Source organism: Caloenas nicobarica, chromosome 2 (assembly GCF_036013445.1).
Source record: "Caloenas nicobarica isolate bCalNic1 chromosome 2, bCalNic1.hap1, whole genome shotgun sequence".
Taxonomy (NCBI): Eukaryota; Metazoa; Chordata; class Aves; order Columbiformes; family Columbidae; genus Caloenas; species Caloenas nicobarica.
Window position 1 is genome coordinate 57,320,236 of NC_088246.1, and position 71,340 is coordinate 57,391,575.

The window sequence follows — 71,340 nt, forward strand, 5'->3', positions numbered from 1 at the left end:
GCAGTGGTGCAGACATATTTAAAAGTTGGTAACTTAACGTGTGCCAGTTCCTAAATCCAGTGTGGCCCAAAGGCACTAAAAACATTTAGGAGCCTGATTCTCCTCCATTTCACAGGGAGATATGACAACCTATGTATCTTAATGGGTCCTGGCATCTGGTACTGTCTGCATGGTCAGGTAAATAGACGAGCAGGGATTTAGCCTTTGACTGAAATATCAGCCAGATGAGGTAGCGTTTAATGGGAAGACTCAGTAACTCACCAGACAAGACTCACTGATATGTGAAATAAAACAAGCCATGTATTTTGGTTATTAAGGTTTGCTCCACGTAATAACATGTCTTATTGCAGTCTCATTTACTGCTCTCTTGGCCAAAACAGCCTGGCCTTTAGTCTTTACAAGTAGTTTATCAGAATTCAAGACCTAAGTGCCCAGAGCAGGACCATTACACATTAATTGTTTTCACTGAGGCCAAGACATGAGCATGTTCAGGCGGCACACAAAAAGCTGTTGCTAAAACATTTCCCACTTGAAATGTAATTGTTCTCCAGTTAGGAAGTAATCACTGAAAAGCAGAATCCTACAGATGACACACTGAGTTTTATGTTCACAGAAGGTTAATATATTTTCCATTCACAGCGAAGCTGTTTGTAATTTATAGGCAAAAATTCATCCCTGGTGTAAGCAAGTGCAATTCTTATTGATCTCAATAGGAGATGCACTCATTTATAGCGGAGCTGGTTTTGGCATCATATCTGTTTAGTACTAGAATGAATACTATTACAAGACAGGGCATAGGTTCAGTACATGTTGAAAGCTTTTGCATGTGAATATTAAAATAGCCTGTCTCCACAATAGCAACTATTTTGGGCGGGAGAACACAACATGTGCCAATCTGAGTTGCATAATGCTTTGCATATCCTGGGGTTCGCCACTCTGAATAGTTCCATACTGAATGGCTGCTTAATCTCTCCAGTACAGTTACCGTATAGATCCTCTATCTAACAGCACGATGCAGCGCTTTGCTCAATAGATGAGCCCTGTATTCACTCTTAAAAGCACAAGCCAGCCTGTAGGAGAGATTGAGGCAGAGCTTCGCTTGAAGAGCCCTGTGGCTTACGCTATTTTGGTATGTGTTTAAAGAAAAACACTCACTTTTTTTACACATTTGGTTTTCATTTGTTTGAAACAGTTTTGTAGCCTAATAAAAAGACCTACAGTTTCATAAAAGGAAGTTAACTGGTTGTCTTTGGGCAATAGGAGATTTTTTTCATTTATTACTGGGTTATTTTAAGGGCATTAACTGCAGTCAGCCCATGAGCTCTGTTATAGAACTGATATTATTTAGGATCATTTTTAATTGCACCGTGTTTTATTAAAAAAAAAAAAATCAGTGTGAAAATACTGGATCTGTAGCCTTTTTTATTACACTGCTGTGGCCTGGCAGGCAGAGCACTGCTTGTGAACTGGCTTGCAAGTCATCACATTGTCCACTGTCTGCCTGCCTCTCGGCTGGCAGCAAGAGTACCCAAGAGGAACAGAGGTTCAGGGTGCTGGTGTTCCCAGTCGAGCTCACTTTCCAGCAGCAGGAAGGTATCTAATTTACCAATAGGCTCCCACCTTCCAACTGAAAGAATTCTGACAGCCTTCTCTCACCTCCCCGCACTCAGACCCGTGGGGAAGGCAATTTGCCAGTCTAACCTTGTGTTTTGGCAGGGGGACAAGAAGGGGAGTAACTTGTCCACTGCTGCCTTCCCACTGATAACATGCAGGCCTCAGGATGGCCATAACTCACCCAATTAGCCACAGTGCCTGCCATGCTCAAAATATACTCCCAAGACTTTTCTGAAATGGATGATCACAGCACACAGCTCAGGAGTAACACACATGAATTTTTCTGAAGCTCAAGGAAACACACATATACAGCGCTCTAAATATGTTTACATTACTGTCTTCTTCAACACAACATGAACAAGCCACTGTGAGTTAAGCATAAAACACTGGCAGCTCCCATTCACCTCACTGGTGTAATACAGGATAACAAATATATTGGAAGCTTATTTTCCAAGAATCTAGCATATTCCTTCATTTTTGATTAGACTTTTCCATTTAATGTATACTGTCTCAATAAATTCACTTCACAGTGATGACTAGAGTGGCTATTCAAGCTTGAGCTGTATTAATTCAAATGTACATCAAGGGTCAAATTAAGAGGAGGACATAGTCCAGATAACTCTTTAACAGAGAGTTTAGCCACTGAATCCAGAGTCATGGAATTTTTTTTGCTCCTGCCTAATACAAGGCACCTTTTGGTGCAGATTTCTCAAATCTTGTCCTATCAGGCAATGTCACTGTCACATCTTCTTTCAGTAGCATTCAAGGAAGCCAAAGGGATTTAGTTCCTAAGCAAAACTCATGACTTCGAGTCACACTAGAGTTGAGTCTGGAGGAGCACTGTAGTAAGGTGGGAGAATTACTACAGAGAATGGGAGAATGTGGGAGAAATGTAAATGTTTACAAAATAAAGGGATTTTGAAGTCTAGGTTTTACCCTGGACTATGGGAGGCAGTGGAGAGGGTCGGAAAGGACAGAAGAGAGATGTCTGATATGAGAAATTGAAGACCTGTTTGCCTTAGTTTTGACTATTTTTTTAAATGAGAAGTAACTTTCACTAAGTAGAGGGGCAGATGGCATATGAAACTCATACTCAAAATCTGAGACCCCTGTTGAGGGAACAAGCAACAATAAAGCAGATTATCCTTGATATTTCTACGGGGGGAAAAAGAAAAAAATAAAAGCATATGACAGAGGACTCTTAGTTGGTTAGCAGAGGGATGGACTCCAAACCTACTCTAACTTGTACAGTACACCCAGGTCGATAGGACAAGCAGTAAACTCAAGAGATCTGCAAATGAATATCAGCCGAGCACCAAAACCTCCGCAGCTGGAAATTGACACAACTAGGGCAATCAGCACTTCTGGACATTTGAGGCTGTCATGGGTAGGTTAAAAAGTGAGCAGAGCAGACATTACAAATAACATGCACAGTATCCGAAAAGGTCATTTGGCTTCAATATATTACAGGTTGGTCTTGCTCAGAGCTAATTACTCATGGTGTGGATGTGAGAGAGACTCCTGTATAAACACAGTCTGCTATACTAAAGGGCCTGCTCCTTGTCCCATCAAAGACAACAGCAAACCTCACTGACTTCAGCCAAGAAAAGAAAAAAGTTGATAGCTGCAGGCGACCCTAAAGCATAGGAAGGCTTTGCTGTGAGTGAAAATCAGGACTTGCTGTACGATCTACTAAGCATGGGACAAAAGGATGTTTTGCTTTGCAGGATAATGGAAGCCCCCCTTTTATAGGGACCAAGTTCCACATCTGATATGTCCAGCCAGAGTTTTAAAAAAATCTCACAAATGCATGTCAGCTATTGAATGATATTGTTTAAAGCTAGAAACTGTGAGCTGTTAGTCTTTAAAGAACAGGCAGACAGGCAAGAAATTCCACCGGTGATTTATAAGCAGGTGGAAGAGAAAGTGGAAACTTCTGTGAATCTTGGTTGGGGTCCAGTTCAGAGCCTTACTTTGATGGAGGGCTCCCTCTTCTGGATTTTGATTGAAGCATATTTCCCTAAATCCAAACTGGTTTATTATTTCCAGTGTGAATGAAAGGTGTTTTCAACTAGAAAACCGATCAGGGAGAGAGCCTCTACATACTCTTGTAGTTCGACAGTCCCTCTGCTACACACCCTGCAAGGATCTGGGCTTTGAGTAGCACATCCAACTGCACCTGCCCCCCAGACCTGCTAGAGGTAACAGGAGCTGGCACTGAGTTTTTAGGTTTTTATTTGCATATTTAAGTTAATAGAAGTCCCAGGCAAAAGGGTGAAGGTTTACTCCAGCTTATGATTGTTTATTTTTCTTGCTTTCTACATGCAAGTTTTGGAGGATTATATCATTAAGAAATAGCCTTAGTTGTGACAGTTCCTAAGAACTCTACTTCTGGACAAGAACGCCTTCAAGTTAAGCAGCTCAAAAAGGAAAAAATATCTGTTTGGCTGGAAGTTGTCCAATGACAGGAAAAATAGCCTTTTAGTCCCTTATACAAATCAAAATAGTCTTGCATGAAAAATCCTCCCTAATCTGTGGGGAATTTGACCCCCTCTACTCCCCTCCTAGGAATTCCCTCTGAAAACAGACACTTCCTAAATGGCAGGTGGGACTGCAAGAAACTGAAACTGCATCTTTGAGTAATTTATATTTCTTAAGGAGAACAATGTTTTTGGGTGGAAACCTGCTTCAATAAACATTTTCCTTTAATACAGCCAGAGTTTACTAGCCCAGTGCAAATATATCTACAAGACTATAGCTATGGATTGTTATTGTGGCCAGAGGGGAATTCATTATTTCAGAATAGGACAGGAATGCAAGCAAAACTCTGAGTTTTCCTGAAAATGAAATAAAAGCAATAATAATCTATATTGCTCTGTGGCCTGAAAATGAGTCACATCTCTCTGATTTTAGAGAATGAATGCAACTGTATTTTATTTAAATGGAATAACAATCCAATTTGAAGTAAATAGTTTAAATATAGCAGCCATGGACACTATAATGAAGGATGTGACAAAAGCCATACATCAATTTAAAAGAGAATCATACAGACTTTTTCCAGATACAATACGGCAAGCCTTTGCCTTCTAACATTATTACTGCCCATAAGACGGCATTCACCTAGACCAACTATTCCCTGGTGCTTTTTTTCCCTTGCAGATGAGCAAATAGCCCTGACAACATTTGGGTCAAGAAGATCTGCAGGCCATTTACAGTGCGCTCCCAGACCCAGCTGCAGGCCCTCAGGCCTCAGTTTGGGAACCACCGACCCAAAAAGCCCCGGCTTGCACCAGGTGCCTCCCTGCCCCAGGTGCTCTGCAGCCACATAGAAAGAAGGAATTCCAGTCCCAACAGGTTTGTCATTTAAAGAGATGGGATGTATAAAGAATATGAGGAAAAAAAAAAAAAAGAAGGAAAGTGAGCTGCTTAATGCCAGGTAGGAGACTGGATGGAAAGCCAGGAACAGAGCACAGGCTTCTTAGGAAGAAGCTCAGTGCCCTCTGCACAGAGCCACAACCACAGAAGGGGTCATAAAAAGACATCCACTTGAACACAGCTACTTCAAGCTTAAGCAGAAATTGATATTTGGGGTAAGAGGTCTCCACGATTTCCAGCAATCTGAAAAAATACAGCCGAGCTTGCTCATTTTTCCTCTTCTGCTGAACTGAACAGCTACAAGCCTGGAAAGAATTGACCTGTAGGTTTGGGGGCATGGACAAAGGGAGATGGATGTTCGTTGGTTTTGTTTTGGTTTTTTGATACTGTTATAATAATGTGGAAGGAAAAAAAATTGTGCTGCATACTAAATTCCTATTACTTAGCTTTCCCAGGAGAAAGAACACAGCAAATTTGACCAGCATTATAAGCACATGGCTCTTGATTCTGAGAATAATTAAACAAACAAATAAAAAGCCCTACTATTTTCTTACTACAGTGCTGAAAACTTTTTAACTTATTAAGGAAATAAGTTTGGGTTTAGATTCATATACCTTGGTGGCATTACAACAGATTATTTTTGAGAAACAAACAAAAAAAGCTTTTAGTCCCTCCCAGCGCACCCTAATTTATCTTCATTAAGGCTTTGTGCTCATCTTTCCTTGGAGCAGAGTCACACAATGCTATCAACCTTCACTAGGGCTTTGGGCTACAGTCTTCCTGTGCCTAAGAGTATCTGCCTGGGATATGCGGACCCTGCAGTTGGCTCCCTCCAGAGCAATGATAACTTTAACCATTTGACAAGCTCTGTGACACACAGTATTAAAAACAAACAAACAAAACCCAAAACCATCAAACTATTAAAAAATATAGAACAAACTAAATGAGCATTAGTCACCTACAACAACCCTTACCAATGGTTCTTAATTTTTCATGCCTCTCTCCTCCGCTTCCACCACTCTCTGTGGCTATGTCCTCTCTGTTGCTTAGGGACGACCTTTCTGCTCTTTCCTCATTTACTTCAGCAGAGTAGAGCAGGGCACTGGGACAACAGAAATCCGGAGATCTGAGAAGACTTTGCCATCTTTTATGCCCTATATGCCTGGCATCATCAAAAGACAGAGGCCAAGCCACCATGTAGTGTCTACCACCATCTGCGCCCACAGCACAGGGGCAGTCGTGGCCCCAGGGCATCATAGCAATGTCCTTCCTTCAACTTTGTAACACAGTCAGTGACTTGGAAATTGTTTTCTAATCTATTTTATAAAATATGACAAAATAGCGGCCAATTTGTAGGTTTTTTCCTTATTCAAAATGGATGCCAATGCCACGGGAGCTGAAGAGTTGCTTTGAATTATTCACAGGAGGAAATAAAATTGATTCTCACTCACTCAATCCTATAGCCAGCAATGTGGCTGCTATTTTATAGCCAGGAGCAAACCTAGGACATAGGTGTGATACAGAAACCAACCCTGACCCCGCAAAATAGTAGAGTGCAGGGATATCAGGACACTGGGGAACAGGAGGTCAATTTAATGGGGATGTGGGAATCAAATGGGGTGGGAGGTGGAAACAGTAAGCAGCCACTCTGCTGCTTTCTGCCACCCTGCTGAAAAAGCCCTTTGGGGCACCCAGGCCAGGCCATCTCCTCTGAGCTGTGTTTCAATATTGCTGGTCACCTCACAGAGTCAAGCTTTGAGGTGGGAGTATGACTTAGAGCTTACAACAGAGATATTCTTTCTTTACCATCTGTTTTATTTCTCTTGTAGGCAGTTATCTACTCATTTAAATAGAAAGATTTTGTCCTAATGGGTGAAATAAGGAAGTCACTTCAACAGTACATGGTCTAGTAAATAATGAACAAGAAAACCTCTCCGACTTCATTTTTTTTCATTATCTCGTTTTTTTGTCCTTTTCAGCTTTAAAACCAGCTTGTGGGAATTCTTATGGACATCTGTCATGCATCTGGACATCCACCATTATGTCATACACATACATATCATACACATAAAATTATGTTCGAATATTACTGTGGACATTACAAAGCCAACTACTCTATCTTTAGGAAGTGGCAAATCAATGATTTTCCTGTGCGATGTTTATACAGGTCCTCTGAGCCACATGACTATATAACATAAGTCTCAGGCTTCATCCAGAGCCCATGATGGACTGCTGGACTGCTATTTGGTTTTACCACTATTATTCAGTCTGTAGCATTAAAAGTAAACCTTTTCCTCATTGATCTAAGCACAGAATTATGAACCCTAACAGACTTTTCTACACTACTCATCACTCCTTTATGAGAGTCCTCCAGTATATCATGAACTTACCTAAAATACTTGCAACATGTGCATTCATCTCTCAGTTCCACAGCTGAGAAATAGGGAGGTGTTGAAAATGTACAAGAAATCACAGAGGTCCAGAGTTGTGAGTACTGGATACAAAGCACAGACCCCTTTCAATTCAAGTGTTTCTTTAAATGTGCTTTCTGTGCATTTGAGGGCTTTCTGTAGATTAGCCCTCAAAAGTACCTTTGGCAGAGGCAAGGAGAGAACCTCAGGTTTTGAGACAGATTCAGCTGTGTAGTCATGACACCAAATCTTTGTTTTCCTCATGTTTCTGCCAATTGCTGCAACAAATCAAACAAATTTCATACAGTTTGCAAACAACAAAATTATTATTCACTCCCCCTCACATCATGCAACAAACGAGGTTGATATCTCACAGTAAAAATAACATGTATCACGTATTTAAATGATAGCAGTACAATCAGGACTCCAAGTAAAGTTGCAAGGATAAATTCTGACATCTCAAAGCTTTTAACTTTGCAAACACATTAATGTTCTATGAACACAGTTTTCTGTTAATAAGTTTCCTACAAAATGAGCAAGCCAAAAATGCTAAGCTTTCTTATGCAACATCATGCCAGCACCTATAAGAGCACAAAATTCAGATGCCCCACAAGCCACTCTCATTTGAGCTGCCCAAGAGAGAGAGCAGCAGTAAGGAATCACCTCTCGCTAGTGCTACAGGAGGATGAGAATGTTTCTCAGCCATTTCCAAAAGCCAAAGGTAGGAGCTCTATGTTCTGCCCTGGGTGCTAATCCAAGAGTTCACAGACCTCCTGCCTGGGATCTCCCACCGCCCAGTTCAGCTCTTCCACAGGGTTATCCCCAACCTGTCCCCACCTCAGTCCTTTCTGAGATGGGAACACAAGATATTGTTTTGAGGGTGGAGGTCTTTTCTTTGCCAATCCATACCCTTTTCTTTGACATTTTTCCCAATTCTGATTCAAATTTCTCCCCAAACCCTCAGCCAATTGCTCTCAGTTCACTTCCCTGGACCACCAGTAGGTGAAATCAAAATTGATGCAAAAGACATAGCAGTGAATCTCTATTTGAGAACCAAGTAAAGTTCAACTGATTCACACTGCTTAGTTCTGCTCACATAACCGTGAGATAGTCTTTGAAAAACAGAGAGAGAGAGAAACAAAACAAGAAAAACAAAACCAAAAACAAAAAACAAACACCAAAAAAAACAACCAACCAAAAAAAACCAAACCCAAAACAAACAAAAAACCCCACAAAACCCAAAACAAACCAACCAACCAACCAACCCGAAACACCCACAACACACCACAGTCAAAAGGTTTTCTAATAAACCTGGAAGAGGAAGGACAGAAAGCCTCCACTGCTTTGGATAAATCAGATGTTTACAAATCGGATAAGATTTACAAGCACCCCAGGATATCATTCAAAAATTTGTCTTTTTTTAGGTATTAATTACAGAATTTGTCTCCAGAAAGCCCTTAAAACTGCCACATACAGGGCCTCTGATCCACATGCGTCTAGAGCAGCTGTTTGTGAAGGGCAACTCTATACAAGCAGCATGTCTATGGTGCTGAATGCAAATCGAGAGCAAGAAAACAGTTTTATCCTGAAACCTACGCCTTGTGCATACCTGCTTGATGGAGTGTGCAGTTTGACAGTGAAGCTACAGCAAGTTCGCAGCTGGCTGCTGCCCCTTTGGGCAGATACACTCTCTATGTCCTGCCTGTGTGCTCCCACCATCTCCTTGGCACTGGTGGTCTTCTGTCTGCTGGTTCCCTGAACAGTTTCAATAGAGGATCAGACAGCCTTGCACCAAAGTGAGGGTAGAAATATGCCTGAGATGGTGGGAAACAGGGGAAGCAAGACTGTCCCTTTTGGGAGCACCTTCTTGTTGCATCTGCTCACAAACATGCTATCGGACCAAACCCTGAGTTCCACTACAGTGCCTGAGCACTTGGGACGTGTTTTGTGAAACCGATAATGTAGCATTATTTCAAACTATATTTTATGGAGATTTAAAATGGGGCTTTTAAAGCTCTACTAGAATGCAAACTATTACTATAACCCCCCAAGAAGTCCTACAACCACGCCTTCAGTTCCACTTCTGAGATGGTTACCAAGCTTAGCCTCTCTAGAGGTAAGCATGATGTCAGAAAAAAAAAAAAAAATCCTCATGTAAGTGTTCTGCACATATGGTAGACTTCCCTCAGAAATGCTGGAACAACCCTATTGTTTGTAAATTTTCACAGAAAAAAAAAAAACACACAGTTTTTTTTATGTCATATGAAAAAGATCAAAGCGATGGTGTCATAATTCCCACTATATGATATTGTAGAGGAAGTGACATTTGTAAATGTCTATTTGTTCATAGAAACAAATTAATAATACCTATACTGTCCTGTTTGCCTGACTTAAGCGTCCTTTTCAGTTAAAATGCTGGTGCCATTAACACATAATCAGGACCTGTCGAAGAGTCAGATCCTGAAGCCCTTATTCCCCCTTGTTTTGTTCGCATTCAGGAATATGTCCCAATAAATTTTTCAAGCTTCAAGACTTTTCTTTGAGCATTATTTTCACGGATTTTGTGACAAATTCCCCTCTAGCTGTAGGATTCAGTAAAACTAGAATAGTATCCATGTTTTGGCCCAAAAAGAACGGGTCTGAGCATTGACAGGAATGTCTTCCTGTAGAGCTGCAAGGAAAAAGGAAAAAAAAAAAAAAAAAAAAAAAAAAAAAAAAAAAAAAAAAAAAAAAAATCAAGAGTTTAGCCAATTGAATGTTTGCGTGACAAACCTGACTTCATGGGGGACTCCACGTCTGCCACTGATGTCCGTGAAGCAGGCAAAGCTGCTAGGCTGTGACCCTCCAGAAGCCAACGCTGCACACCCTTTTTGCTTCAGTATTCATTTGTTCTACAAATTAGTTGAAAATGTCTAGTGTTTTACATTTCCCCTGGTACTTCCGAGGAAGGAAAAAGGGATTCATAATTTTCCAGCACAGACAGGACTCACAGAACTTTAAGCATGTCAAATAATCGATGCTGTCCAAAAAATGGTAGAAGTCAGGGAAATATATAAACTACACTCCACCTTCGAGTGCAAGCTGCAGCTCCCTATGGTACTTAGGTCCTAATCAAGAGATTGCTAGCAAACCATAATACTTACAGCCAGGACTGCTAAGTTTGAACCTAAGTGTCAGGGCTCACCCACAAGCCATTGACTCATCGCCTTACCCAAAGTATCATCCTCATAAACAGCTTTAGACTGTCTTTTATGTGCGTGTGACCAAGTGCATCAGAGTGTCAGCAGAGTAAATGCAAACAGCACGATCTTCCATTAAAGCAATCACATACCCAGATGCAAAATCCAGGACTCCGAGACCTCATGCGAATCTGAGAGTCCCTGGGGAATTTGGGTTTGATGAGAAATACATATAAATACTATAATCTGTGGCAGATATAATCTTACTCAAATATTTTCCACTTTATTTAAAAGGAAAGGTGCTTATTTTGTTCAGTCCCACAGTCTGGAAGTTACAAAGATAAAAGGGCCTCTCAGCATGAGCAAACTGCAAAACGTATTTGAAAATAAATTCATAATGACAATTGGCATTAAAGAATTTATTTTCAAATACATTTTGCAGCCTGTTCATGCTGAGGGGTGCTTTTATCTTTTGGACTGGATGCTGCTAGGCTGAGCAGAGATGAAGAGTTTCCTCTTAAATCTTTCAGTACCTCATAAACAGCAGAATCCATCAGTATTTGCTTATAAAGTACTTACACTTAGACAAACATCACATTACAGGGGCTCAGTTTCTAGTCCCAAGAAAAGCAACAGATAACCACAGCTCTCCCAGCTGATCATCTGACACCTACTTTTAAGTCAAAGAATATTTATTCCTTAATATAGTCCCTTAATTCTCAACAGAAATCCCAATCGCTGTGCTAACAGTGTCTTCCTGGCCAGCCACAAATCACAACAGCTTTACACACTAAGTGGCAAGCACAGTGTGTATGGCCAGAATTTCGTCTCCCCGGTGGGAGTGAGCATCTCGCGTTACAAACAACTCCTCTGTTGAAAAGGAAAAGGCAAGCTCTGCCTCCATCTCTGGCATCCCTTCTGCTTCACATGCCTTGATCTTCATTGCAACTCGGCTGCTTTTAAGCTCACCAGATAAACCCAGATGGCTGCTGAGCAGTGCAGTCCATCCTCCGGACCTCTGCTTTCTCACAGTCATTACTGTCCTTTCCCTTTGGGCATTCACACAGCTGCACGATGAGCTAAGACGGGAAACAAATCCAGCAGAAGTCTACCTTTCTGGTTTGAGCCCTTTTTCAGCAAGATAGTTCCCTGGCTTGTCCAACTGCATAGCCAGACAAATGTCACAGAGGCAAAACTCAGGGGGTGGGAACAAGAAATCAGGCATGGGGATGTGCTGGAGAGCTGTTTGCAGTATTGTGAGTTTATGTTGGATTTTAAAAGTAATTGCATAACCACAGGTGAAAACACAGGTGTAATAGAAGCTTCAATATCAAATTCTAAGAGTGTGGAGAAAGTTGGGATGTGGAAGAATATGCATTACCTTGGAGCATTAACTACTTAGAGGTTGTACTGCAGTGCAAATCTGCCCACCATTTCCATTCGTGGTCTTGTACCAGGCAAACTGGACGTAACCAAACGAAGGAGAACAAGGGCCTAGAGAGAGACAGACCCTTCTCAGGGTCATGGGAGTTTAGATCAGGCTGTAAAATGTAATCCTGCCCATGTGAAAACTCCATTTCTCCTTTCTCTGTGGGCAGAATGAGGAGAAAGGCAAATCATCCGCAGACAGGATTGAAGTAGTAAAAATTACAAGAGGAAGAAATTATGAAATATTCATTTTTGCCCAGCTTGCTCTGTCTCAGGAAGGGAGTGGGTGGGAGGGAAGTCAGAAGAGGTGTTCTGGATCACGGCATCCAGCCCTCATTTAACCCCATCAGATCACATCTTCCCTTTCATACACCCATTATGTCTCATCTTAAAAAACATTTCTTCTTTCGGTTCACTATTCGTCTCCGAAGGCTCCCAGAAAATCACTCTCTTTATCCCTTTTCCAGTCTAAATGTACAGAAATCTCTTTGTCCCTGTGCCAACACTAAAACAGCTCTTCTTCAACTGCAGCATTTACCCCCCTGAAATGTTCTTGAGTGGTAAAACAGGTCACCTCCTGCCCTGTGTTTTTTTCGGCTGAACAAACTAACCTCTCCTAGTCCCTTCTCCCAAGATGGACTCTTCAGCATCATGATTTAACAGGACAAGTGGGAACTGAGGGAGCTGGTCTGGGGAGGTGGTAAGTCAGCAGCAGGTTATCCAGGTGTTTAGGCAGAAAGGCTCTTCCAGGGAGCACAGAGGGCGCAGGCTGGCGGGAAACCACGCTGGCTGCCCAGCCGCTCTCCCTGGTTTCTATCAAACGTTTTGACACAGCAACACAGCAATGTTGAACGTTTCAGTGCTGGCAAATTAATATTTTCCAGCAGGAAAGTACTCCACCCAAAAAAACCTCAACTGGCTCCACAAAAATGTAAAAATGTCTTAATCCCAAAGGGAAGTCAGATAAGAGAGAGTGAAATTTACGAGCTCAGCAATCCACCTCTCTGCTGATGGTAGGCAAATAGTAAAAGAAGCATTTAAAGAATCAAGACTGACACAACCAATACCTACGTTTAAGGCAGGAACAAGCACCTACAGTCCCACTGAAAACCTTGCGACTATCCAGACCAAAGCCAGAGTGAAACAGATCCCAACACTGTACGGAACCCATTATTGCCTTAGCGTGGCCTTTTTGGTGAACAGCCCAAAAGAGATGATAACTGACCTCTTTACTGAAACGTCTCTCGTCTCCCTACATAAAAACATATTTCTTGAAATAAAGTACAAATCAGGGCAGTGATTTGAAGATGGATGACCTGCATCTTACAAGAACACCCTGACAAGGAGGTCTCTCACTCATGTGCTGATAGTTGCAAAGGTTTAAAGTAACCGTATTCTTCCAATGGGCTCACTATGGATGAACAAGGTTTCATAAAACACATGTCAAATATGTACAAGCTATCCCCTTGACTGGTTAAGCGTCCTTCGTACCCATCCAGTCCTGCATTCACAAAGGTAAACAGCACATGCCCTGACTGCAAACTAAGCAGGATCCATGGACATCCAAGCCCACAACAAAGAGAATAATCAAGATGCTGAAGCAAGCTCTTGCTTGATCCAACAGCTGCTGTGCTCAAGGGCTGTTGATATGGAAAATTTATCAAGAGTGATACCAGTGATGAAGTTATTAAGTTGAAGAAAAGGCAGGTACCAAAAAGGTATTCACGGAGAACAAAAAATGCTGGATGAACCCGATCTACTGGTGTGGTATTTACCTCAAGAGAAGCATTCCACAAGGGGAGGAAAATTACTTCTTTGCTCACGTAAGATTAAAAAAAGGCAGAAAATATGAGCTCTGTCACTCTTCACAGGTGCTTTTATTGAAGTTGATAACACAGATTCCAGTAACTTTAGTAATGCTGATTCCTAAAAAAGGGAAAACAATTCATAATAGAGGATGTTTTCCTGGTACATGAAATCTATGACTTTATTATGCTGCTCACAAACCCTTTTTAAAGCATACAGCATATTTCTTTGCAACATTCCTGTTTGTTCCTTTCGGGAGCAGAAGTTATATTCTTCCAGGCAATGTTGCTGTGCTCTATTAATATTGCCAGCATGTGAAATCTTAAAATGATTAAGAGAGCAACAAGAACTTGAAACAGTGACAGAAGAAAATTATAAAATCAGTTTGCACTGCATCTTCCACATTTGACTGAGACACGTTCTCCATGGCTTCTGCAGGACAGCTGAGGTGCCTCTGCTAAGCACTCTCCCATTTTCTCAGAAACGTCTGGAATTCAGATACCACAGTGAACACCCATTAAAGAGCAGGTGAACTCTGGTATCTGTGTCACTATGGCACTTGTTTTTCCATAGATCCTTCCCTAAATGAATCGCTCAGTTTCAGAAAAGCTCCCAAATGCAGTGGAAAGCCATGACATTATGGGGTCAAATATGCTGCTTGGTAAGCCGAAGATCTCAACAGTTGAGTAGGGTCACATTATCTCTGAGTAAGCATTCTTGCCTTCTGGCAGAAAGCTGAAAGCCCAAAGTTTTACAGATAAGAAAATACTTTTATCCGCTCCATCCTGACAAAGTTCAGATGAGCTCCTTCCCTCCTCACCTCTGTCAGATGACTCTCCAAGGAAGGGAGACGAAAGCTATCTCACAAAACAATGATAAACATGCATTTAGAAAACAGTGATGGAAGAAAGAGACAGGAAAGGCAAGAATAGCAGGACATGATGCTGTTGGCACCTGAAAGCATGTGGAGCAAGAATACGAAGTAGAGCATGGAAATTATTGCGTTGATAAAAGCAAGAAAAATACCCAAGCCTACAGCTCCTACTAAACACACTACCAAATCAATGCATCAGCTAATCCCAATTGTCTGTCTTTCCTCAGCAGAATAACACTGCCAACTGCACATCTGCTTCGCTGGCTCGTACTTTCCTGCTTGCTCTCAGATGCCAATCCCTGGCACTGTTGGTAACTATGGACAAGGCTGGGGTGGCAAGAGAGTTTCCACTAAAACAATGAGGCTCAGGGAGAAGCCCTGAGTGCAATTCTGAGCTGTAACCCTGCAATCCACAGCTCAGGTGCTGCCAAGCCCCCTAGAGCCAGAACCTGCACAGAGGCTCTTCTGAGACAGCATTACTGTGTCTGGCCTAAAATCACCACAATCAGCTCCATTTGGACTAATTACTGTCTATTTGTCCTTACACAGCCAAAGCAAAGAGTAGCTACAACCCACCATTTCAATTTATGTCTTTCCGGTGAGTTACGGAGCAACCAGATGAGATCAGCTGAGGTGACCAAGCAGCTCGCTGCCACTGCCATGGCTCTGTTCTCGGCCATGTGCTCCCACTGCTTCCCCACATCAGCTCCAGTGCTCATCTGACCTCTACTGAGGTGTTTTAATTCTTCGGTCTGGCAGGAAAATAAAGTTTTCTGCCACATCACCAAATCGTATCAGCTTCCCAGGAGGCAGTTAAGCACCACTGGTAACAGAAAAGAAAGCACAGGGGCACAGAGCAGAAGGAGAGAGGAAATCAAGACAGTTTTTTTTGCGTTGTATCTCTGTTCTGTTAGTTAAGCTGATTGAATGATCTTTTATTATTTTACCGAAGCTCAGTCCATGGAAGTCACAACCCAATCTGATTTAAATTGCATCAAATTACACCTCTCAAAATTAAAAATAGGAGCTACTGTAAAGGCTTTTATATCCATTCAGATGCAAGAATCCAAATACATAGCCAAAATTATAGTACCCCCTAATAAAGGGCAGTAAAAGTAAAGAATCATGTGCTCAGCCCTTTACTTTTCTTCACTCCTTCAGTTGGCACAGTTAACAGAAGTCCAAGTGAAGCGCTTAAGCAAAGTGGAAGTTTTCAACAGAGGAATCAAGGGCTACACAACTTCATATTGCTCCCAGCTTACCATGTTCTTATAAACCGAAAGACTGAGCAGAAAAGGTAAGGTATAAACCATCTTCTCTGTCCTTACAGCTTTAGAGGAACTGCTTCGTATTTATCTAGAGTATTTTCATTGCATTCATCTAATAACATTACATTAGGCTACATTACCTAATGACTAGGTGTTACAGTACCTGCTTGTTAAATAGACAGCACACAATTCTCTTTGGAAGTTCATAGAATCATAGAACGTCCTAAGTTGGAAGGGACCCACAAGGATCATCGGGTCCAACTCCTGTCCCTGCACAGGACAACCCCGCAGTTCACACCGTGTGTCTGAGGGCCTTGTCCAGTCTCTTCTCGAACACTGTCAGGCTTGGGGCTGTGACACCTCCCCGGGGAGCCTGTTCCAGTGCTCCAGCACCCTCTGGGGGAAGAACCTTTTCCTAATGACCAACCCAAACCTCCCCTGGCACATCTTCCTGCCATTCCCTCGGGTCCTGTCATTGGTCACTAAAGAGAAGAGTTTGGTGCCTGCCCCTCCTCCTCCCCTTGTGAGGAAGCACTCCTAGAAGATGACCATTTAAGTAAAACAAAATCAGATCATTCTCTTCTACACATTGAAGTGGTTTAGAGCTGCCTTACTTGAGCAGTTGGATATTCTCCTTACACAGTGTACCTCTGGGTTAATTTAGTCAATCAAACATCAAAGCCACCTCTGAAATGTCTTTAGAAAGGAAGACGCATAAAATAGGTGACTTCTGTCAGCTTTTCTGTAAAGATCAACTCTCCACCTTGCTATTGGCCATGCATCTTGGGTTAATTTCTCAACCAACTCATTAATTTTTCCATCAATAGCTCATGGAAATCACCATCATCAGATTTTAATAAGGACAAAAACTTAACAGGATTCCAGAAGCACTTAACACTATTGGAGAGAGACAACCCAAATAAAGCTTACAACAATCAGAAACAAACATTGGATTTGGGCCTTTGCAAACACCTCATTAACAACAGCTAGAAAGCAGAGTTCTCTGTGGGAAAATTGTCTGATAGCAGCTTACTACATCACTTCTTCACCCTCTCTGTGATAAAAGTGGACCTCAAATTTGCACAGAGCTCAAGTGAGGACAGCAGGACCTGTTTCAATTTTACCATTCCTAAGTTGTTCTACATTGAACTGCAGACATGGCCTACAAAGAACACACACACAAAGCACCAATTCCTTCTGACCTACCACAGGTACCTTAACTTTCCATAGCATCTTTCTCTCTCACAACCTCCTTCACCTCCTCTTCGTGGCTCCCCTCCGCCATTTCTGGAAAAATTGAGATAAATATTTTGAGACATCCCTGAGAGGCAGCAGGTTATCATTCTGTCAGTTTTGTAGTCTTGTCTGTGCCTCAATATTCCCAGCTGTGAAGTGATAAAAACTAATTCACCTTTAAAAATTACATTGAACTTCTGGGGAAAAAAGTGGCTGAGTCCCAAGTAGTGCTGAAAGTCCAGCCTGAAATCACAAAATATTATTTCAAATAGTCACAGCTTCTGATACGTAGCTCAGCCTATCTTTAGCTATACACAAAAGATCCTGACTTTCTATTTTTCTGAGATGCTCCAGGAAATGCCAAGATTTGTTTTATTGACAAACCAAACCAAACAAATTAGCTCCACGAACCTTGCTGGAACATTAAGCATTAAGTGTAGTGCACAAAACTCTTCTTCTTCCTGTGGAACTTCACTCTGGAAAAACAGAATGTTTGACTTTCCTTTTCTTGTAAGCTAATCTCCACGAGCAGGAAGAAAACTCTGCAAAATACAAATAAAGTACCTGAAGGGACATTACCACAGATCCTTTTCCCAAAACATAAATAGTTATATCTGACACAACATGCCCTAGGGCATTTACAACTCTCAGCTCACAAGAAAAGAATGAAACAGTCTTAGCATCCTTCACCTTTCCGGAAAATCTGGTCCTTGCTACTAACATAAAAATAGCTTGTTTTTGAAACAGTAGTTTCTGTCTTGTGTTGTGCAATCTAACCTCACAGGTCTTTAGCAGTGAGTCTACTTGCAAAAATTAAGTGATTTCCCAAATGACCTCCTTTGGCAAGATCGCAAAAGTAGAAATTATTCTGCAACACCTTAAAACCAAAACAAAACAGTGTAAGATTTTATTATTGTTCAAACAGCAGTGAAAACACCAGCTACATTTGGAGTTAAGTGTTCTGCAGCTGTTTCCGATACTCAAATTAGGATCACCAATATCTTTTCCTCCTATACTAGTCCAACAAAGGATGCTAGTCAATATGTTTAATACAACCCAGTCCAACCAAGGATCCACCTAGCCTAGTGCCCTGTTTGTAAAGGTGGCCATGAGGTGATGCCCAGAGAAAAGAATTTAGAAGAAAACTTATTATATGCACATAAACACGTCATGTGTCAGCCTCCAACTAGTACTCTCTCAATTTCCAGCTATTTATGAAGGTTATCAAAAGCCAGTCTTGACAGTGGTACTCAATGGGAGGATGAGACACAACAGGCATAAGTTGAAAAAAGGGAAGTTCAAACTGGATGTAAAGATCACTTTCATCATGAGAACAGCCAAGCATTGGAGCAGGTTGACCAGAGAGGTTGTGCAAGTTATGGCTTTCAAAGCCAGAGTGAATGAAGCTCTGAGTAAACTAGTATGAGGTGGTGACCCCTGTTTTGGGCAGGATCTTGGACTGGAGACCTCCCGAGATCCCCTCCAAGCTGAATTATCCTATCATCCTATTTTTTCATGTGAGGATCCCTTGGTCTGGATGTGGCTTCCATGGATTTAGTTACCCTTGGTTTTACTTTTACATGCAGTCTCTCTCGAGCATATGTAAATTTCTGACAATTGGCTCCTCCATCATCTGAAAAACCACATCCCTTGCTTTGATCCTAGCTCTGCTGAGCTTCATTTCATGGTCCTAGTTTGCTTTCAGGTGAAAAATATAAAAAACATCAGCTGGGGAAGAAAATAAATACTTTAAAAAAAATTTGTATCATTCACAATATTCCTAGTACATTAAAATCCTTCTAATAAACACCCTGTACTACATTTCCCAGTTTGGAGGTGAGGGAGGAGGGAAGCTACATGTCACAACTTGCTTCAGTTACTATTACTTGCTGCCAAAACCGCTTAGGTGCCTGCACAGCACACCTTTGGAATACTTGCACTGGATTGTTAAAAAGCAAAATAAGATTTCACTCCCAGCCACTGCACAGGCACAGAAGTGTAAGAGGGAAGAACTGCTTGTTGCGTTCCTAGTGGAGGTGCAGGTGTCAGTCTCAATCAAGATACCTGGACTAAATGGGTATAAACATGAGTGAAGTTGTCCCTCCACAGACATGGTATAAGACAGTATCATAGAATCATAGAACAGTTTGGGTTGGAAGGCACCTTCAAAGGTCATCTAGTCCAACCCCCCTGCGATGAGCAGGGACATCTTCAACTATATCAGGTTGCTCAGAGCCCCATCCAGCCTGGCCTGGAATGTCTCCAGGGACGGGGCAACTGCCACGCCTCTGGGCAACCTGTTCCAGTATTTTACCACCCTCATTGTTAAAAGTTTCTTCCTCATGTCTGACCTGAATCTCCTCTCTTCTAGTTTAAAACCATTACCCCTTGTCCTGTCCTAACGGGCCCTGCTAAAAAGTCTGCCCCCATCTTTCTTACAGGCCCCTTTTAAGCACTGAAAGGCTGCAATAAGGTCTCCCCGGAGCCTTCTCTTCCCCAGGCTGAACAACCCCAGCTCTCTCAGCCCCTCCTCAGGCTATCACAAGGTATCCTGCTCCAGGGATTAGCAAACAGCTTCAGTCACTATCAGGTTTCTATCAGGTATCCTTTAAAACATGAATTCAGTTAAAGCAGAGTTCACTTTTTTTCTCCCGACTAAAGATGCTCCGTGGGTACTTGCACAGCTTTCCATGTGCTGCACACGAGTGAGCCAAACATCGTGTATGAACAGCTTGTACACATGTGCCTGGCATGCTGCAACCTTCTGCATTTTAACAGTGAGACCACAGAGGAAGGTGGTGATCCATCTCCATAGTACTAGTCATATTTGCTTCTCCCTAGCAGTCCAATATTGATAAATCATCTGGACAACTGAGACTCAAGAGACTACAAGGCTAAAAGGAACCACTGGATAATCATACCTAGGTTTTTGGGGTTTTTTTAATCCATCAGGTTTTTAAATACCACTCAGTTGCCTCATAGTAAGTCCAGTGGTTAGTACTTAAATCATTAATTTTGTTTTGGCATCAAGCCACAGTCTCTGGTTATTCCTCTGTCCTTGCCATTAGTGACTGCTTTAGGACCTAGCACTTTTTTTTCCTGTCAAACTGCAAACCATAAGTGACTCCTGTATCCTTCTTTTTGATAAAATTAACAGACTGGGCACCTGAAATAATTTCTCCCTTCATAGAGTGGGATATTTTCCAGCAATAAACATTTATGGTTTATTTCCTTACCCTCTCTATCTTGGTTACATTCTATAATGGATGTTAGTATTTGGACTGAGGGACACGTTCTGGAATCTGGGGAAGCAAACAGTTGGAGAAAGACTGTTTTCCAGGATGCAGCCTCCGTTGCTTAAGTATGCCTTCTATTCCTTTATCCTGTACATATAACGTGCCTGGCTGGCTGGAGCCTATTGTAGAAGATGTAGCTAAATGCAATGAACCCGTAGCACACCTCTGTCATCACCATTATTTATTCTTCAGGACTCTTATCTCAATTTGTTGATTTTTTACAGCAATGTTAACCGTATTTACTTTCAGATAACTGAAGAATTTGAAGAGTGACAGGCTCTGTACTGATCCTAAAATGCAAACAAAACCAAAAAAACCCACAAACCAACAACAAAAACCCACTACAAACAGTAAGAAATCTTACTCAAAGTTTATCCCTTGCTTGATCACTACTTTTTGAAATTTCTCTTCAACAACTCTTAACAATATGACTGGCAGCAGAGAAAAAACAGCTAATCTAACTTTGTTTCCAAACAACTAACCTGCAACCCTGCCTTAAAATGCTTAAATTCACTGTTTTCAATTTGTTAGACTGTAACTACAGAACAAGCAGAAGAGATCTGGGAAGAGCAAGATGGGCAACTCTGCTCAGTGGGCCTTATGAGAAGGGAAGGTAAATACTTTAGAAACAAATCTGAGATCCACTGAAGGAGTAACATGACAATTCCTCTTTCCTTGCACAGTAATAATTCAGTGGGAGTGACAGAATCTGCAGCATGTTTGTTTGCTCTTCCTTCACAAAGAGCAGGTCCGCTACATCATGAAAACAACTGTGTGTTAGAAAAACATTTTCAAGAATGAAAAACAAGAGTTCTTAGTCTATACTGAGTCTATATTGTTCATTGCAGATAGTTATCTGCAGATTTCTGATCTGTGCATCACGCTGTTACCTCTTATAGATGAGTTGGCAACAAATTCTTCCATTCACACTTGAAAAAAAGATGTTATACATCGACCTTCAACTGAAACCATTAATAGTAACACAGGAGAAATTCACTGCATCAGCCATCTATCTGTAGGTGTTTGTAGCCATCGGACTCTCTTTTTCACTTCAAGAAAAAAATAAAATCCTTCTGTTGCACCATAAAAAGCTTCATTAGAAGAATAATGCCTCAGGCAAAGCCTAGAGGTAGAAAAAACTTGAAAGAAACACTGTGCTGAAAAACTAAGTTTATGCAATATTAAACAATTGAAATCAGGGAAATTGAGGGGGAAAAAAAATCTCAGAGAGTCAGATTCTGAATTCCTTTACGTTGCTTTGACATTAACTTAATTCTGCTAATTATTGCAGAATTGCTAGTTACAGCAATTACTCCACTCATACAAACGTAACATACAGAACCAGGCCCACAGTTCTCTATCTGCATTGCAGAGAGATGAACACACAGACCTGAAGTCCACTGCTGCCCCAGGAGACCCCAAAACATAACTGACCTATTACATTTGTCACGACCTCCCAGTGTCTTGCCATGACCCACTTCCCAGGTTAGTGGTGAGCGGTGATGAGAAAGGTCACGTGGAACTGCATCCACATAAACAGAGCATCTTTTCTGCATCAGAAATGGCCCTTGGAACAACAATTGTGTTTTATTGATTAAATCACATAGAAGAACTGGCTCCTCTCTGGAGATTTGTCTGGTTTTGCCCAAACCTTTCAAATGCATCACTTTGGGGCTGAGATAGTGCCTGAGATATCACAAGCTAGATATACACATGCACAAACACACTTTTCAAGAATGAAAAAGGAAAGCTTCCCAAGGAAATACTCATCCAGCCTTGACCAAAACATCGCAGCTCTTTCACAGTTATTATTTCCTTAAAACACAGAAGCCAGCTGCACATTTTTTGGTTGCACCTCACCTTTCACCTGTTACCGTGAGGTACGTTCAATTTGTCAAGTGTCATATCAAAGGATTTTTGAAGATCCTCACTCAAAACCAACAGGATCAATTGCCTTGAGGAACCAGCACTGCCAGAGGCATGTGGTGCTACTGCAGACTTGGGCCACCACTGTTCCACCTCTCTGCCCCAATGTCCTTTACTGCCTGCAGCAAGGGTTATCTTGCCCTGTAGCAAGGGGCAGGAACTGACTGATTACAGTCCCTGACACCTCTTAAATTCATTTTGAGAATGTAACTTGGATGTTGTTTTTGCAACCTGTTATTTTCAGGAAGATACCAAAGTGCGCAGCGGAATGAGCTTGCCTTTAAATACCCAGGGCTTTCTGTCAGCTACGTACTTCAAGTTTCACTGCAAACACTAGTGCTTACCGTGGCTTTTAGGTAACCATGCTGAAAAAGATGACAATCCTTTCGGCACTGCTGGCTCTGATTCTGGTTGATCTGCTAAAGGCACAAGGTGAGTCAAAAACATATTCGAAAATCAGTCTTTATCGATTTGTTCTGGGCTCCCCAGTTTAAAAAGGACAAGGAATTACTGGAGGGAGTCCAGCAATGGGCTACAAAGATGATTAGGACCCTGGAGCATCTTTCATATGAGGAAAGACTGAGAGAGCTGGGTCTCTTAACCTGGAGAAGGCTGAAAGGGGATCTTATCAATGCTTACAAAACAGTGGATGTCAAGAGGATGGGACCAGACTCCTTTCAGTGATGCCCAACGATAGGATGAGGAGCAATGGGCACAGATTTAAGCGCAGGAGGTTCCATCTAAACATGACGAGAAACTTCTCTGGAACAGGCTGCCCAGAGAGGCTGTGGAGTCTCCTTCTCTGGAGACATTCAAAACCCACCTGGACACATTCCTGTGCAATCTGCTCTGGGTGAACCTGCTTTAGCAGGTGGGTTGGACTAGATGATCTCCAGAGGTCCCTTCCAACCCCAAACATTCTGTGATTCTGTAATTTGAAACAAGATTCATACTCCAGAGTGGACTTATTCTCAGATTTATTTTTTCCGTCCTCTGGCTCCTCCTTGCATTCTCTGATCCATAAAAGCAACTATGTACAGGCTTAGATACCCCTAGAAGTAACTTGGCTTTTCAAACCATCCTCCTCATCCATGTAAATTCCTTTCACTTTATTTGCAGGTACCCCTGTTACCACTGTGCTTGAGGCAACAAGTGTGGAGGAAAGCAGAGATCCCAGCATGCCATCGAGCACAGAGCTCCCCCTGGACTACAGCACAGACCCACACAAGGAGGAAGGCGTGTCACCAGTTGGGAACACTGGAGTGCAAGAAGGCAAACAGGCAACTTGGGAGCTGAGTGGAGAGCCAAGTACTGAATCTGCCCCTGAGCCGAGTGTGGAACCAAGCAAAGAACCAGCCCAGGAGTCAACCACTGAAATTTCTGGTAAGACCCATTTTGCCTTTATCACCCACATTATTATTTTACTTAATTTTCTTACTCCAGTGCTCCTACCTTTCCTGCACTAATGGGGCAAAACATAAAAAAATACTGATTTTCCTTGTAGTCTATTTCTAACAGGGTCTCTGGCATGCCAGAAATCTAGCCACCTTCTGCTCATCTCCTCCTTCCAAAAACTTAAATAAATTGCTAGTAACAGAGAGGAACGTGAGACTCCTTAAGATAAATTGTTTCATTATGGATAAGTGCATTTTACAGCTGTATAGAAGGTCACACATCCCCTCTCTGTGAAAGAAGCTTCTCTTGTGGGTTAAGTCAATACTGGCTTATAACATGCATTTTTAATGGCGGGGGGGAGGGAGGGAGGGAATAAAAAGAAAAAAAACCCTCCGCAATATTTCTATGGTAGAGTTGCATTGTTATGAAGGCCTGTGGTTTGCCTGAGTGACACCTCACCCTGGTGAACCTCAGTTCTGTAAACATGGGCCAAATTATCCCCTACAGAAGAAAAACCCAAAGAGGAGTCAGAAATTCAGTGACTGCAAACCAGCAGAGGCTGTCATGTCATCCATCTATATGGAGCTCTCATCTGCAAGGAGGCTGTGCGATACATCACCCAAATAGCTCATCTTGAACAGTGTTAGAGTTGAAGGCTCTACCCTTTGTCCCTTAGAGCTATCAGCAGCTTCTCCATAACTCACAGCAGAGCACAGAGCATAGAAGGTGATGCACTGAAGAATTACTTTTGCCCACTCTCACTAATTTCTGCCATGCTTTAGTCTGGATAGCAAGACAATGTGACAACAACTTAACCTTCCATATTCCTTTACACTCTCATTCACATCAGCTGCCTTATTTTTTGGGAGTGTTTCCCTTGAAAAGATTTCCTTTGAAATGTTTTTGCTTTGTTTCTCCCACTTACTTCAGCAGCATTGAGGATTATGTCTGCGCTAGGAAAATTGGAAGTTATAGTATCATGTCCAGTGCTGTTTCAGAAAATAGAGGGAACCACTACCATAACAAAGAACTTGGGTAGAATCTCCTGAGCTTGCTGTAAACTATCACCTTCACCACCGTTACCACCAGTGCACTGTTGAGACCTCCGGTACTTCAGTAACTGGATGTGATGAACCTCAGGAAATAAAATAAATAAATCAAGACCCAACCAACCAAAAACTATCAAGCACTTGTGATACTTGCTCCTCTAGCCCCTGGACTTTGGTACCTGCACTGCAGTGTAAACTGCTGTGCCCAGTATCTCCACGTTTCTCATTATTACAGTGAGCTGTTTTATCATGCACTCGGCCTCATTAATGAATAAAGGGACACGGCTTCATTGTTAATTGTTGTTAATTCTTCTTGGTTTTCTTTGGTTTGGTTTTGGTTTTTTTTTGTTGGTGGTTTTGTTGTTTGGGTTTTTTTATTTTTCAGGGAAGAATGTCTTATGTAAGACACAAGTGAGGATCTTTCAATAGACAGAAGAATCTTCTGAACAATGAAGGCTTGAGGAGGTTTTCCTGTTTTGTTTTCTTATTCTTTACAATCATTTATGTAGGAACAATCTTAATTTCCACAGTGTTCATAGGAAACAATTTGCAAAGCCTCACAGTTGCAATTCCAAGCAGTTCTGTCAATCAGTGTAATCGTTCTACTTTCACTCTTTGTTTTTCATTCTAGAATAAACAGCAACATTAGACCTTGATGGAAAAGCAACAACCACAGATACCTGCAGAGTTGACTTCACCACAAAAGAACACAAAAACGCTGACTGCAGCAAGCTGGTCAGTGGAGCAGTTCCTAAAACTACAGCTTACAGGAAAACAGTAACCACAGCCTTCAGTCCAAGAATCCTGTCTAATTCTTGCTTACTTTACCAGGTTAATTAGGTAACAGGTGACCTGTGCTGTTTTGCTTTCACAACAATCCAAAATAAAGAATGTCACTGCAACTATATGCTCTGTCATCATTGTAAATCCTTTCTTTGCTCCACTTGAACAAAAAAGATTTTAACGTATTTTTCTCCTAGGTCTCCTCTCAAAGTTATTTCAAGCAACTGATGCTTGTGTTTTCTTGCTTTTTTACTGTTGTGACCAAGCCTGCAGTCAGTTTTCATGAACTAGGAACAGGGTTGTGAAAGTGTTTTTGTATAGGCTCCAGAAGACTGCTTTAAGTCTGCTGAAGGTGCCATCAGAGCAGGGGGACAGTTTGAAATATAAAGCACTATTTAGCCCATTAATCTACCAAAGAATAACATTTTTACACCGCTGTGGCTACAACAGGCCAAACTACCTCTGAGTGTTTTCATGGCTTGCAGGTACAATGACAAACAAGTCATTTATCTGCAAATTTTGTCAGCCAGAACAACAGTAGGTAAAGAACATACACAGCTGTGTCGAAAAATAAGTTTGCTTTTAACAAAAATGTAGAAGACAAGTTAAAACCATGAATTTATTGACAACTTAACTTACCTATTTCTTTCTTTCTTAATATCCAAGTGCTTTCTACTGCCTGGCATCAATCACAGCATTTGTTTCTTGGTATTCTTAGCATTGCAGCAAAGAGGGCAGGCTGGGTGCTGCACAGAACAGAGATGCTGGCTTTCCTCAGAGACAACAGAACCATACGGAGATAATGTAAAATAAATCAAAAGTGCCAGAACAACAAGGGTCTCCAAAACAGCTTAGGAATTCATCTCTGCCTAATAACTTAATGCTGAAAAATTTCATGAAAAAAAAAGAAACGAAACAAAATCCATTTCAGCAAGTGAGATGTGTCTATATCCTTGAGTGCCTGGTGTAGTTAGTGTAGACAAAGCAGTTGTGTGACACTGGAACACAAGATAAGCAGTCTTGGATTTCTGTTTTTTTTCAACTTAATTTCAGATATAATTTGGTATCTTCTGCTTACTCATTTGCAAAGTCATAAATAAGGGAAGTCCAAGGTCTAATGCCCCTTTTGTAAAATTAAGTAGCAGCTCTCTAAACACAGCAAACCAGAACACTGGTTTATATGTGCAGATCACCAATATCCTGGAAGGCAATAAGAAAGCCACCAAATATTACAATCAAAACACATTTTGGTTCCAAGCCAGCATGCAGTTTCAGGTTTCATCTCATAAAGCAATTCTTACAGTCTATCAGCATCACACTTCCATTTGACCAGTAAGCCAGAAACCCACTGAAGCTAAAAATAGCTTTTAAAAAACAAAAATGTAGAACATCCACATTTTGAGCTTTTTATGGCACCATGTAACAGGGAGATACAAAATAACAAAAATCGCTCAAATTGCATGGTGGCACACAGACTGTATTCCTAAAATATTACACATATGATTGGTAGAAACTGGTAAGAGAAAGAAAATTTATTTGGTAACAAATCCGCTATTGGGCAAAAATGACTGGTAAATGAAGAAAATCACCACACGAGGGCTCCAGACACAGAAACTTTTAAATAGAGTTGCGTTTAGTGTTCACACAAAACTATCACTACAAAACAAGTCACCTAGCTCGGCAGCAGCACAAGCAAAGAAATACAGCAAACAGAGCTCACCCACTTCTAATCCAGGCAATACAAGGGCCACCTGCTTTTCACTACTATCTCTGGGTCACCTACCACGTAAGATTGCAGGCCACTGCCCTCTCATCTGTGGTTTGGAGAAACCCCTTCAGAAGGTGCCGAAGAGGATATTCAAGAGTACTGAATGGGATACAGCAAGAAAAATGATGGAAATCCATCTATTTGAGTCACAGCAAGGAGTGGAATGAAGCAGCTTCTCCCATTTACTCATTCAAACCCCTCATCAGGGTAGAAAGGCTGCAAGCAAATTAAAAGTAACTTAAACAATACAAAAGATTAGTTCTTAAAAGGCCATAATTAATTATCATGTATGTGCACCATTACCATGCACTTTAAGTATATCCTGTAAGATTGTGAAACAGATTAATTACAGATAAGTAGTAAACTGTCTGTTGGGGCTTCACCTTGTAAAGCTCTGAGTTGCAAACAAAAGTTATTTCTTGCAGGTTGCTCGTTCATAGATTATTCACTAGGAGGCTTCTTGTACCTTCTTTCAGGACTTCTCACACCAAACAGAAACCCAGTTTTGAGACAGGCAGTTCTTATTCTCCACAGCCAGCCTCTCCTATCTCTATTCCCACGCCTACTGCAGAGGAAAGACATCACACAGGCAGCCACAGTAAGAGCTCTCACGGCAGAAAAAGGCACCTTTCCTTCTAGCCATTGATAACTCTGTAACATTTCAAACGTGTGGTTGTGCTCTGGTAAATCCATCATACCATGATAAAGCACTGTCTCCCTAAGCCCCTGTACGGAGAAGCTTGTGCTGTTAACTACAGAGGTAGACTTGCATTTCTGCAGCACAGCCAACACATTATTTATGTTGTTTCATTGAGTTGGTCCTCCCTTCCCTTCCGAAGAACTTTCAGGAAAATTAATAGATACAGTGGGGGATGTATCCTGCCATAAGATTTTGTTACACAGGGTCAGACAGGGTGTTTTGTTAGAACAACTCACTAAGGGAGACCTGTGAAGCTGGCAGGTAAAAGACTGGATGCTGAAACAGCAAAAAACAAAAGCCATTTCCACCTATCTTAACCCCATGAACTACCTCAGCAACCAGCAGAAATAAGGGGCAGGTGAAGAACAGACTGCCCTCCACATTGCTAAAAGTTACAGGTAAATATATACAGCATGTGGATAGTGGTGACAACTCCTAACAGGTTACTCCACATGCAGAGCAAGACCAGAGCAGAGCAAAAAGCACATTTTTGCTCCTTGAGGTTAAGCATATTCAGGTGGAAGAGGGATGCAGAGTGGTTCTGCTGGCATGCCAGCATCTTTACACTAGTGCCGGAGTACAGCAGACTATTGGAAACAGAACAGGTAGAGACTACGGCTAAGGGCAGCACTGCAGCTACTTTGAACCGTAGGAAGAAGTTTATAGCAGAGTGACAAGCGAATATTCTTTTTCCAAACTATAAGCTGCATAATAACACTATCTTGTTGAACAATAGCCTATAAAATATTTAGTGGGTGTCTCTTTCACTGACCTGTTAAAATGTATAGCTCAGGGCCAAGAGGTTCACTCTGACATCTCAAAATTTTCCACCAGGAACCTGATGCAAATTAATATCAAAGAGCAAATGCTGTTATTGCAGCATACAGAAAAACATTAGAAAGACTTGTAAAACAACAACTCTCCTGAAAACAAACAAACAAAAAACCTGTTGATTTTTCTACACTTTGAGTAAAACCAGCAACTACGGCACTAGTGAAAAAGCTTCTCTCTGCTATAGAGCAAACTAGCAATTAACAACATAACCCACAAACCTCTTCCTCCACCATGCCAATGCTCTAGGATCTCGGTGAGGCTTTGTTTCTGGTAATCCACAAGCAACAAAGCCAAATGCAAGTTCACTGAGAGTCCTCAGCAGAGAGCTCGCTAGTGTCAAAAATTACCTAGGTGCTGGCTCACTTTAAGAGAATTCTGTTATCCAAAGCCTCAGGCTGGGTTTTGCACCCAGCAAGACTTTGCGCTTCAGCTAAGGCAAAAGGTTAAGCAGATTTGCCTCCTTGGTCTGCTACCACTGGCTGTCCAGTTTGGCCCAAGAGTCACAACACATTAGTGACAATAAACTCCAATTTCAACTGATTTTTCTGGTAATTTTAAAGCCGTTGCCCAATTCAGTCTAACATGGGGTGTAACATACAGAGGTTCCTTTCAGTAAAAGAAGGAAGGCTTAAGTTGGTTTCTATTCATGGCTACCAGTCATGTCCTCAGGAAACAGCATACACCCAAACAGGCACAGGTCTCTACACAAGGTATCTTTGAATCAACAAAAAATTCAGTTTTATAGGATAGGTGAAAGAAAGATTTAAGCTCCATAGAAGTCAAGTCTCAAGTCTATCCTAAGGTGCTAAATTTAATCTCTCTGAAGAGGACAAAAATCATAAGGGCACAACAGCAACTGTGCATTAACTGAACTTTTTAATAGCGATGGATACAATCAATACACTGTAAGCCAGTTAAAAATTTTCACTGAAATCTTATTACCTTAATGAATAAATTAATGGTCAGCTCAACAAAAAAGCAAGAATTGAGTAAAGATATTGCCAATCCCTCGGGGAAGCTTCCACTGCCACAGTTGCTGTTTCCACTGATACACACCCAAAACCGTATAATTTCGATTCTTCAGTTTCTCCACATGCCTCCACTGCAGTGGCACCTGCAATATTTCATTGACTAACTCATTTAACGACTTATAGTCCATCATCAGGTGGACAGCTCTTTGGTAAAGGTGTGGCAAGAGGTTCTTTGCTTTCTGTCAGCGCTCGTGGCTGATGGACAAAAACACTGAACTTGACCCCCTGGTTAGCCGCTGCCCTCACAAAACCACTATTTGCCGTCATGGTGATGGCTTTTAAAGTGTCTCCTGTCCCAAAAATGGTAAGAGAACGGCTATTGATTTTTGAACTAGCCACTAGTCCTAAGGCACGGTCAGATGGCTGATCTGGCACCACATTAATTCTTTTAACAAGCAACGCAGCTCGTTCTTTCTCTCCAGGTCCTCCCAGCGTTTCCAAGATGGACTGAAAATCTCTGACAGCAGATTCACAGGCAAAGAGCTCTTTCCCCTCCATGAACTCCTCCAGCTGAGGCAGGACTCTCTCCCTCCTTTCTTGAGCCGCTTGCTCTGTTAGCACTTTTTCTTTGAAGATGAAGTAGCAGCCACCATAGCTCAGAGCAGAGACGTAAGTTATTAAGGTAGTGATGTCCAAGTTAACTCTATTGCACACATTTACTTTGATCTGTGTGGGAAAAGCAATGCTGGCCACTAAATTCCCCCGGTCTACTCTGGTCACCTGCAGGAGTTCGGGGCCTTCTTCATCTGATTCACTGGCGTTAAGGTGCTGGTTTTCAGTAGATGGCTCTGCCAGTGAGTTCACAGCAACGATGTCTCCTCGTACAGATATTCCCATCTCTGTGAGCCTCTCTGCCACAGGACTGGACACGCCATTGTAGAATGCAAAGATTATATGGGGATTGCTGTACTCCACTGGCTGCTGACGGCTTGCTTGCAGGAAGTCCTCTGCCTGCTCAATAACACTTTTGTCACCATACTGGCCTCTCCCCAGCCAGATGTTATGCAGGGCCTCAGCCTTCCGACCAATGGCCTTCACCCACGTGTGACCTCCATTTGCAACAACATCTACCACCAGCGTCTGTTTGTCTCCAAACCTGTCCTCATAAGCAAAGACGTGGAGGACACTGACAATGTCCTCCAGGTTCTCTGCTGACTGAATAATGGCTTGGAGATGGGTAAGGTTTGTACTCTGCAGATGGGATTCTTTAACGGCCACCTTCCCTGCCTCTACCTTGTGTAAGAAGTTTAGCTCAGCCTTCAGTTTGCCACACAGTTTTGCCCCACCTTCTATTCTCCTTTTCTGGGACTTCGAAAGGGCTTCCGCTCTCTTGATCAATTCTTTGGCAACAGCAATTCTTTCACAAAGCAGCGACTGCACAGACATGTTGGAAACATTATTCCTATCAAGTAAAAGCAAGAGAGAAGATTGTTATGGCATGGTCAAGAATAAAGACAGTCAGAAAGAGGTCTTTGCAACAGTATACACTGGAGTTTTGTAGTAGATTTAGTGCAACCGCTACCAATATTGTAAAGCATAAGCATCGGGAACCTCAGCACAAGTCCTACTGAAGAGTTCAATTCCTTTCCTTCACCTCTGGGGATCCAACCTACAGCCCCAAAGATCTCAGTTCTCAGCAAGGGAGAATAGCAGCATTCAAGTCTCTACACACACCTTACGAGTATGTGGTTTCTGCCTCCCCACCCCGACAGGTGAGCCCTTCACTAGGCTGGTCACTTAGAGACATCCCAACTCTCACAGCTCATTTGCAAAAGTTGCCATCCAGAGCAAAGTTAGAAATCCTGTTAATGCCATAAGCAAATCTTGCCTCTCCCTCTCACTACAGTTACCATTAAAATATAAAAGCTACCCACCATGCTTACAGACATACATAAAAACTAAGAAGTCTGGCTCCCAGCAAGTATTTTAACACAGCACAGAAGCAGCCCGTTATATTTTACAATTATGGGTAGCACAGCTCTGTCTTCTCCAGCTTCCAACTTATACTGCACATGAGCCCCTAACAACCCCCAGCAAAGTTTCAACATTACACAGCATCACGACAGACAATTTGTAACTCTAGAGCCAGGAGGGTCTGGAGATCTCCATGTTTTCTAGTTCTGCTGGAGATTTACTGTGTTGTACCCAGCAAATCTATTCCTTCACATCCATATTGCTTTAGCATGTCTTTCTGAGGAAAATCTGGTTGGAATTACTTAACTGAATGTGGGCTGGCTTCAAAAAATGTAGGATCCAATACCACGGCAAACAATACCGTTTTGATGACATACAGTAAACAGCAACTACAAATAGCAAAATTAATCCATTTTGACTCCCATCTACAAGTATAAACACACACTCCTGTAATTCTTACCTAAGCCGCATGTTGAACCAAACTGGTGCTGAAGGGCAAGACAAGTGCAGCTTCAGCTGAAAGCGAGCCTCAAGTTTACTCTTACATGGGAAGCAATAAGTAAACCTACTCGGGCACCTCCCATCACAGCAGCTGCAACTTCTACGAACATAAAAAGGCCTTGAGACCAAGCTTACTCCGAGTTTTCCAGTGAGAGCACGCCCACAAACCCAGCTGCTCTGTCAGCACGACAACGGCGAGTGACAGGCGGCCTCACTGCCAACCGCAAGGCCTCAGGAGAAGAACTACTCCTTAAAAAATGATGTGAGGAAAAAAAGTAAGCCCTCCACGCAGCGCCTGGAGCCACACGGGCCCCACGGCCCGCCCAGCGCCGCCTCAGCGCGCCGCGCATGCGCAGCCCGGCCGGGACACCGTCCCCACGCCCGCCATTAAAAGGCGTCCCTCAGGGCCACCGCCGCAACCCTGCGCCGCTCTGCCGCTCTCCCCCCACCACCTCCGTGTTCCCCCGGCAGGGAGCGGCGGAAAAAGCCGGCCGCCCGCCGCCGCCTCAGCCGCCTCAGCGCCGCTCCGGGATCACGTGAGAGCGGCGCCGGGCAGGTGGCGGCGCCATGTTGGGTGAGGGCAGGGTGCCCTCGGCGCTTGCCCCCAAGCCCCTCTCGGCGGCGCCGGCGGCCGCGGAGCCCCGGCCGCGACCCCTTCCCTCGTGTTTAGCCGCCACACCTTCCCCGGCAGCTCCGGGGTGCCGCGGTACTTGGCTCCCTGCACCCCAGTCACTCTCGGGGTGCGCCAGCCCCGGGCCCGCCTCGCCGCCCCCGGGCGCGCCTCAGCGGGCGCTCCCGGGCCCCGCTGCCCCGCCGCCGCCTTCCCGCGCAGCCCATACTCACAGCCCGGCGGCAGCAGCCTTAGCCCCGGGCAGCAGCAGGACGCAGCCCGGGCCGGCCCAGCACCTCCCCCGCGGCCACCGGGCGGGGACAGCCAAGCCGCCGCTCCCGCCTCGCCGGCCGCAGCCCCCCCGGGCTGGCTCTCAGGCGCGGCGCGCCCGAGTCAGAGCCAGGGCGGCCCCCAAACAAGTGCTTATTTTGTGCCCGAAAGCCCTGAAAGGAGCAATGACATCGCATTAGGTCAGAAGGGCCAGAGACAAGTCAGCTGTGGGCTTGAACCTCAGAGAAGCGGCAGCCACGGCTCAGTGGATGTTGGGTCCGTGAAGTTCAGGTAATAAAAAGGAACCTTATTAAACTGCTTGGTGCCCAATATAAGTGCCCTCTGCTTGCCCTGAGTTGCCGCCTGCTTCCAAACACTACCCCAGGCATGTTCAGAGCAGACATACCCGTAGCCTCCAGCGTCCTTCCAGGCTGCTGCGATACTTGTGAATGGCGTAAGAGAGATTTGCCATCTCTGCACCTGCTACTGGTGATGAAATTAATTGCTGGTTCCTACAGTGAGTAATAGTTCTACTAGTCTAAATGATTTCTCTACTGGGTTTGCGTGGAAAGGTTTTGGTAGCAGGGAGGCTACAGGGGTGGCTTCTATGAGAAGCTGCCCCCATGCCCATTAGAGCCAATGCCAGCTGGCTCCAAGATGGACCTGCCGCTGGCCAAGGCTGAGGCCATCGGTGATGGTGGTTGTGCCTCAGGGATAACATAGTTAAGAAAAGGGGTGGGAGGGAAATATGCAACACTAACAGCAGTCAGAAGACAGGAGTGGGAATATGTGTGAGAAACAACCCTGCAGACACTGAGGTCAGCAAAGAAGGAGGGGGAGAAGATGCTTCAGGGGCCAGAGCAGAGGTTCCCCTGCAACCTGTGATGCAGCCCACAGTGAGGCCAGCTGTCCCTATGGAGGTCCCCACTGTCCCCCGGAGGACCACAGTGGAGCAGAGATCCACCTGCAGCCCATGGAAGCCCCCATGCTGGAGTAGGTGGATGCCCAAAGGAGGCCGTGACCCTGTGGGAAGCCCACACTGGAGCAGGCTGCCAGCAGAACCTGTGTACCCTGTGGAAGGGACCTAAGCTGGAGCAGTTCATGAAGAACTGGAGCTCATGGGAGGAAGGACTCATGCTGGAGAAGTTCATGGCAAACTGTCTCCCAGGGGAGGGACCCCACGCTGGAGCAGGGAAAGAAGGTGAGGAGTCCTCCCCTGAGGAGGAAGGAGCAGCAGAGACAATGTGTGATGAACTGACCACAACCCCCATTCCCTGTCCCCCTGCATCACACAGCAGGAGAAAGCAGAAAAATCAGGAGTAAAGTTAATCCTGGGAAGAAGGGAAGGGTGAGGAAAAGGTGTTTAGGATTTCGTTTTGTTTCTTGTTATCCTAATCTGATTGGTAATACATTTAATTTCTGTTTTGCCCATGACAGCAATTGGTGAGTGATCTCTCCCTGTGCTTATCTCGACCCATAAGCCTTTCACTCTATACTTTCCCCTGTCCAGGTGAAGAGGGGAGTGATAGAGCAGCTTTGGTGGGCACTTGGTGTCCACTCAGGTTCAACTCACCTCAATTTCACAAGGTGCTGCAAAGCAATACTAAGTTAAAGTGAGTTGTAAAGGCCTTACTATGCCTATATCCTCTATCGCATTGGAAGCTACTTCAAGTAATAGCCTCATAGCATGTAGAAGGACCCTACGTTCCTAGGTACTGATCCTACCAGTTAAATAAAGCCCAAGGAAATTCTGTGTTCTTGTCAGTGTCACATTATCCCGGGTTTCTCAGGGCAGATCATCTTCCAGGACATGTAAATCAAAGAACATTATCTACTTCGAGTGACCAGCATCTCTTCTTTCAGGTGACTGTATTAGGAACAGGATAAATGAAGCAAAATCATACTTCATGGTCATCTTAAGAAATCAAGCTTGTAATTTGTCATTTCTCACAAATGAACAGTGTTTGTCCACTTTATTCCCCCTTGACCCCATTTTATGCAGTGAGTTGTTTTACAAAATATAAACAAAGCTAATTAGCTAAAAAACCATAATTGCACTTTTTGAAAATGACAACAACCACCGTATGATTTGCTACTCCATTGCACTAGTATCTGTCACTCCTGAAGTTATTTTATTTGAAAAATACATCTTCAAATTCAAGTTACTTCTTCTTAAATTCCAGGGATTTAGAATGGAAAAAAGATGCAAATTAGCTCCCTCCAGTTTAAAGGTACCCTTTAAATACTAGATAAGTTTAGATACTATTCTAGACATGCGGTCATCTGAGTATGGCAATGATTTTCTTCAGTGTAGGAGTAAGCAGTTTAAAAAAACCCAACCAACCAACTAACCCACACTCCAAGTCACACCACCTTCCCCGTTAGAACAGCATAATATCAAGGTCTATCTGCCTACCCCTAAGGAAATTATCTAATATTGTAAATAAAGCCTGAGTTCAAAATATTACACATATTCCTTCCAAATTACAGCAAGTCCCATGGCATTTGATTTTCTGTAGGGCTTAAGTATATCAGGGAGCTTTAGGACTCAGTTCTTAACGGTGTAAAACGCATCTTTCTAACTACCAATTTGGCAGCTCAAAGTGAAAAACTGACAATAAACCATCAGGCTATGGTATAGACCTACCCTTCTAATTTCACACAAGGCCTGGAGCAATTAAATATTACCACGGAAACGACAGAGGCTATGAAATGATCCCTCACAGAGTCAGCCTGAGGAAAGCATTCTGAAAAGGAAGTTGCAACTGATTGTCATTTTGAAGTTCTTTTGTCATAAAAGACTATATACTAATGTATAGTGCTTTGACAGCCTAGTGACAGCATTCTCAGCCTAAGGCACACTTCTCTTTGTTCTCAAAAGGTGCCACCAATTAATAATAATCAAATCACACATCACTTTACTAATTCAAACAGTTTGTATTCATAAAAGCCCTGACTGAGGCAACTTGGTACAAGAAGCCATTCAGAACATCTGACAAATGTACTAACTTCATGTTGCCACCCATTTACAATGTTGGTCTGTAACAACACAAAGTAAAACCAGCACCACTTCTGAAGTACACACCATGTGGTAGTGGTTGTCTGTCCTCCTAAGAGGGCAGGGGGAAGAGGGCAAAACCCCCTTGACATTTATACCAGTTATCAGGTATCTGAAGGACAGCACAATAGTTTCTGTACGATGTGCAGAACAGTTACTACATTTATTAAACCAAAGGAAAAGAATGAAGATACTGGTTTTTTCACCTCCCTTCACTACCTGTAAAATTAACACTACAGATGGAAGTTGTTCAATTACTAAAACCAAACAAATAAAACCAAACCACATCCCCCAAACCTTGAAACATTTGTTTGCCCCATTGTTATAATCTAGGGAGATAGCATAATTTATTTGAAACTTGCTTTGGTTTCAACTACTGTTCATAGGGTGTTCTTTGCTAATCAACCATTTCTAGTGAGGAGGCAATTAAGCTATTGCAATTCATGCTGACCATTTTCTGAAGTGTCTACCTGCATTCTTTTATATAGAAAACTCCTTTGAATATTTATATACCATTAAAAAACCTGAATGAATGTGTATAAATATTCTAAATTGAAGATACAGTAGTATAAAGTCAAAGTCTCCAGTTTCAGTTCCTACTTGTTCATTTTCTCTAGAAGAAGAATCAGAGTATGGATTGGTTTTCAGAGTAAAATACTTAAAAAGTGATCTGGAGTAAGTCTTACTGAACTGTTTGGACACAGCTTTTATTTCTGACATTAGGAAATAAAACTTCATTTATGGCATGCTTCAGAAATTCTTATTTACCTAATGATAACATCAGAAGACAGACATTGGAAAGAACAGATCCATTAGCTGGCACACTACTTTCTGCAGACTAACTCATACTTTATATTTTCTTCGTTAGTTATGACTGGCTGACATGTAACCTGTCAGGCTGCTCCCATACTTGCTTAGCCCTATGTACAAGCACAGTGATCCAGCTATTGCTCCTCATTCATTATCAACATTTTAATGGTCAGACTGCTTTAAAAAAATAAAATCTGCAAACAGGAACTTAAATGGCTGCAGACCAGATTATTCCTGCTGAAAAAAAGAACGTATATTTATTCTATTTCTTTTGCAGTAAATTTCGTGTTTCTATGTAACCTGAACGACTCTACACATGTAACAAATGTCAATACATACACTCACACACAGTAATATTCAAACATCTAGTTCTGCACCTGTAAAAGTTGTGAGGCATAAATTAAGTGCTCTTTTCATTACTGCACCTTTAGAGTTATCTTGCAAGTTGGAAAATACTTCAGTGCAATGGAAGGGATAAAGTAATCACATTACATATTCTCATTTTACTTTGTAAATACTATTGATTTTTATTGATGGTGATAAAGGCCTTTAGTTTTCAGTAAGATATTGCTTCCATTATTTCTAACAATATTTCAGGGTTGAAAAAGTGCAATTTCTAGGGCCACGAAAATAACCCACGTAATATAAAACAAGTTCGTGAGACACAAAGAGCAAGAGGGTCAGAACTGAGATGCTCAAGTTCACACCCAAAATGGAAGACTGTACTTCCACAAAGAAAAAGAACATGATCTTTTACACCAGATAAAACCATTTTTGGAAGTTACTTAAAATTTAAACAACATTCCAAAGTGAAAAAATTATCCCGTCCACTCAAAATTTAAGTTAACCAAAAGAAGGTCTAATGTGAGTTCATCATGGCTGATATGTATGTGGAAAACTGTTTCCTCAACAATAAAGATACTGATATCTCAGCTTTATGTAGATACACAAGCTATGATTAAAAAGACACACACACACCCCTTCCCCCAAAACAGTGGCCTTCAAATTTTATTCTTTAGCCTTTTTCAAGCTGTCATTGTAACTTTACATTTTGTACAGTATTTTGTGTACAAAGATTTCATGTACCACGGGAAAGAATTATCTGTAATAAGATTCCATGTATTACAATATTAGGACTGTTGCATGATATTTAAAAAATCTCTCAGACAAACCATGTAGAAATAAGTATGCAAAAACTGCAAACAAAAACATTGAAGTAGCCAAAATTAAAAAGACCTTTGTGTGTATCACACAGTCTTGCTCACTTTCTACTAGGCTATTGCAGCCAAGTAGTCCTTAACCTCAGTCGGAGTGAGCCTCCTAAAACCAGCTTCATTACAGATGCCAACTTCAATGTTGTCTTCTGTCATCTGCCCTTCAAAGCTCTCCTATTAAAGAAAGGACAGTTTGATTCATCATATCAATGATGTCAAAACAGTAAGAAACTCATTTATTAAACATTTTGCTAACCTTTAGTGTTAAGATAGCTGTGTGAATGGCATCTTCAAGCTCCAAATCTTCATTGTATCTGTAAACAGAAGTTCATGTATTTCAGCATGAGAAAAAGATCTTTCCAAATCCTAAAAACCCAAACACTACTAAAATCTTCCTATTTCTCATACAAATATTATTTGTAAGCACTGTGATATTAACAGTCGAAGTTATTACTTGTAAAAAAAAAAAGTATTTCACTACTTTTCCTACTGACACAGTACTGAACAAGATTTCTGCAAATACATTGAACAGAAATCTTTATTGCACTGAAATAAATTTTCCATAAACACAAAAGTTGGAGTTTAAATAAAGCAAATTTCCTGTACATATATAAATAAGTAAACTGGAAGCATAATATTTTAAGTATTTTAAAACTTTCTTCTGCTAATCTAAAAGCATGCATTTTTTTATCTGGCTGTTTTACATGGAACCTGAACAAACAGATTATCCTTTAAGACAGGTATCAAATACATTACCTTTTCTCAAGGAATGTTTTCCCATTGACATAGTTTTTTCCCATTGCTGTTGCTTTCCATGCAAAGTAAGCTCCCTGTAAAAGCAACAATCTATTGAAATGTTTTGTGTAACGTAGTCAAGGATTATGTATTCAATTACTTAGTAAAAAGTACACAAGCAATTATGAAAATACTGAATGTTCTGAGAATATAGGAGACTATTTTGGATCACATTCAGACTAACTTGATATGGAAACATACGCTGTGAAAATATACAAAACATCTGTATAGGGCCCCACCTGTTTTCATCCATTCTCTCACTACTTTGAAAGATGAATTTAGTAAGTCATTAGCATAGTCTTGATTTGGGATTCCCTAAACAGAAATAGTATGTTTGCCCTTGAGAATGAATACAGTGAGATCTTTCCCAAGGATCACTCCATGTATTCTTTTTTCAAATCACATAATGTAAGCAACTTGTTGCAAACCAGCCATCTGATTTAGCGACTAAGAGGATATTTAGCCATCACTTCTATTCTTTCCTCCGGCACAAATACCATCAGCAGTTCCACGCCTCAATCAAGCTGCCTTACACAAGGCATCTGCACTTTTTACATTTGAGCATCAGGTAGTTTTATAAATCAAATTTCTGAAGCTTATCCATGAACACTACAGTGACCGAACTTTTTGTTTGAAGTTATAACTCACACATGCATCAAATGGTAGTTTTTCAGAGGTGCAGTGCAAACATAGCAAACAAATTCACTTAAATTAACCACTGTCATTAAATACTAAAGCACATGCATTACATGTCACAATACAAGAGATTTTGGCCTAACTCCCATCCAGTTTAGGAAACAACTATTTCAGCAGGATAAGTGGTCAACTCTTTTTTTCAGGGTACCTGTTGCAGAATGCCACTCTTGCTGGCACAACCAACGAGGTGGGAAGGCATGAAAAGGGATGGAGATCTCCCTCAAACACAGCTGCCATCCCTCAAGCAGTACAGGAGCAGGTAAGCACAGAATGATCCAGGCTTGCTGCATGTACCTACTGAAATTGACTCATTCTGACTTCTGAAGTTACATTAAGGGATCTTTCGTTCTAGCTCTGCATTCTTCTCACCATTGAAAGTATTTCATGAGCGCACAAACTTTTGGATGTTTTAGAAAAGCAGTAGAATTTATGAACGTAAGATACTTACAGATGGATCTGACTGAAACAAATAGGGCCGCCCTTCGTTCCAGCCACATATTAGCAGTGATACACCAAATGGACGAACACCACTGCAGGAGGGGGGGGAAAAAAAAAAAAAAAAGAAAAAAGAAAAAAGAAAGAAAAATCACAGTTGATACGTGAAATTTATTCAGTGGAAACCAAAGGCAACTAAATTATTTTGGATGTGTTAACCTTCCCCAAAATGCTTCCCACCAGCCCAGAGCTGTGATCAGGATCAACTAGACAACCAACAATACAAAACCAAAAGTATGCTGCCTTGCCTGACATATATGCAACATCTGAAGACCCGATCTCACCCACTGGCAGTCACTGCTCCTACCGCTGGCCCCCTTTCTGTGGGCATTCTCCTTTCAAAAACTAATAGCCTTTCTGACACAGAAAATTCTATCACCAGGTAGTTTTTATTCCTTACTTTTAAACAACATAATCTTTCTCCAAATTCAGAAAACCACATACCCAGATTGCGTGTATTCCTGCATCACAGAAGCAATTCTCTGTACTAGCTGAGCTGTTGGAATGGGCTCATGATAAACCAAGAAATACTGCTGGGCCAGCTTCCGAGCTCTGTGCACAAGTACTCTAAAACAAACAAACGAACAAAAAACCCCACAAACAAAAAACAAAACACCACACCAAAATCATTATGTCAAAGAAATTTCAACTAGAACTGAAAACTCATAATAAATACTATAATAAGGAATTATACATCTGGCATAACACCAATGTAAGAAAACACAGACTGTGCTGAGTTATCTTTACCAAGTAACCCCTGAAACAAACTGAAACTACGGTTGAATTACACTGCTGTTCATTTCCTACTCATTCTTTAGATAGAATGTTATTTGACAAGGTATTGAATATACTAAGAAAAACTTAAAGTGAACTTCGTATACAGTGTAACACAATATAATAACATTCTGTACACTTAGAAAGAAACAGCTGACTGCTATCTGTTTCTGTTTCCTACATTTCTTGTATGAAAATACATCTAAATGGCGACCAAACAAAAATCTTTTCATACCTGTAATCTGGACCCATACCACTGTACACTAAACCTATATGTTTGGTAATTGGTTCTACTTTATGGACACTCCTTTCATCATAAAGAATAGATTTCTGCTTCTTCTCAGTTGCCAACACCACTCCATTTGCAGCTGGAAAGGAACAATTTTTTTTAATATATATATTAGATTAAAATTATGGAGAGCAGTCAAAACACAGAACAAGTTTATCAGACTACAAAGAATTTTGCTCCTCCCTTTTTTAAAAACCCTTCAAGTTTACGATCATATTAAACAGAGATATTTTGATTAATCCACCCAACACATTGTTTCTCATTTTAAGTAATCTCATTCTAAGGATAATGAAGAACATATTAATAATTGAGCAGTTGAAGTAACTTCATGTGTAATTTCTATATAAATGGACACACAGCTGGAGTTATTTACTTAAGGGACAGGAACACTCAAAAATGAAGATGTCTATTTCTACCATCTGAGTGTCTCCAAAATCACCCAAGCAATTTTCTTCTCCTAGCATGAAGCTGTATGCTCTCTTCCTTCTTTATAATGGAGTTGTAGGAAAAAAAAAGGAAATATGAAACTAAATGTGTGAAAATCCACTGAAAGAAAAACAAAATACGTAGTGGAAGGCAAGACAAAGACAGACCCATTACATAGTCCAAACTACTTTAAGTATCTCAAATGATACTCAGAATCCTGAATATTTCACTAAAGTAGTTATGTTCTGAACATACCTTTAATTCCAACCGATGGAGCTCCTGCAGCCACTGCAGCCAAAGCATATTCAATCTGAACAAGTTTTCCAGAAGGACTGAAAAGGAAAATGCAAAAGTAAGCCTAACATAATTCCGATGTGCTTGAATCTTTCCCACAGCAATCTGACAATAACTTGCTTTTTTTAATCCTCTTTACACCTAGCATCAGCCTATTCTAATCCGAATTTTAAAAAACCTCACCGGTCTGAAGATTCACACCAGCTGCTAAAAGAACTGGGCCAGTTCAGCACAAAATTCACTGCTGCACAGTGCTACTGGGACACTCACACAGTACCTGCCTACAGCTCTGGCAAAAGCTAACGCGTTTTGGATAGGGAGCAGTGACTGGGATAAAGATTGAAAGAGAACAAGCCTGTTCTCCAACTTCATACCATTTAAAACAAGTTTTCCACTCAGTGGGAAAACTCTTCCGAGCATGTCATGACTTTTGACTGAAATGGCATTATATGCTTGGTTTGCAAAAGTTTTCTAGACAGTGATGTTCACTGCTGAAAGGTAAGAGCAAAACGCTGCTGCTCTTTTTGAGTGAAAAGCATGCCTCATGCCAATGGCACCAGATAGAAGCAGCTCCCATTCCATCCCCAGGTATTCCTGCATTTTGTTCTAATGATCCACGTCGCTCTGGTAATGAACACAGAATCATCAAAACAGAGCAGTGGGTGTCAGGCTGACACAGTAACTCATCCAGAATGGGGTATGGGTGGAGGAATCCACCCTCGGTCCTCAGGGAAGGGGACAGTGCAGAGCCGGTCACTCACTGAACAAATGACTTTGCAAATGGGATCTGTTCTCTGGGCTGTATTTCAGACATGGCTGTTCTAATAGATAGAGAACAGAAAATTATGTAACTCAGTGCTTAGAGGAGTTACAAAAAACGAAGCAAGCAATAATCACTTAGTGGAGTTATTTCTACACGGAGTAAATGCAGGTGACAAAGTAATAATTGCAGCTCCTCCATTACAAAATACCAACAAAGCAGAATAATATTTTTCTGTGCCAGCAATTAAAATATGCAGAACATTAGGAAAATATGTTAAAAGCACAAACAAAAATAAATAATTCTCAGTATAGGGAAAAGGCAAATGAGGGAAAGTGTAAGTAGTTGTATTCTTTTCTGCATGAGCATAAAATCAAATGGCTTGAAATTTCAGAGCATGTAGTGGTTCTGTATAGTACAAAAAGTTTCTAACCTCATTAGGAAACCACTTCCAAGAGCTAATAAAGAATTCAACCCAGCTAAGTAAAGCAGGCATGTTTGGCTGCATCCACCCAATATGATTCTCTTCCTAGTTTTAGACTGGGAACTGCTTCATTTGCTTAACTACAACAAGCCTTCAGTAACCTACTTGGCGATTACACAGCATTACTCTCCTCCAACATTAAGGGGCCACTTTACCAAAAGCAGTAGAGAGATTCCTACATTCAGTTTTTCTTTTTGCACGTGTATAATATAATTCAGGATACCTTAACAGCTTCATTTAAGAAAAAAAAAAAGCAAACTATTTCCCTTTTGTCTGGATTAATGTTAAGGATAGGTATTAGAGCACCACTTTAATAGCTATCACTCCAACAGCACATTCATTCTGTGCATGCAATCATCCTACATCTTGGCTGCACACGACACGAAGTGCTAGGAAAGCATGGCCTTCAAAGTGCAGCATGAAGGGAAACAAAGCACATAAAACTCAGCCAAAAGCTTCTTTTCATTCCCACATCTGCAAAGCTTGTTCTGAAACACGCTCTCAAGATACCGCAGTTCAACGATCATCACGCATTTCCAGTCATATCAGCATTACAAAATCACTACTCAGCCTAAAGTTTGTGTGGACCCTAAGTCTCCTGAACTGTTGCCCCAAGCACTCGCTATAAGGCGCTACCCGTGACAAGACAGACCCCAGGGTGGCCCTAGAGTGACCTGACTCATGGCACCGAGAGAGGACAGAGGTGGCGACTGCCCCGGGGCTGCCGGCAACTCTTTGCCCCCGAAGGCAAGCCGCCTGACCCCCGTCGCTTCCCCCACGCCCACCCCTTCTGCCCGGGTCCGGCCACCGCCGCCCCACAGCCCTCGCAGGCCCGGACTCGCCGGGGACGCGATGACTCTGCAAAGTCCTCACTCCGTCCTGCCCCGCCGCCGGAAGGCCGCTCCGCCTAGGCTGTGCGCCGTCCCGCCCTTGCCCCTCCAGCCCGCCCGCCGAGACCCCAGGCCCGCAGCCCTCTGCGCCAGGAGCACCTGAACGTAGTGAGGGAGAAGCTATAGCCGCGCTCCGCCATCTTGGAACAGCCCGCTCCGCTCCCCAACGGCTCCCTCTGCGCAGGCGTAGTCGCCCCCGCCGCTTCCTGCACGAGGGCACAACTAGCACGCTGATTGGCCAGGAGGTAGAGAAGACCGGAGCCTGAGAGGGACACGATTGGCGAAGATGAACGCTGTGAGGCATGCTGGGAGTTGAAGTCCTTGAGTGTGCGGCTCACCGCCCCACCCTCCTGGTAGCGCCAGGAATGCTGGGACGTGGAGTCCAGGTTTCCATCCCGCTTATGCAGAGACCTCCTCAGAGCACTCGGTTTCCCAGCAGGCTCGGCGGCAGGTGCACATGCCCAGTGCGCCCCCGGGCCAGCGACCGCCCTGCCATCTCCCGAGGCCTTGGCGGGGCCGTGTGGGACGATGGCGGCTCTGGTGATGGTTTTCTCTCCGCTGCCGCGGCTTCGCGGGCTCCTCCAGCGCTGCTGGGGGCGGCTGGAGCGCGGCTTCTTGCCGGGTTTCGCCGGGGACCAGAGCCCGCCCTGGGGTAGGTACCGGCCTGCTCCCTCCCGGCTGAAGGAGAGGGCGGCACCGCGGCTGCGGGGCCTTTTGTACCGAGGAACGGCGGCGGGAGGGGCTGGTGAGGGAGCGGGGCGAGGGGCGCGCCGGCCGCTCCTGCCTCCTCGCTTTGAGGGTGTCAATGGCAGCTGTGCCGTATTTCACAGAATCACAGAATGTCAGGGATTGGAAGGGACCTCAAAAGATCGTCTAGTCCAATCCCCCCGCCGGAGCAGGAACACCCAGATGAGGTTACACAGGAAGGCGTCCAGGCGGGTTTGGAATGTCTCCAGAGAAGGAGACTCCACAACCTCCCTGGGCAGCCTGTTCCAGTGTTCCGTCACCCTCACTGAGAAGAAGTTTCTTCTCATATTTAAATGGAATCTCCTGTGTTCCAGTTTATACCCATTACCCCTTGTCCTATCATTGGTTGTCACCAAGAAGAGCCTGGCTCCATCCTTGTGACACCCACCCTACATATTTATAACCATTAATGAGGTCACCCCTCAGTCTCCTCCTGTCCAAGGTAAAGAGACCCAGCTCCCTCAGCCTTTCCTCATAAGGGAGATGCTCCACTCCCTTCATCATCTTCATTGCCCTGTGCTGGACTCTCTCCAGCAGTTCCCTGTCCTTGAACCGAGGGGCCCAAAACTGGGCACAATATTCCAGATGCGACACAATATTCCAGCTGCGGACTTATTATTTTTTTTTTTATTCAGGACCAGCACTAGCTGTCCAAGCTCCAGCTTTTCTGCCAGAGCCAGCGAGCGATGCTAGAGAAAGTAACGAGACACCCAGCCTCTTAGACAGCATCTTGTGGATGGCCGCGCCAAAGAAGAGGCGCACCATTGAAGTGAACCGCTGCAGGCGAAGAAATCCCAACAAGCTTATAAAAGTCAAGGTAATCACCAAAGTTCTACAGGCTTGTCACCTTATTCACTGCTTGAGTAAGATTTATGCAAATCGTTTTTCATCTCACTTGTTTTAGGGCAGGGGTGTCAAACTCATTTTCACTGGGTCCACATCAGCCTTGCGGTTGCCTTCAAAGGGCCGAATGTAATTTTAGGACTGTATAAATGTAGGAGTAGTTACATTTACAGAGTCCTGAAATTACATTCAGTCTTTTGAAGGCAACCGCGAGGCTGATGTGTCCCCTGGTGAAAATGAGTTTAATACCCCTGTTTTAGAGAGTCATTGTAGTGGTCAATACTGATTCCAAAAGCTTTCTGGAACTTGTTTATAAACTTAAATCACATTGCAGTCTTCAAAATACTTTGTAACAGGTACATTCATAACGTGTGACTGTAGTTGGTGGTTAAATAAAAAGTGACAGTTTAAGTGCAAAACAACAAAACAGGAATTTTAGCTGAAGAGCTAGTAGGAAAAGCTTTATACTTTCTGTGCATCTCATTGAGTTGATAGGTCTTCAGTCTTCTAACCATCAACAGGCATAATGATTTAGGTATTGACTTCATAGGCTGTTTTTAGTAGAAGGTATTTGATGTAGCAGTACATTGTAGAATACATAGATGAATAAGTTTTGAAGAGGCAGTTGAATTTGTATGGTATTTCGTTTAACCTTTTTAGTAATTTGTTGTTGTTCTCTGTTTCTTTTGTTGTTATTGTTCAAATTAGAAAATTTACTATTTTTCACTGTTTTTCAGAGGAACATAGATGTTTGCCCTGAGTGTGGAAATCTGAAACAGAAGCATGTCCTTTGTGGTTATTGTTATGCAAAGGTCAAAGCAGAAACTCGACTGATACGGATGGAAATACGTAAAAAGGAGGAAGGACCATTTAATACTCCTACCGTAGAGACTGTCGTCCTTTATGATGGAGAAGAGCCCACAGAAAATGACAAGGGCAAGAGGATCATTGAAAGAGCCAGGAAACGTCCGTCTTGGTTTGTTCAAAATTGATGCTATAGAACTAATGCTCACAAAACCAGTTACTACAGCAAGAAAGATCGTGTTTTTCAAGAATGTTTTCCTTGTTTTGTTTTCACTCAACGTTTATATGGAAAACCTGTGAACTTTTGGGAACTCTTTAATCGTGTGTCATGTCATATGGTGTTGCAGTCAGATGCTTTTTCTGTAGCGTGCAGTGGGAAATGCTTCTCACTGATACATCATAGCAGTCAAGAATTAGAAATCAGGATCTACCTTGGGTTTGGACATCTGTGTACAGTACACTGAATAACTTTTATGTTAATGTGCTACGCTGGTTTTGTAAATAACTTTTTTTAAAAAACAAAGGGAAAACATTCACATGTTAAATAAAGCATTTCCTAGGGAAATCTGCCTTCTGCTTTTTGCTGCTTCTCTTTTGGAAGACAAAGAAACCAATGCCATTTTTGAAACCAATGTTGATTAGATACAAAGGATATTTACAAGGAAAGACACAGTCACCTGGCTGTTTCCATGGCTCTTAACAGAATCTGCCTGGATCTCTCCACAGTGCTGCTGTATGAGATACTCAGTGATATTCCTGGTTTTGAGTGCTTGCTATGTAGTATTTACACTTTTTCTGTACCAGGCAGAAGGTTGAGTGTTTCTTGCTGTTGTCAGTACACACAATAATTTTCTGTCTTAAAGGGATACAGAAAGACTTTACTCCCTGCCCCCCCCAAGTGCACCATGATTTCTTGAGTGAAATAACAAATTCAAATGTAATGCCTGGAAATCTGTTAATTTGGTAAGGATTGAAAGCTGATTCTTTGCAGCTGTTGCTGGTAGGGAGTCTGGAAGCTCAATGCTTGCAAAACTACAAAGAGCAGCATACAATGTTATGGGTCTTCTGCAGAAAGGGGCAACTCAGCCCTCTGCTGTGCATTGTTGCACTTCAGTGGTGCAGTTACAGCACCTCGCTGTGGATTTGCACTTGGGTTTTACCTGCACTGTAGCACCTTTGCATTTGAAATCAAGACTTTTCAATTTTAGGTTGGGATTTCAATATAGAAACAGCACCGTTTGCTACTACGGCTCAGCCAGTCTAATAGCTTTTGGCTGCCAAAACTGCAAGTCTAACCCCATGTTTCCTTGGCACTTGAGTGTATCTGCTCCTGCGCTGTCCTGGTTTGGGGAGCTGTGCTGACAGAGAACTGTTCCCTGGCTTTCCACAGCTTGGTTTTTAGTGGGTACCTCCCTGTAGCTTGGCTTGTGTCAGGGTTGCAGAAGTGGCAACGTGGGCAGTAGGACATATGGAAGTGGAGGACACAGAATCACAGAATCACAGAATGTTAGGGATTGGAAGGGATCTCAAAAGATCATCTAGTCAAATCCCCCTGCCAGAGCAGGAACACCCAGATGAGGTTACACAGGAAGGCGTCCAGGCGGGTTTTGAATGTCTCCAGAGAAGGAGACTCCACAACCTCCCTGGGCAGCCTGTTCCAGTGTTCGTCACCCTGACTGAGAAGAAGTTTCTTCTCAAATTTAACTGGAACCTCTGTTGTTCCAGCTTGAACCCATTACCCCTTGTCTTACTGTTGGTTGTCAGTGAGAAGAGCCTGGCTCCATCCTCATGACACCCACCCTTTATATATTTATAAATATTAATGAGGTCACCCCTCAGTCTCCTCCAAGCTAAGGAGACCCAGCTCCCTCAGGCTTTCCTCATAAGGGAGATGTTCCACTCCCTTAATCATCTTTGTTGCCCTGCGCTGGACTCTCTCCAGCAGTTCCCTGTCCTTCTTGAACTGAGGGGCCCAGAACTGGACACAATATTCCAGATGAGGTCTCACCAGGGCAGAGTAGAGGGGAAGGAGAACCTCTCTCGACCTACTAACCACACCCCTTCTAATACACCCCAGGATGCCATTGGCCTTCTTGGCCACAAGGGCACAGTGCTGGCTCATGGTCATCCTGCTGTCCACCAGGACCCCCAGGTCCCTTTCCCCTACACTGCTCTCTAATAGGTCATTCCCCAACCTATACTGGAACCTGGGGTTGTTCCTGCCCAGATGTAAGACTCTACATTTTCCCTTATTATATTTCATTAAATTTTTCCCTGCCCAACTCTCTAGCCTGTCCAGATCTCACTGGATGGCAGCACAGCCCTCTGGCATGTCAGCCACTCCTCCCAGCTTGGTGTCATGACACAGGACCACGCTTTCCAGAATAGCCTTTGTTTGTTTGTGGCTGAGCCAGTTATGGCTGTGGAAGGAGTGGGGTCATGCCTGCTGTAACACTTCACTGCTGCTTTCCTCACTCTGGGTTCCATCTTCTGACACATAACTGGCAGGAACAGATGTTAGCAGATATGTAGCATTTCATAGTCTAAGGGAATAATGAAAGCTGCTAAGTGTAAGCTGGTGTCATTTAGTTGACAGTATCCAACCAAAAACATAAGTTCTTTTTGATTTGTCCAAACAGGATTTATTCCAGTCCTAGGTGTTTTTCAGTTATTCAGAACTGTAGCCAACAAAAGGTGGCAAGCAGGAGGTCAGAGTGGAAGGTTTACTCTTGCCAGAGCTGCATGGGGTGAGACTGACATATTGGAGATGAGATTAGCCAAGCAATAAGACAGATACATTGTCCTGAGGGAAAGGTGTGTATGTATTTTAGGGAGAGGTGGTTTTTTGTTCCTTTGTCCACATGTAGGACCAGTTACACCTTACTGTCTTAGCTGCTTTTTATATGTTTATATTTTTGACAAAGGCTCTGTAGAGAAATAAGTGAAATTAGCCTAGGATCTTGAGAGTCATGGCTTAATTTCTCAGAAACAGAAAGTTATTAATAAAAAAAATAATCTCTAAACATGAGAGAGGAGTTGGTTTCTGCTAATGGAGTAGTAATTATAATTGGCAGTATATTGCATTAGTTTATTGAATTATAGTATCAGTGAAGCAATGAAGATGCTTCACAAACAGAGTTCTTATGAAACATGAGTGAAGTTAGCCTGTGTCAACACTAGACATTTTAAAATCCTTGCAAGGTCATGGTTAGGTAATGGACCATTTCACAGCCATACTGCTAATATTAGTACTGCATTTGTGCAATCCAGACAAGGGGAGATGCTTGACAATGTTTCATAGTGGTTTCTGAGTAATGTGGGGAGAACAGGTCATTAAAATATCTCGTATTCATGGTCTCTAAAAGAAAAAAAAAATAGAAGCACCTGACAAATACTGAAGTTTCATATATGCAATTGATATAGCACCAGTTAATTTTCCAAGAAAGAAATTGTCTTCAGTGAGAGTCGGAACAATTTAGTTTGAATGATTTTTCCTTCAAAAGAAGAGGAGTAAAGGAAAACTCAGTTTCATAGGTTTGTTTTATTAACATTGATGATACAGAGCTCCATCACTATTAAAAAAAAAAAGAAATGCCAGAATTCCTTTAAAACACATAGCATAGCATTACTTCAAATAAACCCTGCTTTTTATGTAGTTTTGAAAGAAATAAAAATTGCAATAGTGATAATGTATAAACATACACTTTTCGAAAGGATGTAAATTAAAACTAACAAAAACCAAGCTGGTTGTTACAAATATTGTACCCCAGAATCCATTTAGGAACAAAAACTATATGCTTCAGAGGAATTTCGCTTCAATACACTGGGAACCTGCTGGTGGTTGAAAAAGACATTATTTTTGTCTGAAATTTTCATATGATTAAATACATGTTATATTTTATTGTGTTTTTCTTCTATAGGGATTTTACTTAAAAATTATTTTAGTTTAAATTTTAGAAAGCACTAGGAAGATGGTGTCCTAAAATACAGGGATGCAAGTTGCTAAATTACTTTGTATCATACTAAGATCTACAGAGATAGAGATGATCTCTGGTGGTGATCAATTATGCTATCCATAGAGGCTGATAAACCAAGTTTCTCTTTAATCTCCCATTTAGCAAGGAAATTTTAATAAAAGATTTCTGCACAGTCCTCATCTGTTCTGTGGATCACACCATGCCAGCAAGAGCTTGCAGTCGATATCAAACATACTTCTTCAAAGCAGTAGGTGGCAGAGGAGTGTAGCTTTCTGGTAGGTGCAAAAAAAAGAGCCAAAGATCACTAGTGAGACAGGAGCCAGTGTCAGATTCAAGAAATTTGCGCCTGGGTAAGCAAAAGATCTGCAAAAAACCCTTGAATTTGCTAAGCATGAAGAAAAATACAATAGTTGGCATGAAATATAAACTAATCTGTTGTAATTCATTGTTCCAACTACATTTAATTAGGTCTATACTGAGAATTAATGTGCTAGCTTTTGTGTATGTGTATGCACTTCTGCCCTTCGCTGGGTGAATTATTTTAAATGGCAGTTGTACCTGTCACTTTCCCCTGCCTAACATAGTGGAGCTCTTTTTAGGCCTCTTAATTACAGACAGCTTTCTAAATTCTGTTGTTTTGTGTACTTGGTATATTCACCTAGTTAACATTTTATTTATGCAGCTAGAAAGCCATGCAAATAATAGGTCTGGCAGCATTCCAATCAATTTCAAGGTATAACTGCCTTGAATTTGCAGAGCTATAAGGATCAACTTGCAAACAGCAGACACAAAGTAGAAAGAAAAGTAAACCAATGTGGTGTTTAAATGAATAATAGTAGCTCAGAAGGGAACAGTAGATAGATGCTCTGTCAAGTTCTAACAGGTTTTGGTAGCGCAGCACTGATAAAGGTGCCTGTATCTTTAGAACTTGTTAATTAGTATGTAAAAAATACATTAGCGAAATCCTTCCCTTCACCTCACGTGACTGCACTGTGTAATTTATACAGTGAACTTATACAGTGAATGAGGATCAGTAAATACAAGTCATTTCCAAGTAATTTGTGTAACAACCTGCCAAAGGCTTTAAGAATGGGGCCAAATGGGAGCAAAATCAATGAAAGAGGATGAGAAAGAAGTAGGCTCTGCAGCAGTGCTGGATCTGGTTTTGCCTAATCCTTGGAAATTCTGTTGAAGTCATTGGAGTATAATTCAAGACAGAATTTGCTCCAGTGTACTCAAACTCTGGACATATGCAAATATGAAAGTATATGTATTTTTAATGCAGAGCATGTACCTGTGAAACTGCTGCTGGACACCAACAGGATTGAGTTTACAGCTGAAAATTAAGATTGCGTTTGATGAATGTGGTAAATTGAGTCTAATCAGTTGATGCTCAACTTTTGATCACAAAAATGATCAGAGGGCTGGATCAGAGGTTTCCTACGTGGACAGTCGGAGAGAGTTGGGGTTGTTCAGCCTGGAGAAGAGAAGGCTCCAGGGAGATCTTATTGTGGCCTTTCTGTGTCTAAAAGGGGCCTATAAGAAAGATGGGGAGAGACTTTTTAGCAGAGCCTGTTGTGACATGGCAAGGAGTAATAGTTCTAAAGTAAAAGAGGGGAGATTCAGGGTAGACATGAGGAAGAGAGGTGATAGATGCCCTGTCTCTGGTTACATCCAAGGCCAGGCTGGACGGGGCTCTGAGCAACCTGATCTAGTTGAAGATGTCCCTGCTCATCGCAGGGGGTTGGACTAGATGACCTTTGAAGCTTCCTTCCAACCCAAACTATTCTGTGATTCTATGAAAGGCTTAGGCTGGAAAACCCTGCAGGTCCACAGGGCTGCAGCTGTTTGGAAGAGGGAGTGAAAGGAGGTTGGACCCAAAACTGCACTGAGACTGGGGCTAGTGGTAACAATAACGAGAGATTAGGACTCAAACAAGTCACTAGGCTTTTGTTGCTCATAATTTAACTGAGTCTGGATGGATTTTCAGGGATGGTGAAGGATGTGCCGCCTCCTGACAAATCTCACTTCCCTGCTCCAGAAGTCAGGGTTGCTGCAGCTGGCCAAAACGCCTGCATCATCTCACACAGTACGGTTTGGGTTTGGTTTGCTGCATTATCAACAGGTTTATTGTGACCTTAAAAGACAAAGCTTTGAAAGCACATTAAGACTCCACAGCTGTGTTCCTCCATTTTCAAGATCTACCAACCATTTTCTGGCTTATGTTCCTACAGTAAATTATTAGAGGCAAGGGCTGTCTCAGATGATATGTTCAGAGCTAAATATGAAAAGTCCCATCACTTGATTTCTAGGTGCTACAGTAATAAAATCCCATTTTTCTAGCCATACTGCTAATTTTAAGGTAGGATTGGCAACGGGGCCACAATGCCAGCTCCTTCTGATCCCCAGTCTCCATAAAAATTTATTGCATCATGAGTTGTAGCCCCCTTTTCCATCTTGCAGCACCACTTTCAGGCATGATATGTCAAATATGCCCACGTAGAGATTCCATATGCTGTTTATAGTTTAGTTTGCTTTGTCTTTTTAAGAAGTTTTTCTACCCTGCACTTAAGAACATAATGAACCACAAAACTTGCATTGAAGAAGTCAAAGAATCACTTTTCCCACCTCATATCAACTGTTCTGTAACTACACTTCTCACTCTACAAAACCTTTTAAAATGTTACTTCTTAAACAGACAAGTGGTTCGTTCATACATGATGGCATGAGGTCAGCTGAATTCTCTTGAGCTGATGGTGGAAAAACATGATTGTTCTTAAAGCTGTCTTTGCAAACTCCTTCATTTGAGCCACAGCACAGAGTTTCGCTGAAGTCTGATCAAATGGTTAATTGCAAAGACAAGCCCAGCCCATTAAAACTATTGTTCCTCCATCTCTGAGAATGAGGACCCTTTAATGTTACCTTAATATACAATAGTTTCACCCCAGCTAACCCACTATATACAAAGTCCATAGTTGTTGCAGTGCGAAAGAATTGCCCTTCAAGTTACGATGATCACTGAAAAAAAAAAAAAAGCCAGACAGCTCAGTTTTGAAAACCCAAATGTGTGGTCATGCACACAATCTGAAGTCATATGGTCAACATATGATGATTTCTCCCAGGAGTGCAGTGTGTTTTACTGTAGGTTGGTTTGGAGTGCTTTTGATTTCTTCATCCCTAAAAACTCTGATATTTTAATAGAAATAAAAGCAAGAATCATATGTTACCTTTAGACACCATATCATCATATTAGAAACTCTGAAACCACCTAGCTAGCAGCTTATTCTGTCCTAAGTCCATTCACACTATGAATATTTGAAACGATTTTGCACTCTCTTTGAACAGCTTTACATAATATGAGCTTCCTGTCACTGTTTGTTCCCTTCAGAGCATTTGAGGTTTTAATAAAGACATACTTCACCAAAATGCATCAGATAGAAGCTTGAGGGTGCAAATGTTTTAAGGACAGAACAGATTAAAACCAAAAAACCACACTCCCTGACTAGCAGACATAGAAAAAGGAATAATATTTCAAATTTTCAGAAAACAGAGCTCGATAGCACAATTCCCAGATATCCTTGGGCAATTTCTCAACTTGACGAAGACGCTGCTCCCCAGCCAGACACTTCCGGGAGGCTAAAATAAAAGGGCTACATGGCTCATGTAGAATTAATATGACTATGAACCAATCTGCACAAAGCAGAGGTGGGCTCAGAGGTCCATCCCCATGGTTCTCAGCACCAACGCTGTGCCAAATTTACCACCTTCCACATCCCTGTCAGGCAAAGATTATCTTGTAGGTGACACACAACAGCCAGCAGGCACCCGGGTTGTGCTGTCAGCGTCTGTCCCTCATTAACAGCTCCTGAACCACTGGCCCAGAGGAATATGCATTTCCAATGCAATTAAATTGTTAAAAATCCCAACCCAACCAAACAAACAAAAGAAAGGATGAGGATAAAGCTGGGAGACCAAAATTACTGACTGGCTGAAGAGAAAGTGCAGGGCTTGACTGTCCTGCACTCCCAGGGAAGTGAGTGTGGGACACGGTGGCAGCACAGAGCTTGCAGGTGTCCCCTGGCACAGCGGTCAGGGTGGCATCACTGCAATGGGAGGAGAGCAAAAAGATAACACGAATAGGAAGGCAAAGGACCGAAAGCCACAGGAATTTGGGCTGCGTGAACCCCATGGCTGACAGAATTTCTTGTATTTAAATACAGGCCAATGAAACTTACCTCTGAATTCCCTAGCAAGTGTCAAGTGCACCTGGCCTGCAATGAGGTGTTCTCGGAAGGATGCACACTGTACACAAACATGTGGCTTACAGAGGCATGGCATGTTAGAAATCTCTATGAGGATGAGAAAACAGTTGCTCTGGTTTTGGTACTTGTCTCTCATTACCAACATTGTGCTAAAAGAAGCAGTGGTTTGTCTCAATCATTCATAAATATCTCAAACTAATCTAAAGTAAGAAAATTCAATCCTTTCAAATCCTCCTGATCACAGAATCACAGAATGTCAGGGATTGGAAGGGACCTCAAAAGATCATCTAGTCCAATCCCACTGCTGGAGCAGGAACACCTCAATCAGGTTTCACACGAACATGTCCAGGCAGATTTTGAATGTCTCCAGAGCACAACCTCCCTGGGCAGCCTGTTCCAGTGTTCTGTCACCGTCACCATGAAGAAGTTTCTTCTCATATTTAAGTGGAACCACACATGTATTTGACTCCTTTGTTTCGACTTCTGTGAGGTTCCACCAAAATTCATGTTCTCCAGTGTTTCTCTGCAAATAGCTCAGCCACAAATGTTTATCTTTATTATTATAAATGAAGGAGGCAAAACTGCAGCTGTGTCTATTTTCCTTAGGTGGTCTGATCACAGTTGCAGTCAGGTTAAACCTGTCTCCTCCCTGCTGTGCAGAAGACATTTGCCCCGCAGCATCAACCTGGGTTCTCGGTCTCTTGGAGGCCACGTTGTTGCTGTGGAATGCTCCCCGCTTGCTGATTCCTGCCTGCTGCCCACTGCTGCCTGGTGGTGTGCCAGCCCTGGCTGGCAGCTTCCTTGCCCACCAGGTTTTCCAGGGTTGGGCCATCATCTTCTTCTTTTCTTAGGGGGGCTGTTGTCCTGGGGAGAGGTCTCATGCAGTTTGGGGGTGCTGGCTGGCGCGGGGCGCTTGGCCTTGGTGCCGCCTGCCTCTCCCCATCTGGTCAGAGCCACCCCGAGCTGCCTCTGCTGCATCTCCTCCTGGAGCTGGTCCATGTGGGATGGATGGCACTGGGGGGCAGGCGTGGGGCTGCCCAGGGGACTCAGCACTGGGATCTGCAGGGGGCTGAGCAGAGGACTGTTCAGAGGGTCCTTCAGGGCATCCTTCCAGGGACGGGCCACAGGAGTGTCCTCTGCAGTCTGCCCTGAACTCTCTGGAGAGCTCAGCTTTGAAGTCTCCAGGGGACTCATTGGAGGCCAGATGGGGAGATCCATCACCCCAGTGCTCATATTCCCCTGAGGATCCCTCACGGGGCTGTCTGGCACCCCCCAGTTGCTGTAAATGTCCTCCAGTATTGCTGCTGCCAGGCGGGCCTCATGGTAGTCGTCATCCAGCCCATGCTCCAAGATGTCGGGGACTTCATTGAAGGAGGTGGTGCTGGCCAGGCTGTCGAGGGCATCAGCGAAGATGTTCTCCCCATCCAGGAGCATCTCTGCCACCACGTGTTCCTTCTGGCAGCCGCTGTCTGCCCTGTACTCCAAGAGGTGGGGAAGCTTGTTGAGGGAGGTGGTCAAGCGGGGGACATCAGGGACAGCAAAGAGCACCCTCTCCGTCCCACTCTACCCCCTTCCCCATCTGCTTGGGACAGCTGCTCTCCACCACCTACTTGGAGAGGTTGGAGAGCTCATCAAGGACCTCTGCAGTTGTGCCACGACCTTTGGTAGTTAAACTGGTGTCCCTGCTGTCCTCTAGACGTGCCACCAGGGCTTGGTCCTGGGGACCAGTGCTCTCTGCCACATAGTCAAAGAAGTCATGGAGCTCGTTGAGGCTGTTGGGGAAATCAAGGATGTCAGGGATGGTGTCCTTGCTGTTTCCCAGCCCCACAGCCACCACTCAGTCCTTGGGGCAGCCACCCTCTGCCACGTACTCAGAGAGGTCAGGGAGCTGGCTGAGGAAGGTGGTAGAGTTGGGGCTGTCACCCATAACCTTGCCGTCCCCCAGCCCCAGTGCCACCGCTCACTGCTTTGCGCAGCCGCCCTCTGCCACGTACTCTGAGAGGTCGGGGAGCTCATTGACGAAGGTGGTCAAGCTGGGGCTGTCGGGGACATCAGGGACAGCATCCTCGTGCTCCAAGGTGTCGAGCCAGGCGAGCAGGTTGTTGATGGTGGTGTCCTCGGCCTGCTCAGCCGCCTTCACCGAGGCCTTTCCTGGCTCCTGCTCGGGCTGATCCACCGACCTCTCCAAAGCTGCCAGTGTGGTCACCAGAGCTGAAAAAGCAACCAGAGCCAAGCCAGGCCCGGGGTGATGCAGCTTTCCTCAGCTTGGCCACCCACCCACGGGCTCTGCCTCCCCCCAAAACTCACCTGTAGGCTCCAGGGTGGTTGTGCCAGCTGACGGAGCCAGGGGGGACTGGTGGGGGCTGGCAGCAGGGACGCTGTCCTTGATGGCCACCCCGTCCTTCTTGGAGGCCTTTCCTGGCTCCTGGGTTCTGCTGGGCAGGGTGTGGGGCACAGGGGGGCCCTGCCCCCGCTGAGACGTGCGGCCACGGCGTGGTGGGGGGCCGGGGCGGGCAGGGCCGGGCAGCTGGCAGGAGCCCGTGGGGTACAGGGGCTGCCCCTGGACCATGGCCAATGGCTCCAGCCCCAGGGGCTGGTGTGGGACCAGTGTCCCCATAATCACCTGCTGTCCCCAGGTGTAGGATGGGGGACAAGGAGCAGGCACAGAGGGGAGCTTCACCCCTTGGGGGAGCTGCACCCCATGTGAGAGCTGAACCCCGTGCGGGAGCTGCACCCCTTGAGGGATCTGCATTCCGTGGGGGATCTCCTCTGCCTGCACCCCATTGAGGAGCTGCACCCCTTGAGGGAGCTGCACCCCATTGAGAAGCTGCGCTCCTTGGGGGAGCTGCACCCCTGGGTGAAGCTGCATGCCATGGCAGACCTGCACCCCTTGGGGGAGCTGCACCCCATTGAGGAGCTGCACCCCCTGGGGGAGCTGCACTCCATTTAGGAGCTGCACCCCTTGGGGGAGCTGCACCATCTGCCCCAGGGCCCCCGGCACCCCCTGCCAGCCGCTGGCCTGTGCCAGGTGGTAGGTGGTGGTGTGGACCTGGGCTGGCTGGGAGGACACCAGCAGCCCTGGGACAGAGGGCAGCACACGTGCAGTGACTGGTGGTGCCATCGCTGGGGTGCTGAATGTCACACTTCTCCCTTTTGATGCCGTTGGCAGACGTAGAGGGAAGCTCTCTGTTGGAGGAAGCAAAGAGGGGTGATGGGGTGAGATACTGCTGGGCAGAGCCAGTTGTGGGGGTTCACTGGAGGGCAGGAGCACCAGTTAAAAGCAGGAGCTACTGCTGGACCTGCCATGGCAGTTGGTCAGTGTGGGGTTCGTTGGGGGCAAGCAGGCTCCATCCCCACGGCCATTTTTCTGCCAGCACCTGTCTCAGCCATCTTTTAGAGGGTTTGGGTTTTCATACCACAACTCCCCATCGCAATGATTTCCTATCCTGCTGCTGATTGCCTGAACTTGCCAGACCTTGCCAGACCTAGCCTGGCCTGCCTTGAATGATGGATTCCCATCATCCTCATGAAGAGCAGCCTGACACAATTTCTCCTCGTGTCCAAAGTCCTTCCAGCCCGGTGATGAATCTCCCATCACACCCAATGGAACTCACCACTGACGCTAAACTATGGCAAGGAAGCTCTGAAACCTCCCCCAGGACGAGTCCTGGTACGTCACCTGTCTGAGCCACGGCACTCAAACGGGATGAGGATGAGGATGAGGATCAAGATGAGGAGGAGGGCGAGGATCAAGGTGAGGATAAGGATGAGGATGAGGATAGCCTCGTCGTCTACTGCTGCTGATGGCAGTTAGAGAGCGTCACAGACACTCGTGGTCGCCGAGCGTGGAGAGCGCTCAGAAATCCGGCAAGACAGGTCGACTGTCAGCTGCCAGATGGCCTTGGGGAGAGAGCATCGGGTTGTCATGGAAATGCATCATGACATCACAGAGGCTTTGGGAGCCTGGGTGGTGCATCTGTGCTGTTGTGTCACCTGGCCGACCTGGAGCTGGGGATGTCCCGCAGGGCTGAAGGGATATTGGCGCCTGAGGAGACGAGGAAGTAGAGTGGAGAGTGGTGATCACACCTCTAACTTACAGAGTTTTCTTGAAGGTTTTCCACAGCTGTGCATATGTGCCTTGAATGAGAGCCTTGCTCCCTGCTGCTCCTTCACACTCTCATGAAACAGATTTTCTTGTTTTCTTCCCCTTTTTTGTGCTTTCCTTTCCATACAGCTAATACACTCAAATCATGCAGAACATGGAAAATTGTCCTTTTTTTTCTACGCAAGCTATTTTTTCCTTCTAATTAAATATTTGGAAGTCCTTTTGATGAAGCCCAGGGTACGATTTGACTTCTGGGATGGTTATTCCATCGTAGAAGGCCACTCGGTTGGTCAGGCAGGACATGCCCCTGGTGAAGCTGTGCTGGCTGTCTCGAATCATCTCCCTGGCCCCCATGTGCCTTAGGACAGTTTCTAGGAGGATCTGTTCCGTGATCTTCCCGGGCACAGAGGTGAGGCTGACAGGTCAGTCGTTCTCCAGGTCCTCCTTTCTACCCTTTTTAAAACTGGATGCCATGTTTCCCTTTTTCCAGTCACCAGGGACTTCACTGACTGCCAGGACATGAACAATGGCTTGGCAACCCCATCAGCCAATTCCCTCAGGACTCTGGGTACATCTCATCAGGCCCCCTAGATTTACGTACGTTCCGGTTCCTCGAGTGGTCATGAGCCAGATCCTCACCTACTGTGGGAGGGACTTTGCTCCCCCAGTCCCAGTCTTTGTGGTGGAGGCACTTGAACCCCCCGCCCAAGCCAACAGCTGTTTGGTCCAGGCTCCAGAGGAGGGAAAGGCCTGAGCCGTAGCCAGGCCAAGAACTCCTTTTGGGAAACCCACAGGGAAGCAGAACGGCACACTGAACACTGTTGAGTTGTGGGCGCAGGGAGTCTCATGCAGACCTTTCCCGCCGCATGCAATTTGACTACGAGTCAACCACTTTATTCTACAAATATGAGAGCCCGAGTGAGCCTATTTTGAGCTCTCTCTGCTAAATAAGATCTGGCGATGGTTAAACTACTCACAGGTCAGTGCATGAGCCCAATTTCAGTTTCATATTAATCATTTAGCTGAAGGAAATGCTTACTAAATCTACTGAATCATCTAGAAGGATGAAGTTGTGGGATTTTTAATACACTCTCTGCTTCATGTTACTTAGTAAGCTGGATTTGCTGAAATCTTAAGCTGTAGGGGTCTGCTCATATTTACCAAAAGCAACTACAAACTACACTGAACACTTGCAAGATGAGGCCTGCTTTGCACTTGGCTGACAAGAAAAGGATTTATTCAGCCAAAACAGCACCTACAAGGCTATGGACCATGAACAATGTCTACAGCTGAACAAAACAAAGGCACATAGGAGATCAGTGCGAAGGATCCAACGAGAAGCGAGAAGACCCCAAAGTGAAATATTGCTGTTGGACTGAATCATGGTGTGAATGGTCTGTAGAGATATAAAAGTCGATGGTTTTCTATACGTGGGTTGGACCTCTGCGTAGGTACCCAGCTTGAGCCAGTGCTAGTGTTGGCACCTGTCTTAGAATTTGGCTGATTAACCCCTCTGAAGGTGGTTCTTTTGAACACAAATACAACGTACATTGGGAAACCGATTGGTGTGTACATATCCCTGGCAAACCAGGGGAAATTCCTCCTGTTGAGGTTTCATAAGGATTGATGCAAGGCTTGATTCTGGAACTATTTAATACATGGTAGACCCTGTATTAAATACATTGCATACTTGTAACTTGCAACGTGTGTGGGTTCACCTGAACTGAGTTTACAAGACTCGGCTGCTCATTTCCCCTCTAATTTATGGGGACGGGACACCCCGTGGCCCCTGCGCAGCGGCCCCAGGACGCCAGGCCCTCTCCTCCCCTCTGCCCCTCCGGGCTCCTGCCGGCTGCGGGGACGACGGCACCGGCAGGGAGCCGAGCGGCTGGAGGGTCACAGAGACCCCCCGACCCTCCTGGGACACTGTGGCCGCTGTCCCCTGAGGGGACCCCAGGCCTGGCATGAGGAGGGGGCTGGAGCCCCGGGCACACAGGGGCAGCTGCAGGGCAGGCGCGGTGCCTGAGGGGCGGCCTTTCTCTCTGCAGAGCAAAATGGCCCCGCAATGGGGCCTTCATGGCCTCGTGGGCCGCCATGCCGGCCACCGCAGTGTCCGTTGGGGCCGTGACCAGCCTTCCGTTACAGCGGTTGGAACACAGCTCTGCCAGCTGCGCCACCGTCGGATCGCGCTCGGAGAGAAGAGTCCTGAGAAGACAGCGCCTCGTCGAGTGGGAGAAGCAAGAGGAGGTTCAGGGAACCTCTGAAGATGGCTCCGCTGCCCAGAAAACGGCAGCTGCCTGTCGGGAGCAGGAGCAGCTCCCACAGGCAAGAGGAGCCCATGGAGGTTGACCCTCCCCAGCAAGAAGAGGAGCCCATGGAGGTGGATCCCCCGCAGGAGGAGGAGGAGCCCATGGAAGTGGATCCACCTCAGGCAGGGCTGCTGAGGCTCCAGAGCACCATGGCCGGGCTGCCTCCAGCACCGTGGTGCCCGAAGCGCCGCAGGACGGCCGGGGGCTCTCAGGGACCCCCCAAACAGCCGCCTCGCAACAGGCGGCGCCGCCCCAGCAGCCGCCACTAGCCGGAGGTGGCATCACAGCCACCTCCGGGGCATGGGCCGGACCATCAGCCACTGCTGAGCCACAGGTGAGCCCGGCTTCCCAGCCTGTACCCAAACCCCTCATGCTGGGGGCATCTCCTCTGCCCTGAGGCCTGGAGAAGCGGTGAGGAGATGGGCTGCTATCCTCTGGTCGGCAGCCCCAGAGCACCAGGAGGAGTCCCGTGGAGCCACTGCAGACCGCAGGACACCGCCAGAGACCCCAGGAGACCCAAGGACACCGCTGGAGCTGGATCTTGCCTTCAAGGGAAAAGGTTTCACATTTCACAAATAATTCAGACTTTTTCTTTCTCTTTCCTTCTCCCTATATATGTGTATACTGACTAGGTAGTTTATAAAAATATGTCAATATAGAAAACAAAAACTATAAATGCGTGTGCACAGAAGCCCACTGGAGACCGCCGGAGACTGCTGGAGATTGCAGGAGAGCGTCAAAGACCAAAGGACAGCGCTGGAAAGCACAGGACACCACTGGGGAACGTCGGAGACCAAAGGACACCGTTGGATCTGCACCTTGCCTGAAAAAAGGAAAAGTTTCTTAACATTTCACAGATACTTAAGACTTTTTCTTTCCTTCTCCCTCTATAAAAAATAGAAACGCAGTACAGGAGGAAGGGAAAAAAAGTCTTCTTTTTAACCTAAAATCATTATGATGCTATCTGCAACAATAATAGATTTTAACAGTAAAAGAAACATGCTCCTAGTGATGCAACTACTAATAAAACACAAAAGATTTGTATCCGTTCTAGTGTGCCATTGTATCTGCCGAGACTGTGGTTTCGGTAGATGTAAGTTTGGGAATATATAGGCTGCAGGACAGTTTGTTGACAGAAAGTGGGAAACTTTGGGGTTTTTTTCCCAGTTAACTTTTTTCCCCTTTCCTCTTCTTCCCATCCCTGTTTAGGCTCATAACCTTCCACAAGCTATTGCGGCAGCTCACACATTTCTTCTGAAGGATCCCGATGCTGAAATGATGCAAAGAAATGTGGCCTACTGTCAGAGCAGACCTGATGCTGAGGAGCATATGAAAGAGTTGGAGACAAAAGCTTACGAGGTATGCTTTTGGTTCAGAGTCTGGTCTTGTGGAACCCTTCTATTACTCCTCTGATTGGGGGAGATTCAAGGATCTCGTTTGCTTACGTGTTCTCTGCTTCTCCTTTCCCTCTTGCTGTTTTCCTTCGTCATCTCTGTTGTGTCGCCTTGTTGCATTCCGTAATCCTCACCTCTGGGGCTTTATCTAAGCCTGTGCTTTAGACTCACTCTGTTCCCTCTGTCCAGCAGGCTTTTTATGTGGATCTGAAGTGGACTTGCGGACTCTACGATCGAGGAAATATCTGGTAAAATCCACAAGCCATCAGTATTTGTTTTCCTCATATCGACTGGCTAACAGCTCACGTAGTCATCCAGAAATGCAGAAACACCATTTACTCTCTCTGAATTTGCATGCAGCTTTCTGCAGGTCAGTTACTGTAGGTTTTCACTCGGGCCAATTTTTCAGAATCTGTTTGTCAGGGCTGTGCGAGCATACAGCTGTGGGAATTGGAGAACGTCCATCTCAGACATGGAACTGGCTCTTCCTGATTTCTTCAAAGCCTACAATGACTGTACAGCAGCCTGTGAAGGCTCCCGAGAGATCAAAGATTGTAAAGAGTTCTATCTCTCCATTGCAGGTGAGCATTTAGGAAACACCAGGGAAAGATGTCCCCAAAGTGCATTTCAGTTACGAGGTATACTTCTTATTCAGAATCTGGTCTTTTGGAACCCTTCTATTACTCCTCTGATAGGGGGAGATTCAAGGATCTCGTTTGCTTACGTGTTCTCTGCTCCTCCCCTGCTTTCCCTCTTGCTGTTTTCTTCCATCATCTCTGTTGTGTCTTCTCGTTGCATTTAGTAATTGCCATCTCTGGTATTGTTTTTTTCTTCCCAGATTTGGTCATGAATTCGTGACAGGGCTCTTGGGAGAAGGATTTTTTCGAAGCCCTTTAGCAGACCATATAATCAGCTTGGAGCCAAAAAACCACCAGCTGTTCAAACACACTTTGCCTGCTTACTGCTACTGCATTAAAGAAAACTGGTATTTTGAGTTGTAGAGTCATTGCACATTCTGTGATGCTGGGCTGGGCACAGGAGCCCTTGGCCGTGACCAGGGCAGGGAGATGCAACGCTGGGCTTGACTCGCTGCGGAGCTGCAGGGCTGCTGTGTCATCCTGCAGCAGAGGGGGATGAAGTGCCAGCTGGGGCAGCGACAGTGACTGTGCCAGTCAGTGCAGGCAGGCCACAGGAACAACCACAAAGCCACAGATGAAATGCAAAGAGTACATGTATTTTCGTTCCCTCGCCAACCACAGGATCCCCAAAGCAGCACCCGGGTATTGGCACAGAAGCTGGGACGCAGGCTTGCGTGATGAATGGGAACCCTGGTCTTCAACTCAAAGAGTTGCTTCATGGGCACGGGGTTTAGATCCCCTAGAAAGAGGTGACCCCTTGTGCATTGAGACCCTCCAGAAAGCTGCCTGTCAGCACCTAACGCATGACTGACATTTGGTTCCCCAGCACAGTTCCCCGATGCTGTTAATTGCCAACCCCGACAGAATGACTCCCCTAGTCCAGGGCCTGCCTGATTCCCTGCAGCTTCATGCCCTACAACTGCAAGATCATCTGCGTGATGGTTTAGCCCCCAAAGATGGGGAGTGGACTGGAGATGCAGCAGCATCGACTTGAGTTAAGTAGCGCAAGAACTGAGTGGCTGTGGGAGGCGGATGGGCTTGACTGGCCCTAATGCTGAACAAAAGACCACGGTGACGTGGGCTGAATATCGTGAGGGGCCATGTTCTGCTCCACGAGCCTCAGGGGCAAAGAGAAACCTACTGTGTGTGGAGGGAATCAAAAAGGGGATTCCCCAGGATTTAATGGATGGTATGCCTACTGTTGTCTTAGAAAAGCTCATTTGGGCTTGGGAATACAAAAGGAAAAGGACTTGACTGATTTTCAGATGGGAAACTGGACACGTTGCCCCCAGTAAGTGAGCCAGGGGACAGCCAGTGGGCCCATTTAAGAAGGCTCACAGAAAATGATAAGAGGGACTTGATTACTTTCCCCCTTGGCCCCTTTTAAGCCCCCGCCAACCCAGCTGGATAATGGAAACCACTTTGCTGCTGGGGTGGTTCAAGATTGCGCCAAATATGAAAGGATTCAATGGGTTTTCCACACTCCCTGCCATCCCCAAACTGATGGGATTGTAAAGCAGTCAAACAGGCTCCTGAAAAAAAGTGCTTGAACCTCATGAGCCTGGATGGGTGTCACGATTATGGAGTGCAGTTTTCCATGTTAACAGTCGATGGGCGGCCAGTGGTTGTCCCCGACTTAACCGCTTTCTGTCCCCAGGCACCCTCTATTCTTCCAGGGAAGAAGGAGAACAAGGACTCGTGGCCCCGCTCCACTACACCAGACAACCTGTCCTCATAGAGGTGTCCTCACACCTCTAACTTACAGAGTTTTCTTGAAGGTTTTCCACAGCTGTGGATATGTGCCTTGAATGAGAGCCTTGCTTCTGCTGCTCATCCACACTCTCATGAAACAGATTTTCTTTTTTTCTTCCCCCTTTTTGTCCTTTCCATACAACTAAAACACTCAAATCATGCAGAACATGGAAAATTGTCCATTTGTTTCTACGCAAGCAATTTTTTCCATCTAATTAAACATTTGGAAGGCTTTGAGAAGTGCAAACATTAGCTCACATAGGAATTCTATTCCTGCTCTTGTCTACTCTGGAAGTGGTTAATTTTACTAGCTGACAGAATCATAGAATCAAAGAATAGTTGGTGTTAGAAGGGACTTTCAAAGCTCATCTAGTCCAACCCCGGTGCAATGAGCAGGGACATCACCAACTAGATCAGGTTGCTCAGAGCCCCGTCCAGCGTGTCCCTGCTAAAATGTCTGTCCCCATCCTTCTTTAGGCCCCTCTTAAGTACAAAAAGGTCACAATGAGGTCTCCCCAGACCCTTTTCCAGGCTGAAGAACCCCAACTCTCTCAGTCTGTCCTCACAGCAGAGGTGTTCCAGCCCTCTGATCATTTTTGTGTCCCTCCTCTGGTCCCTCTCCAAAAGGTCCATGTCTTTCTTGTGCTGAGGGCTCTCGGTGGGGTCTCATCAGCGTGGAGCAGAGGGACAGAATCAGCTCCCTTGACTTGCAGCTACTACTTGAGGAGAATTTCTATGAAATTGCTGGGTTTATTTTGTCACCACGGACAAAAAAAGATCTGTTTCTAAATTATGTTCACTGCAGCTTACGCTTCTGTGATCCACTACTCCACTGATTTCTGTGTGTAAATGTCTTTGGAGAGGAATGGCAGGTGCTGGGTCATCCCGTAGACAAGCAGGGTCCAGTATGGGCTCCCAGGGACAGGACAGGCTTTGCTTTCCCGTCACCAGAAGAAGAAAGAAGAGTAGAAGTAGAGGGCTCAGGAGCAAGAGACAGCAAAGAATTTGCTGTACGAGGTCCTTTTGCCTTGTTCTATCTGTTGCAAAAGCTGCCTTCTGCTCGCTGCGTCTTAGCTCAAAATCCAGGGAGAGCTGCTTGTTTTAGCCCATGAAAGGGGAAAGAGACCCTCCCCTCTCCCAGGGAGCTAAAATAACTTCATGCTCATGACCTGCACAGGGACGGTTCCTGTCAGATGGCCCTGGTTGCAGAGATGTTTAGTTTTACTGCATGACTAACTCTCTTAGTAGGGATGTGGTTCCTTTCTGCCTACTATTTCTGTTTCTTTGCAGACATGGCTAAGACAGCTGTTTGGAGCTGTGGAGTGAATATCTATGTGTGTAAGTGAGTGTGTACAAAAATAATAAGACCTTAATTGCCCTCCCCACATCCTTAGCTTAGTTTTAGTGTTATCAAGACTTTAAACTGACCCGAGTATTGCTGTTGCAAATGTTTCCATGTTTGTCTAACTATTCTGACGAAAGAAATATAAAAAAAGAAATGAAAACACTATGTGTTTTATTGCTTGCTCTACAACTCTACAAGATTTCCCTGTCTAATATCTATTCCTTTTTTTCAGGATTCACTCTATTTTTTTATCATATGAAATGGAAAGAGATTTCTGGCTTATTGTTGGCTTTTAATAGATGTTTTATCCTTGCGGAATTGGCCAGCAATTAATTCATAGAGTTTGGAATTCAACTGATGGACATCGGGTATACCTGTGTTCAAATATTGAGGCTAACAAGCCATCACACAGTTCATGTTCAGAGCTTTCGGGATATTTCAAGAGAGGCAATAGTCTTACTTTGTTAATAATGCACAATCTTTTTCTCTTTGGCAGGAACAAGCAAGTCTTGGAGTTGTGTAGTACTTGCAGGTTTTCCCTCTCACCCGACTTTGAAAAAGTGAAAACCCGTACCAAGTATCCATTTACGAGGGTGATTTCTAAAATGCTCAGTTCCAAAACAGTCTCCGGAAGAACATGTGTGACTGTGAATGAGGGTCTGTGGTGCAGCACTACTAACATTTGCTACAAATAGTTTTGGAGAGTGAAGCATTTGCTTTAGGAAAGGTACTTGCAGAAAACCTCTGATGCTGCTGAAGTTTACTGAAAAATCTATGCTGATTTCAGCAGTTAGGCAGGTATGATTTCTGCTCATGCACTAAATTGGAGAAAAACAGAAACCTACATAAAAAGAAAAAAAAAAGGATCTCTAACAGTGTGTAAAGTTGGTTTAAAAATGGGTACAGGAAATCACATAGTACACTAGGACACACTGATGGAGCAAGTCCCCGCTGTTTGCTCTAATTTCCTAATGCCATCAGGAAGATACTTTATTGGAATATTGCCTTGTGTGCTGCTAGGCCAAGAAGTGACACAGACCCATTTGATACACCTGTGTACAAAAAAAGTGGTTTGTGCCTAAAAGCCATGGTGGTCAAGCTGTCAGGCCCATGTGGTTGTTAAGCAGCTGAATGTATAGCTCTAACAAGAAGATTTTTCTTCAACTTTTAACTCATTCAGTGAAAGAGACGAAAGACTGTGACTTCAAGGCAAGACATTTAACATAACAGCCCTTATTTCAGTGAATACATACTAAATTTTCAATTTGCTATTCAGAATTTCTTCCACAGACAAACCTACAGAGTATTTCATACCACTGACTTTTTCCTAGTGGATTCTTCTAATCCTGTTAGAAGGGGCTACAAGCGGCCAAACGAGTTTTGAAGAAAGAGGGGACCACCTAAGAGAAATTGTTGTGTTCTTGTGCTCGGTGATTACACATTTGATAGGTAAACCATTCCATGAATGCTGTGGTTTCCTGAGGAACTACTTGCGCTGTGAATAACACATGTGGCCCTTCCAGCTGCTCCTGCAGGATCCAGCATCAGAGGGAAGGCACATGCAGCCATGTATCACCCAGCCAGGAATGCTTTTTGTTTCTGTTGTTTGACTACACATTTTACACATTTCCTCTTTGTCAGTACTAGCACAAAGAAGTGGGTCTTTTTTTTTTTTTTTTTTTAATTTTATTTTTAATAAGTAGCCCAATGGGAATGACCCAGCTGTGTGCTGATGCCTCACTGATACTGGAATACTGGCATCACAGGATGCTGGGGGCTCTCAGAGAACTGTCAAACAGCAGCTCCCACCAAGGGCCGGCACCACCGCCAGCTGGAGGTGGCATCACACCAACCTCCAGCGGGTTGGGTGGGGAGATCAGCCGCTGTCAAGGCACGGATGAGCCCAGCTTCCCGCCCTGCAGCCCCATCCCTCATGAAGGGGGCATCTCCTCTGCCCTGGGGCCTGGGGAAGCGGTGAGGAGAGGGGCTGCCATCTTCTGGCTGGCCGGCAGACCCAGAGAACCAGGAGGAGTTCCTTGGAGCCCACAGGACGTCACCGGACACTGCCAGAGACTACAGGATGCCACTGGAGACCATTTGAGACCAAAGAATGCTGCTGGAGACCACAGGACACTGTTGGAGACAGTTGCAGACCAAAGGACGCCGCTGAAGACCATCGGAGACCGCAGGACGCCGCTGGAGACCCCAAGATACTGCTGGAGACCCATCACCAGGACAGACAGGTCCTCTCACACCTCCACCCACTCCAGCCCAAGGAGGTGGAAGATGCTTCTGGTGGATGAAAACTGGATGTGAGCCAGCAATATGCAATTGCAGCCCATAAGGCCAACCATATCCCGGGCTGCATCAAAAGAAGCATGGCCAGCAGGCGGAGGGAGGTGATTCTGCCCCTCTGCTCCAGTCTGGTGAGACTCCATCTGCAATTCTGCATCCAGCTCTGGGGCCCTCAGCACAGGAAAGACATGGACCTGTTGGAGAGGGGCCAGAGGAGGCCACACAATTAATCAGAGGGCTGGAACAGCTCTGCTGTGAGGACAGGCTGAGAGAGCTGGGCTTGTTCAGCTTGGAGAAGGGTCCAGGGAGACCTTATTGCAGCCTTTCCATACTTAAAAGAGGCCTATAAGAAAGATGGGGACAGGCTTTTTAGCAGGGCCTGTAGTGATAAGACAAGAGGCGGTGGTTTTAAGTTAGAAGAGGGGAGATGCAGGCTAGACACAGGGAAGAAATTGTTACAATGAGGGTGGTAAAACACTGGCCCAGATTGCCCAGAGAGGTGGTAGATGCGCCATCCCTGGAGACATTCCAGGCCAGGCTGGACGGGGCTCTGAGCAACCTGATCTAGTTGAAGATGTCCCTGCTCATTGCAGGGGGTTGGACTAGTGGCCTTGAAAGGTCCATTCCAACTCAAACTATTCTACAATTCTATGATTCTGTTATGTACTGGATGTAGGCTCTTAGTCAACTGAACAGTAAAGTTAACTGTATAAGCCTTATTTTTCCCCTCATTTCTACTCAATCCCATAGCACCCAATTTCATGTATTATCATTATTATCATTTGGAAAAAAATGAACATACTTATGCCCTGTAGTTGTGAGTTCTATTATCTCCATTTCTTAGATGAAGAAGTGAGAAATGTAACTTCATGGGCTAAAGGACTTGCCTAGAGTCAGGCAGGAGTTTTGTGATGCGCTCTACACAACTGCAAAATTTTCATGTAAATATGCAGTACACTGACTGCAATAAAAAATAGAGTTTCAAAGCTGCTGCACTTTGCTTATACAAAGGACCTGAAAAGACCCAGGCAAATTACCCAATGCAGCTTGTCAAAAAGTCATCTAGATGTGGTTCTGTCATATAAGTACTTTCATGGGGAAAAAACAAAAGTAGTTAAAGCTCATGAAAGACATGAAAAAAATACTCTTGCTCTATAAAACTAGGTAACATTGATTTATAATAATGGCATGTTTTTTTTAACAATGAACGCAATTGGGCATTTAAAGAGAGGCAGATATTTGATGAATTTTCTATTTCTTGAGGACTTCTGAATAAGACAAACTGTAGTCAAACACAAGTGAAAGGAGTAAACTGATGAAATTCTATGGCAGATGCCATAAGAAGGCAAACTACATGATCTAATGGCCACGGCTGACCCCAAAATTGTTCAGTCCAGGTTCACAGAAAACAGTTTAAGTCCAATCATTCTTTCCATTCATGGGGAGGCAGGGCTTGGGGCAAGACGACATGGTGCAAACACAAATAAGGATTGGTATACTCAGTATCCCAGGGATTAAGTAAAATTGTCTAAATGTTTAAAACATATTTTTACATTTAATGAAACCAAACTTTTTCAGCTGACAGTAGATTCCTTTTCTTATCCAGTAATTATTAAAGATCATAAAGATATACTTACAATTTATGGGTGTTGAAGTAATTTGGCCGTTTTACAACGCACCCGAGGCATGCAGATATATCTTTACAGTCCCACACCCTGAACTGTGTAGAGCACCTGGCTGTGCTTGTTATGGACTGAGGGTTAAGAAAGTACTTTCCAAGTTACTGTAACTTACGTAGAAAGAAGTAGAAAATACATTTACATAGGTTTTAAATTGTTTAAAAAATAGATTTAAACAAACTTGAATTCCAGGATTGACACCGTTGTTGAGAAATTAATAAGTTTATTTGGCTATTCAATTAATATTTCCAGCGTTTTTTTTTCTCCCCCAATGAAACAGAAAGGTGATACTATTCATTTAGTCTCCATAAGAAAGTATTACATCCAGTTTAAAGGAAATCCTAGTATATCTTAGGACACATGAAGGAAAATATAAATAAAATATTCTCCAGTGAGTGAAAGTATAATTACCAATCAACATTCCGCAAAACTTCAACCACCATTTCACTTGACTTATACACAGTAGGAAAATGTTCCCACTTGTCTACCAAAATATTTCTATTTCCCCTCCCAATATGGCCGTGTCAGGTCCTGGAAAGAAAACACATGAGGCAAGACAATGAATTTTGATTGCCACAACTTAAAGAAAGACAGAAAAATCTGGGGTCTGCTGAGAGGAGAGTCCAGCTCAGACACCCTGAACAACAGTGCCGGAGAGCCGCTGCCTGAGTCACACACAGCACTGCTGAGCTTGATGGAAAGTACTTCCACTATTTCTTAATATCCTCCAACAAGTGAAATCTCAGAACTAGGTAAGAGACAGCTGGTTTTTCTTTCTTAAAACATTAACTTCAAAAGGGTCAACTGTGACCATTCCAGGAGATACAGGAAATTTTAAAATATACAGTAGAGAAACACTCTGGAAACACACGACAGAGGAGCAAAAATATGAAAAGGTTTGTTGTTTCTGTTTTACTTTTAAAAGAATCTTAAAAGA

General features: G+C 44.0%; 3 protein-coding genes and 1 long non-coding RNA gene across 6 annotated transcripts; 2 read left to right on the plus strand and 2 right to left on the minus strand.

Moving 5' to 3' along the window:
* Window positions 1–29,796: 29,796 nt before the first annotated feature.
* C2H7orf25 (chromosome 2 C7orf25 homolog) lies at window positions 29,797–33,710 on the minus strand. 3 transcript variants are annotated; one of them, XM_065628227.1, is made up of 2 exons: window positions 33,675–33,710; window positions 29,797–31,375 (listed from the first exon to the last, which is right to left on the minus strand). In XM_065628227.1, exon 2 carries the CDS (start codon window positions 31,357–31,359, stop codon window positions 30,091–30,093), a length of 1,269 nt encoding a protein of 422 aa, XP_065484299.1. In that variant the 5' UTR covers window positions 31,360–31,375; window positions 33,675–33,710; the 3' UTR covers window positions 29,797–30,090. The 3 variants fall into 3 exon arrangements, with proteins under 3 accessions (XP_065484299.1, XP_065484300.1, XP_065484298.1); XM_065628228.1 differs by lacking the exon at window positions 33,675–33,710 and adding an exon at window positions 33,232–33,343; XM_065628226.1 differs by lacking the exon at window positions 33,675–33,710 and adding an exon at window positions 32,348–32,808.
* On the plus strand, window positions 33,316–40,361 carry LOC135985184 (uncharacterized). Its single transcript, XR_010605762.1, has 3 exons — window positions 33,316–33,559; window positions 39,985–40,100; window positions 40,194–40,361. It is a non-coding gene; the product is annotated as an uncharacterized LOC135985184 (long non-coding RNA).
* Window positions 35,245–44,445, minus strand: PSMA2 (proteasome 20S subunit alpha 2). The gene is made up of 8 exons (XM_065628229.1): window positions 44,353–44,445; window positions 42,081–42,157; window positions 41,346–41,478; window positions 40,781–40,903; window positions 40,290–40,371; window positions 39,107–39,180; window positions 38,607–38,664; window positions 35,245–38,524 (listed from the first exon to the last, which is right to left on the minus strand). The coding sequence occupies exons 1-8, from the start codon at window positions 44,391–44,393 to the stop codon at window positions 38,408–38,410; spliced, it is 705 nt and encodes a 234-aa protein (XP_065484301.1). The 5' UTR covers window positions 44,394–44,445; the 3' UTR covers window positions 35,245–38,407.
* Window positions 44,446–44,736: 291 nt separating this feature from the next.
* Window positions 44,737–47,203, plus strand: MRPL32 (mitochondrial ribosomal protein L32). Its single transcript, XM_065629663.1, has 3 exons — window positions 44,737–44,905; window positions 45,636–45,817; window positions 46,581–47,203. Exons 1-3 carry the CDS (start codon window positions 44,782–44,784, stop codon window positions 46,833–46,835), a joined length of 561 nt encoding a protein of 186 aa, XP_065485735.1. The 5' UTR covers window positions 44,737–44,781; the 3' UTR covers window positions 46,836–47,203.
* Window positions 47,204–71,340: the final 24,137 nt, after the last annotated feature.

Bases quoted from the DNA above. Each gene is read 5' to 3' on its own strand.
- PSMA2 (XM_065628229.1), bottom strand. From the start codon at position 44,393: ATGGCGGAGCGCGGCTATAGCTTCTCCCTCACTACGTTCAG. The intron at 40,904-41,345 runs GTATGAAAAGAT...TGTTTGTTTTAG, and splicing joins GGTATGGGTCCAGATTACAG to AGTACTTGTGCACAGAGCTC. The intron at 38,665-39,106 runs GTAATGTATTTG...TTCTGTTTACAG, and splicing joins AAAACATTCCTTGAGAAAAG to ATACAATGAAGATTTGGAGC.
- MRPL32 (XM_065629663.1), top strand. From the start codon at position 44,782: ATGGCGGCTCTGGTGATGGTTTTCTCTCCGCTGCCGCGGCTTCGCGGG. The intron at 44,906-45,635 runs GTAGGTACCGGC...TTTTTTATTCAG, and splicing joins GGACCAGAGCCCGCCCTGGG to GACCAGCACTAGCTGTCCAA. The intron at 45,818-46,580 runs GTAATCACCAAA...ACTGTTTTTCAG, and splicing joins ACAAGCTTATAAAAGTCAAG to AGGAACATAGATGTTTGCCC.